Below are 53,428 nucleotides of genomic sequence, written 5' to 3'. Positions count from 1 at the left end.
TTAGAAAAACAGGGCAGAATACAAGGCTAGGCTGTAAGACTGTACGAATATTGATATTGGATCAGACCTAACACTGATCTAGCTCAGTATTTGACACACGCATCAGCCATGAGCAAAAACACTAAAGCAACAAAGCCAAGTACTGAATGATGTTTGCATTTATTAGCATTCAGCTATAAGAAATTTTGGTGAAAACTGTAACCTCCTGATGGAGATGTTCTATACTGATTTGCTTGATCTCATTTAATTTATCCATACTCTGGCATTCTTACTATCCCATTGCACTTGGTCATCACTGGAAAAAAATATTCTCCCTCTCTTAAGCCTACTGCTTGATAATTTTTTAGCGTGGTTCAGGTCCTTGTGTTGTAAGAAATAGAAGGCAAGAAAAGATTTTACTAAGTGTAAAACCACTTTATTGTGTCATTCTGTATTAGGCATTAATGTTTATATAGAAATCTGTATAGCTGTGCAAGTCTCTACTGAATTTTCAAGTTGTTTTTAGTGCACATGGACCTGGCAGTTTACACCATTTCAGTTACAGTATGTTGATCAACGCTTTTCTGATTCTTATGGGGACATCTGTTCATTAGCACGCAGGGAGGCCAATATCGCTTTAGGTAAAGATCAGCTAGTTCCTCTGTTCTACACACTTGGGAAGAATAGCATTGCTTATAAAATGTAACAAATGTTTCCTGGACTCCAGCCAATATATTTTTGATCTTTTCTTGATCTTCATTTTCACTAATCCTTTTCTTTTTGTATTTGTGCCTTTTGTTGACATGCCAAAATTCTGTCAGTCTTGTTTCCTCTTTCAAAAAATGTATTTTTGTTAAGTTGAATTAAGCATTCTACCCTGTTGCCAAGAGCAAATTAAGTTCCCCCCTTACTGAAATAAAATTTTGTAAAGTGTCCGGGCAATTAGCTCTAATATGTGGTTGCTGTAACTCTTAATTTTCCCCTTTCAAGGGTTTTCTTTTCCTCTGTCTTTGTTTCTGCACAGAAGATGTGAAATTCCTTCTCTTCCCTCTGGTTGTGGCCTTTTAGTTCCCCAGTATCCAGCAACCATCCACTGATACTTAGCCAAACCTCACTTTTAATCTATAATCCAAAGGTATTTGAAGTAACAAATTGTTCATTCTTCAAGCAGAAAGCTGAGCTGGTGGACCAGCCTGCTGGAACTGGAACAGAACTTGAAGAACAGACTTCTGAAGAGCTCTCCCAAGCACAGCATTTAAGCACATCATATTTGCAGCAAAAGATTTCCCATGAGAGCTGAAAACTGGCACAGCTCACCTGCATAACTCAACAACAGAAGTCTTTCACATCTTTGCATTTGTTGTCAGGGGCTCAATTCCAAAAGGGGGGTTCAAGGAGGAAAAATTACAAGCATATAATTATTTCAAGTAGCTGGAAAAGGAAAGGCCTCATTTGAGAATGATCACAACAAAGTCCTTCCTGGTGTGGTATGGTGGAATGGCTCAGCTCTGCCTTATCCTTCTAGCCATGCTTCAGCATCCTCACATCAATAGCAGCCTATTGAAGGTTTCTTCTCCAGGTTGTCTTCAAAAAAGAGGTTTTCCTTATCCCCTTCCCCAACCCTTTGCATTGATATACATGCAGGAAGGATAAGACAAGGATTAAGCTAGCCATACCAAGCACTCTAATGAGGAAGGATGTAATGAGAGCCAATGAAGCAGTTGTCTCAGTTCCAATAAAAAGTCATATTAAAAAAAATCCTGGACAGTTTCCCAATGTCAACTAGATTAGGATCAGCTAATTTGTTTATAAGGAGTCTGACAGCTTGAACATTACTCTGTCAGTCACTGTCCCTCTCTTTCCTTTACATCCCTATTTATTTTGGCAGACTTAAGTAGTGCACATGATAAAACTGTGTTATAGTAACAGCCATAGTTCTATTTAAAACAGAGCACCAAAAGTCAGAGAAAAGCTTCTTGGATTCCAGAGCATATCTATATATATATACAAATTGACCAGCCATACTGCAAATGCTCTAACGAAGCAACAATGATTAACACATAAACCTGCGATGACATGAAATTATCTTTTGTTAAAATATACATATATATATATATATATATATATATAGACAGATATATACTTCTCTCCACAGATTAAGCAGGTGTATTTTCCTGCCTCACATACTTCCCATTGCTGATTGCCAATCCATCAATGCACTACTCCCTTAAGACCGAGATGTGGCTAAATTTTGTTGTTTCCCTTATTTCCTCCCTCATTTCCAGTTGTTTCTACAACACTTCATAAGCTGTCTCTTTCCTACTTTTATTTCCTCTCAACCCTAATTGGTAATTTAGAAGGGAGATACAGCCGAGAATAAGGTGCCCAGCCCTCACTGACTTCATTAAAAACAATGCACCAAGTACCCCTCATTGTTTGGAAATTCTCTTGTGAATAGTAACACATTAATAACTCAGTCTCTTTATTTTAAAGTAACATGGCTGCAGCTGTGTTCAGTATTTCATGACCCATCTGCTCCCTGCCTTTTCTAATACTCATCCATAGCATCCAATTTTTCTGCTCCTTCAGGTGACTTAAAATAATCTGCGTGTGGACAAGAGTAAGAAGCCTCAGTACATATTCCCAGAGAATAGTTGGGAGGATCCTGAAGGAGGTTATGATGACAGGTGTGAGCTGAAGCAACTTCTCCTACAGATATCCCACCATTGCTTTGTGGAATGGGTGGGAATGGGCATGGAACTCAGTCATGGGCAGTCTGCATCTGAACCTCCTCTGCCTTTTCTTTTTAATCCAATCAATTCAAATCCCCACGCAGACTCATTTTGCAGGATCTCACCATAGCAGCCATGTGTGACCTGCTCCCAACTTAATGCAGTTCACTAGCAAAGTTAGCTACCCTCCTCTGTTGTAATTAGTATTGGAATTCATCAGAACTCTGGTGCCTATTGTCATAGTGCTCCTAAGAAAACTCTCAGATATTTGAAGGCAAGTCCAATAGCCCACAAGGCCTGAACTTTCACAGTAACATTCTGCTCCAAATTTTACCTCCTCCTCTAGTTCATGAGTTTCTCCATACTCCTCATCTTTTCATTTCCCATCTGGAAACCTGATTCACACCCTATTCTGTTCCACTTGCTTTAACTTCTTAATCCTCCTTGATTCTTACCCCTGATAAGAATGAATTCTTTTTTATTAGTGTTATCAAAAGAATGAATTAAAATCAATGCAAGACTTATAATTCAGCTGCATTGTTGAAGTGAAAAGTCAAGCCAGTCAAAACAGCAAATAAAACATGCTCAAAGGTATATCACAGCAGCTTTTTAAAGAAAACACAGCCTCTTCAGAAAAAAAAACAGGCTTCTAAAGATGGGAGAGAGGTGCATGATCATTTAAGGGACAAGTATTCACAGAAGCTATTGGTAAAGTACATACAGTATTTTTCAAACTTTTCAGGTCAGCTATATGATTAGAAAAACCCATCTCAATATTGCCATGGTTTTCCCATCCTGAATCTACAATAAGATGTTCTATAGCTAAATAATAGTATTAAAAATATATCTACATACCATAACTTAACACAATTTTCCTAGTAAGGTCACTATTTTTTTTTTCTAGAATTTTCTTATATTAGATGAGAAAGGCAAAAAATAGTATTCCTGCAGTATCTTTGAGTTAGTTCATAATGCCACAAAATATATAGTTACTGTTTCTCAACTGTGATTCAGATGAAGAGGTCACCTTCTTTCCGAAGAGTGATTGTAATCTGTTTCTTATTCACTTTAATTCTCATTGATTTTGAAACTTTATTCTGCAAGATAAGTAGTACTTAAACTTTTATTTCCTGGCCCTCTGATTAGGATTTCCACAGTTGTAGCAAGTAGTCTTGAGAGGTATGTTATTTAACAAATATTATTTCCAAGCATGTTAATCAGAAAACCTTGGATGAAAAGCGGATTTAAATTATCATAAAGCATAAAATGCAAAAAAAAAAAAAAAAAAAAAAAGCTATTATTAGTGTATTAGAAAGAGAGGAAAGTGATTATTCTCTATGTAAGACAAAAGCAAACATGCTTTCACACACATGAGATAAATAGATAAATTGCAGTCAAGCTATTTAAAGGGAAACATATTAACAAAGATAGAAAAGTACTGGGCAGAGCACAGAAGAAGTGAGTTTCTACTTTCTGAAGAAGATTTACATAAGTGATTTATGTTCTAGCTGGCAGAGCTAGATGAAAATTTTTTTAGAAAGAAATGAGAAAAATTTGGAAGTAGCCAGGCTAGCTGATTTTGAAACTTACAAAGATACTTTCCTAGATATGAATCTTTGAGAACCTGGAGAGGACAAAGGAAGATCCAGAAAATGAAGAAAGGTGTATACTTTTTAAAGAGGGAGAGAAGATGTGAAGATGCCAAGCATTATAAACTAATCAGTCACTAAAAATCCTGAACAAATTACTAAAAAATCCATGTCAAGTGCCTTGAAGGTGTGATTAAAAAAAAAGGCAGCAAGGGAGTATGAAACCAAAGTAACTTATTTCTTTGATAGCTTCCAGGTTTAACACATAAAGGTGAAAGAGAAGATATGCTGTATGTCCACCACAGTAGTTTCATCATTGTCTAAGTGGTGTTTTTGTACAGAAGCAGAATCTAGATATAGTCACAATCAGGTAGGCTGAAAAAAATCATTTTCAAACCTAGTTGTCAGTGATTCCCCAAGAAACAAACAAACAAACAAACAAAACAAACAAACAAAAAACCTCAAGTATATTCTGCCAGGATTCTCACAAATCTAGTTGTATTTAATATTTCCATAATCATTTAGACACAATAGAAATCCTACTTGAAAAAAAATCTTGTGGGCAGCCACGAGCACTTTGGTGAAAAGGATTACAGTTCACATTAATCTTTTTAAATGGGAAGAATGGTGAAAAATTAGCAAACGGAAATTAGAGATGAAACCCATCCAAAGCTACACAGAAGCAGGATGCCACAACACGAAAGGAGGAACTATCTGGGCAATGTGGAAGATCAGAAACTGAATGAGACAGAAAGCAAAATTTAGTTTACTCTTTGCTGGGAAGATTTCAGACGGGGCCCCCAGAAGTATCCTAGTCACATCCGTAGCAATGGTAGATGTACTCTGCATTTCAATCCTCTTGCAAATCCTGAGAATTGAAGGGTACTGCCTGTGCTGGAGAGCTTTGATGAGGCATATTGTATTATGAAAAAAGCAAATGCTATGTATCTGACTCAAAGGCCACTTCACTACATACAAGTGACAATATGCTGGTATGAAGGTGAGTGATGAAGTCTTCTGGACATATTCTGGAAGACTTTAGTCATTTCACTGGCAGGGTGATTCAAGGATATATTTCAAGTACAGGTTGGACAATAACCTGATAATTACATTTGTTTTTACAGCAGTGGCGATAGTGTTTTGGGGAGGTTGCTGCACTTCCATCACTCATATGCACTCTAGTAGTTTAGAAGCAGGATGCTCAGAGAGGGAAACCTGTCTATAGCCCTGCTTGGGAAAAATAAGTTAGCCAGATTTATAAGAGGTCATGGTCTGGTCCCAACTGTTCAAGTATTAATGTGTCAGCCCGTACATTATGTCAATGAATTTTTGGTGCTGTTTTATTTGGGGTGTTTTTTGGTTTTACTGTGATCTTTTAAAAAAAGAAAAATATATATTTCTGGATTATATGTGATCTTTTACTGAAAAAAAAAAATATCTTCTAGTCAATAGTATTTTTTTGTTTTTTGTTTTACAAAACATTAGCACATAGCCCATTCTTAGGCCTTTATATCATAGACAACATCCAATGAAGTCAAGATCAGGAGCAGGATCTCCATTATGCACTGAATCATACACATACTTTTTTGTTAACAGCACAATCAAATTATCTTAGTTCTTTATTTCACTATTACAGACTGCACAGAGAAAGGCTAGGCTTATTCACAGGCACCAAGGTACCATAAAGATTGATCAAACACAATAAGTTAAATGGCAAGCATAAAGTTTCTGCATCAAAGTCTCAAAAGCCTGCTCAGGCAAAACACTCCTACATCTTAGCTGTGTACAAAACATTCCCAAACAGTGAGATACTGGCTTTAAATTTATAGACAGATGAACTGAATCATAAAAATTGGTCTCATATTATCCCACCCAAAGCATGGATGACTGAACAAAATAAGGGAAGCTAGATTAACATCCACGTTAGCTGGTGAGTTTCATGGTGACTCTGCCTCTGTACCTATCATTTCAGCTAGTGTAATATATTTTTCATAGCAACCACAGCTTGTAGGTGCAAGGACAGGGTAAAAGGGAGGAAAAAGAAAGCAGTATTTAGAGTTGAACTTTTTTTTTCTTCTTTTTTTTCTTTTTTTTTTCTTCACTTAGCTCAAACACAGAAGTGATTCATTTTTACCAGTAGGGAAAGTAAGGGCATCCCTTTCATGAGTCAGATTCTTTATCTTGTGGATTTCTGTTTTCAATGTTTTGTTTCTTGATTTTGCTTTTAATTCCATGTGACAGTGACAAGCTTAGCACTGAAAAGATAACCACCAAATATGCTTTCTCCTCATCATATCAATCCTAGTAATTTTGATCTAAGTCTCAGTTCAGGACTCCTTGTTGCTAATACTAGTTGGAAGTGACCGACTCAGTTCAGTCTTAAGTGCCTCAAGTTATGAAAGCTAACAAATACGCGTCTTGTTCACTTCAAGTCAACACAGAACCTTGTCCCAGCAGGCCACATCTCATAGGCAGATAGATAAGTACATTTGAAAGCTTACCTTTAGCCCTTACAGTCTGAAATCCTTGATCAGCTTTTCTGGAAAAAAATTAAACAGTTCTGAATATTAACATGTATTTCACAATTTAGCCCTGATGTAACTCATCTGGGCCTCCCAAATCATACCAGAAATTAATCAGCCATACAGAGTTAAGGCTGAAAGGTCTCAAAAGTATTCACTGACTTTGCATGCCTCTGTTTACGGTTGTCTGGCTTTAAACACTTACCAGCAGGTGTCTAAATTAGGCTGTCTAAAAAAAAAGAAGAACCCAAAATGTGGGGGACTTTTCAGAAAAGATTTCCCCAGGTGATGAGGTCAAGGATTTTGACTGAGCCAGTCCTCAGTTCAGAAAAGGAAACCAAAGCCTGATCCAAAATTTACTGAAGGGCATGATAGGCTTGTATGACTCCAAAGTCTGTGGAAGTGACAATCACGATATATTCCAGATTGTTGTGTACTTCCAGATGAAGCTTGTATTATAGGGTGCTGTTGAAGAGAGATAATCACTTTCATATTGAAACTATATATTGCTTTGCTATGCACCTGCCTAGTTACTTAGTATACAGACCTCATCTTCTCTAAAAAGGAATAGACAAAAAAAAAAAAAAAAAGGCTGTTTTGAATCTAATTTATTCATGATCTATGCTACAGTCCTGAAACCAAGGGAAGTATAATCTTCAATCTGTCTTAGTCAACAAATGTCCAAGGAACCAACTATAATCATTCTTACTGGTATCTGGGAAGCGTAACTAGCTTCCTTTGAGTTTTCATGCACCGAAACAGTATCTGACAAATCACTGTCACTTGGATACCAGCCATTTAGGTACTCTGATGCCAGACTTCCACCTCAGTTTTCAGCTCTGACAGAGACTCATTTCAAACAATTTAAATACTCAAAACACCTTGAACTATTTTTGAATTTACAGCTCTATCAAAATCCCTAGCTCCCCCTGACTGGCTACAAGGGCTTAAAAACTCCAATTCTCTTGCCTTCTCGAAATTTTATCAAAGATTAATTAACACGGGTTGAAATATATCCCTTTTCTCAACAAAAGAAAAGCTGTATTTTTTTAAAGTGATCACAAAGAGATTCAGGGTATGAAAATAAAAGATTTTAATGGTGTAGACAGAAATACAGTTTTGGAGAAGTTGGACTAACCACCTGATAGTAGCAAAGAGAGTGAGAAAGGAGGTCAAATGTGCATCAGTTAAATACACCTGTGAAAAGGGAGGTGTAGAGAATAAATCACTTAAAAAGCAGCAGAAGTCCATAAAACACCAAAACCAAAATATGGAGATCCCATCTTTCTTCAGACATCTTGTTGCATAAGAAAAGGACAGTATTTATCTTCCTTTAACTGAAGGAAATCTGGGACAAATCAACGGGTTTTCTGTCTCCTTTTGCAAAGCAGAGAAAGAGAACTCTAAGATCTTGGTAACTTTATGCATTTAACTAAGCACAGAATTTGCCCTAAAGTTTATCTTTGTAGGAGACAAAAGATCTTATTTTCATCAAATCTTTACTCCAGTGAGATAACACCATAAGATGAAATCCAGTAACTAAATGCTAGAAAACAGAAAAGTTCTGTCATCCTCACTTCTTAGTGGAGAGCTGAGTTAAAGAGCACTTGAAAGCTAGGTACACAAAGGATTATAGCTGAGCATCCAATTCCCATACCACCGTATCTACATTGCCAAGTAGAGCAGCTCAGAGGGAATAGATTCACTGCACGGACTGATTGATATGGGGGACACATCCTCTTATGGGATGGTTGGGTGACAAGTGCTGAAGTCAAGAAATATACCTCCTGTTCAGTCCCCAGAAACCAGAGACCTATGTGCTGAGCTATGTGGACTTCAGGAAGGTACTCCTCACCCTCCATCATTTACAGCTTTCATTTCAAATTGCACTGCCAGAGAAAGCAGTGCATGAGAGTCATATAGCGGCCGTCACTGGCCAGCTCAGGGCTGGATCAGTTTCACAGCCATGGGAGTACCACATCCAGCCCTGTGGAACAGCAGCAAGCAGGCCTTGCATGGGACTCAGCCTGGTGGTCCTGTAGCAGGCAAGCTGGCCAAGTAGGAATGTGTCCCTGGCCAGGGAATGATGGGTGGAGAGGGATGAGTGAATTTCAAGCCATCACCATCTGAAGCAGGGGCTTTGAGGTGTTTCTGCTGCCTATGTTCCATTTTAGGGGCTTGTACAGCATTTTAAGTAATGGCCCCAGGTTATTACAGCCATTTGTGGCAGAAGAAGGAAATACACCTTCATCCCCAGAGGCTCTGGCTAACACCACAACCACACAAGCATCCTTCCTCTTTTGTCCTTCCTCCCGCTAGTCAGAATCAGCTTACGTTAACACAACAGGGACATTTTTCATCACAGAGAGATGACACCCCAAAAGGCAATGCAATGAGATAGAACTTGCTGGGAGCCAGACACTATGGTCACCGTGTGGCACAAGGTCTATCAAATATGAAATGGCCATAACCCTATGAAAGACAAGATTTCTGTGGAGATGCAAATGGAGAGGAGACAGAAAGGTAAAAAGAACAGCTAAGGAAGGTGTGTATCTATTTGAAAGTAAAAGAAGGTAAGATTCATAGCTATCATCCTATTTCACACAATGGTGGAATTTCCAATGGATTCAATAAGACAACTTATTAACTAGCAAGATGTAGGACTAAAGAGAGTAGTATGCCAATGTGCAAGTTAGTGAGATGCCAACATTTTGTTTCCTCCCAATGGGAGGAGGAAATGTTCAATACTAGATTTTTTTTCAGATTAGAACATGATGTAAGTGCTTATTTTGGTAAGTCAATATAATCACTTTAGACCTTAAGATTTTGGCTTATGTTATGATAGAAAAAGCTAAAATAGTACTACTGAAAGCTCTGTGTATTTCATACAATCAATATATAGAATATGACTACTGAAATGAGAAACTATTTTGATAACTTCTTGCAAAATTTTTTCAAAACTTAATATATTCACATGAAAACAATTTTATTTAATTGAACAAGTACTTCAAGATTTCCACCCAACTTTCCGTTCATTATTTTTAACAAGCTGTACTTGCATGAACTGGAATTTCAATCTTAAAATATAAGGCTCAAAATCTTGCTGTTCCTGATGGAGAAGCCTTGCCAATTAGTTTTATTAGAAATGTGATATCACCTATTATCTTTCACAAGCCTTGGATCAGGCCCATACTGAAAGATCTATAGCTATATCTTTAATCACAGTAAAAATCTAAAGAGATGTAAATTAATAAAAAGTAATTAATAGATTTTTTTTCTTTCTCAAGGCATTTTCTAGCTTGTTGTTTTGATCATTATCATCAAACGCTTCATCTGAAGTGATTTATTTGGTGAAAAATGGTGAAAAACAATAACAATGAAAAATAAATTAAAATGCGTGGATTTTTTTTACTCAGTATTTGGAAAAAAGCTCTTTGAGAATTCACATTTTCTAACTACGGAGCTGGAGGAATATGTTTTATGTTTTCATTGCACATGCAGGAGTAGCAATGTGTATGTCAGATACTACCAAATATTGTGAAGTATAGATTTTCTTGTGGTACGTTGGCATAATTACCACCAGATTTTATCGAATTATTCATCTTTCATTCTTTCTGCTAAACAAACCAAAAAAATAAATAAATAAATGGAGAAGCGGGGAAAAGGTACAATCTCACAAAAGTTGTATGGAGTATGCTGTGGCCCTGTATTTTTCCAGTTATCTAAGGTTCTTTTTATGTCAAGAGTCCTGGCATCTGAATTTCTACAGAAGGAGAAAAAATACTTTGAGACTACAGAGCAAGTACACAGGACTGAGCTGATCTTGGTTTTGCAGCTGTAGAATTACAATGGGAACAAATAGGTAAGAAAAAACAAGACATGAAGCACACCTAGTAAGAATAAATTACATTTCCAAGTTTGGAGCAAGTAATCAAAATATTGAGATTTACTGTATAAAAGGTTTACATGGAAACATCAAAACAACTGTATTGACACACTAAATATTGGAATGTTTCTGCTACATGATGTCAGCCTGACAGTACTAGATGTTATTATTCTTCTAATGTCAAACACAATACAGACATCAAACTAGTGCTAATTTAAGAGCTTTAAAAAGTGAAGATATGAATGAAGTAAAACTGAAGCAGCCTCCGTCCCTCTGCCACTGGTTCTTCGTGAGGCTGGGTGACTGCATCCACCTGCCGTAACCTGCAGGCTCTTAACTCCTGCTTCCTCACTGCGGCTTGAAAAGCAGAAGGATACCAGGTAGGAGGTTGCTTACAATCACTCTGCTGCTTTTTGTGAGATTAAATGTGGGGATTTCCCACCAAAGTGAGGAAGAAAGCACACCTGTAAAGACTGAACATCACTAATGATTTGGCATGCCCTCCTTCCTGTTCCAAAACTTGCTGGGACATTTTTCACTTTTTTCAGCCTCTCTTTTGTGTTACAGCTGTATGACAATATGAAATTTTAAAGCTGTGAAGCTGTACTTTCCCATCTGCTCAAGTCTTAACATGACTGGGCTATTTTTCTTTTAGAAAAACTTAAGAGCTGTTTTCTACCTCTTCACTTTCCAGTCATTCTCTGTGATTTATTTTCCCTCACTCTCTCTTTCTGCTCTCCCTTTCTCTTTCATGTATCATGTTGATGCTCCCTGAAGGCTGTCCCACCTCATGCACTTCACCAGGGGAGCAGTGTGGGTTTCTGTGCTTGGATCCCCTGCTTGGATGGCATTCTGCTGATAGAAGCCTGGAGTGCACAAAGGAGATAAAACTCATTTCTCCTCTATGAAATAACGGTTGGACAAGAGTTGACCAGAATGTGTTCTGAAAGGGCCTGATCTAGTATCCACTGCAATCAATGGAAGTCTTCAACTGACTTCAGTAGGTCTCAGATAAAGTCTCATATTAACATTACAACTGCTGTCATTCACAACAGAGGCTCTGAGTGTTGCTGTACAACATGTTTTGTGAGAATAAAAAACAAATATGGCATGGTATGTTTATCTCTGCTGTTTTAAAAGAACATAAACTTCATTCAAATTTCTGCTCACTTTGTTTTCTTTCTGCTTTTATATATCAAATGTTCCCCCTGTTAGCAACCCTCCCTGTATTTTGAGATCTCTCAAGCCTCAACAGAAAGACAAGAATATTAAAAATCAACAAGAAAGTTTTCCTCACAAGTAATCTAGGCATTTGTGGTGATTAAGTGTGACAGAAGAAAAGACTTTAGAATAATTCAGATGAAAAAAAAGGTCCACCTTTTTTAATCGAATCTCACTTGCATGGGTGACACTGATACCATTATCCTCCATGTTTCATTGTGTTCCAGGAAGAAACAGACCTAAATATCTGATACAAAAACCCAAGCTGAACTTTCTCAGGCTGAAGATGTAGAGGGCTATAAAAAAGGCTCCCCTTTTAGAAAGTTGCCTCACTGCTACTTAATAAAAATCTGTAGAGATGAGAAAAGTCAATACAGCTGTGTCTGAGCCTGCCGACCCCCACTGTGTGGAGAGAAGGAAGTGGAGTAGGAGAAACTGTTCTAAAAGAAAGATCTCTCTGAGAGCTTTTTGCTTCAGTAACTTTCCATTTGATTTGTATCACAATCGTCTTAGTGACTCTCATGAACATTAATGGACTAATTTTTGTAACATCCTCTAAGGAGTGGAAATATTACCGCTTGTAACAATCCGAAAGCTGGACACAGTTAAGCTAAATGATGTGCTTTGGGTCACACAGCAGGCCCGTGGTAGCATGCAGTCCTTAGCACTGAAACTCAGCCTCACGATGACATCAGCAATTCCAAGAAAACCTTGAGCACCTGACGAAGTTGTACCAGTGTGCTTTGCTTCTGGCTGTTGCTCTTGAAATCATCCTGTCCAGGGCTGATCTTCATGCTTCATGTCCTGGGCTTTGTCCTGTCCTCATTTAGATTATTAGAGAAGTCCTTTTGATGCTGCTATGAACAGAAGCAGGCATATGACATTACGAAAGGGGCCTGTTAAAGAACTGAGAACTAAATTCAGGATTGCATCTGTGTCTCAATTCTGTTTGTCTTAACTAATGTATATACTTATAGATACACACACGTGCACATTTTTTCTACCAACGTGGCTATTATACCACTTGTACCTTTTGCCTGCTCTCCATGTTTTTTTATGTATCCTCACCTACCACCTCTGAAACTACCATACTGAAGTTAAAGAGAGCCTTTTAAATTGTAGTTTTTTATGCTGAAACCCCAGTACAGGAAAGAACAAACTGATCAATGAACACTGAAGTCAGCTACTTTTTATCTCTTTATATTATACTTTCCCCAGCTAGTTTGGCTTTTAGCTTTTACTAACTCAGTAATAACTCAGCATTTAAATATAAATATAAATGTATTTAAATTATTACTACCAATGAGGCTCATCTGTATGAAAAATTATATAGTTTCATATATATAGTTTTTATATATAGTTTTTATATGTAGTTTTTTAACACAATTTTCAGTTAAACTGATGCAGTAAAATCTACTCAAATCATGTGCAATTCATATAGATTTTATCCCAAATAAGATAAATTAATTTGAGCTGCATTAAATAAAATTAATTAAATTTATATTATGTTTTATACTATTTTCACTAATATGTTTTCCAGTGTGATTTCAAGTTAAACAATTTCTACAAATTTAACTTTGTAAAGACAAAAAAAACTAAGTCTAGTCTTAGCACTTCAAAGGACTAAAATGCTGACATAGTTAACAGATAGCCAGACTAAAAGGAATTTTCACAAGTAGCTACCAAGTTTTAGCTTAAGGACAGTTAAAGGTAAAGGAGAGATCCCCTACACTGCAACTGAATAGGAAATGCAGAGCATTTTTTAGCTGATCATAGTTCTCCTAATCAAGAAGGAAAAAAACAAGATGAAACCCTTAAAAACCTCAGGAAATTTAACTATGACTTTATGCCCAGAAAAAACTCCAAGAATTGGCAATGTAGCCAAAGAGAAACTCTGTAAAGTATTTGCCAAGATGTAAAAGAATCTGGTAATTATTATTCCTTAGTAGGATTGATGAATGGTTTTCTAGTCCTACACCTCTGGCACTCTGAAGAACCTCACAGAGATGTCCCTAATAAGTCAGGCATAGACATTGCAGAAGTATTCCCAGCTAACGGCAGGCCACAGAAAAGCATTGCAACCATATGTAATCAAAGCAGTAGGCAGTACTTAAAGACTGATTTTGGTCATAGATGTGCAAGGAACGCAAGATGTAGGAAATGCCAGAGGAAAGGTCATTTTTCAGTTGTATGTTGATCAAAAGGCAATAAGAAGGAGCATGCAGGCCATTCTTCTTAGGCTCTAGTGCTTGTGTTGGTAGCTCTGATGAACCTCAGAAAGTGGATTTCCTAATTTATGGTAAGCATATGAGCTTTAATCAGGGTTTAAAACTAAAGTCTATTGTCAGGGCTAGTATACAAGAATCTTCATTACCAATCCAAACTAAAATTCACAAGCATCATCTTTGATACGTCAGTGGCAAGAACTGGCCTTGAAAATGCATTTGACAGAGGATATAACGCGCATCTCATTTGCTGGGATGTAGCATATCGTCACAGGCTAATATTTAGCCAACATGTAGGCCAATACAACTGATGCAGAAGTTCAAAAGGTGCACTGGAAGAATGTGAGTCTCTTGACATGTCAAGCAAGAAAGACAAAATGCTGGAGAGGTAGCAATGCCCTGATAGCAGTGATGCAGAGCATGAAAGCTCATTTCCTGATGAGGTCAGAAAAAAACAGTCAAGAGATCTGAGCATCACAGTAGCAGCTCCTGCAGGATGAAGCAACATAACATGTGTATAGACTAAGGTCAAACTGGCTAAATCCTCAGAGGAATGCAATGCATTCAGGTAACCACTCTCCCAAAGCAATCAGGCAGATAAATGTGTTTCCCCAAGATACAGTATCTCAAGTAGACTTGGGTAGAACTTGCAATTTGCAAATTTTCAAAATTATTTTCAAATTTCTCCATTAGGCAAATACTTTTAATTATGTAATTATTCTTCTGGTACTGGCAAGAAGATAATTCAGGAAGGCTCAAGTCTTAAGTATTCCTATACTATGCGTTATTAATTATAAAAGGAGGTCATGGAGGTTTGAGTGTTTCCTTAAGGTTAGTAAGTGCAAAAGTGTTTCTTTGAACATCATCATTACTAATTCAGAGAGAGCAGGAGACACTTACTAAGGGAGAATTTCTTCTACCTGCAAAAAGCCTGGTGGGTTTCATGCTGCTCTCCTGTGAAATGAGAACAGATGAAGACGTATATTCTACAAATGAATCTTTTGTGAGTTTCACTGTTGTCTGTAGCAACTCTGAGGTCATTCTCTGCAATCATCTCATTTGTATAAAAAAATAGAGGAATACAGAGTGTTTGGTCTTTTCCAACTCTCTACAAGAAGAGTAGTGTTTCATCAACCAAATAGCCTAAAGATGCTTCTTATAAAGGAATAAGAATTCCTGGTGTTGCTCCTTTCCTTGTAAGAGTAGAACAGTTCTCTTTCTTTCCTATCTAATATGAAATCACATGAAGTTTCATGAGTAGTTTCTAACACAAGATTTCCACTAAAAGGCTATTTGGGCCTGCAAAATCAGGCGTGACATTGTCCTACAGAAAGTTTTCATAACAATGGGTATCATTGCAAAAACAAAAATCTAAATATATTTATCCCATGGCTGAAAGCAAGGCCACCACGGGGTCAGGGAAATCTACAGTCCATTGTTCTTTGGGAAAGTCAAAACAAATAAAACACAATTATCTGACCAAAACCCAATAGAGTGCAAAGTCACAAAACATCATGCCTTTTTAGTAGTGAGTTATTTACTAAATACAAACAAAATTCATATTCCTCTAAGGGTTTGGGTAATCCGTATAACCTGGAAAGTAAACTGAAAACAGAAGACAGGAAGGCCCTGAGGCTTTTAGAAACTGCTGGAAAAAAAAAACAAAACAAAAAAACATATTTCCATAGAAGGTTGGAACACATGAAAAAGCCAGACAACCTCTGAATACTGACACATGAGTACAGCAGTACAAAAAGGGTGATTTTCTGATAATGCCAGCTTTGTCTGAGGAAGACTAGAAGAGTGGTTGTCAATCTTTGTGCACAGGAGGGAGAGAAATAGCCAGTTGGGCTACAGTATTAGCCAAAATACTTAGGAACTGTGTGGTTGCAAAGTACAACTAAAATGTCACTGGAAAGGTTAAGAGTATGCTTTCTTACAGGGGAATTCCAGAGGAACTATTATTAAAAAAAAAAAAAAAAAAATGGACTATGGTTTATAGAGCAAGGTTTCAAAGCTTTTTTGGCAAGATTTAGTTTCCAATGCATTATCACCAGCCCTCAATGTCCTGAAGCAAAGGCAGAGACTGGAAGAAATGTGTAGACAAGATGATCCTTCCTTGGCACAGTTATGTACAAATCAGCTCCTGTTATGTCAGCTAAATAAAACAGACTCCATAGGGAAGCACTTGCATTCTCAATGACTGACTCTTGAGAAACTGTCATCTGTCAGTCCATCCATCCACCTATTTATTTATAAAAGATAGACATTGCATAGTCTATATTATGATATCCAGTGGTCTCTGAACCATTTAGATTTGGATAGAAATTTAGATGAGGAGTAAAAGTCCTCCTGCAAAATCATAAGAAAAGTTGTCTCCACATAACAGTGTTTCTACACAAAATCCTACAGGTTTTGTCAAGAGTGCCTACAATTGCACATTTAAACAGTAACAGCAACATTGCAAAGCCTACAGGTATCTGAGGTCAATGAATTCAGTGGAATGTTTTTATTCCCCACAGCTGTGCAATCAAGAAACTTGTGAAATGTGCTCATGTTTAAAGAGTCCCGAAACATCAGCTCTAAGCAGAGCAGTATGCTCATGACATTCATTCAGCCAAGTCTGAAAGCTAGGGATAGCCCATTTAAACATTGTCGTTGTTGACTGCTTCATCATTTACATTAGGAGCATTCAAAAGGTTTCTTGGTTCTGTCCGGACTCTTTAAGAATCACGCTTATCCTAACCCAGGGTGTGTGTGTGTGCATTAGCCTACTACACTGGGATTTAGGACATCTGAGGTTAATTCCTGAAACATTACAGTATAATCATGCAGTTCATACATGTCTGACAAGAAGTTATTTGTCATAGATCCATAACAGCACCTAGTTGAAGTGTTGCCACAGTGTATTTCTAGGGCCTAACCTAAGAGTTGTCCTCCTATCTAGTTGTATTTGGGCAGAGAGCAGGAGTATAAACAGACATTGGCCTTCTCATCAAATTAAAGCAACATCTGACAAGTTACAGATAGTTAGGAAAGATGTTTTATTTATTCATATGCACCTCTCAGCAATTCAGCTGGTTCCCTAATTGTCTTGGTTAAGACAAGCAAGTTGCCTCTACTTGCCCCATTTCTAACCACAAATTCTAAGGATCCACTTCACTGTAGCATTTTCAGAGCTACAAAAGGTACTTTTCCTTACTTCCTTTCTCATTTTCTTTTGCACGGAAATGGCACCCAGTGCAAGACTGCCTCTCTTTTAATGGCCAATTTAAAAATAATCAGATTTTCAAGAAGGTGGAATTGTTCTATAATTTTTGCTTATGCAAAGTAGGTGTATTAAAAAAAAACAACAAACCACTCTCCAGAAGAGCTACCATCATACTTGTATTTCTCCCTGAGAAAAGGGAATTTCCCTGAAAACTGCAATTTCCTGAAACTGGGATAAAGAATTTTAGAGAAAGTTCCATGTGAAAACACAAAAAGAGGCAAGGCATTAAGAAATAATATATGATAATTACAAACAAAGCAATGAACTCAGCATAATAAAGTTAATACACTCATGCTTTATTCTTAATGAACAAAGTAGTAAATATTTTATTACAGATTTAAGACTAATAGGTGACTAAGTAAAGGAAATTTTTTCCACTAACAATGTTGCACGGCAAGTCCCTCCACCAGTTTTTATAGGAAGGAAAGGAAGAAAAATCTTCCTTCAACCCAAATATATGGATCAGAAAAACTGTGTGTGGCTGTATCTGACTATTATCTAGCAGTCATTTTCCCATCAAACTGAAGTGCAAACCATTTTTCCCAAAGCAAGTTCACCACTGACAAGAAGTTCAGAACTCTTGACAGAGTTTCTGTAGCATCTCCAAAAATAACCGAGAAATCAGAAACCAACTGGTGAACTTATGGTACAAGAGGCACACGATGGTCCAGCTCCCTCTTCACAGCTCTTTGTACTTGATGGTGCTGACAACACTAGAGCTTGTATACGTCAATATACTATCTAGATATGAGTCAGAAGACATATGGAGAATACATATGTGTATTTGCAAGAGTAAACTTTTAAAGTCACTTTTCTGTTCATAACCACACTGAAAATAAAATAAATAAATAAATAAATAAAAAGAAGGAAAAAAAAAGAAGAAAAGAAAAACACAAAACACGACCAAGAAACAATCAGCTAAACAAAAAAGTTGTGCAAAGCTGACAAAAACAGTCACTAACGCTTATCTAAATCATTAGCTTGTCATCTCCTTCCTTGTAACTCCAGTGAAGAATATAACCCAAATATATTAGTTACCACTAAATAAATAAATAAATATTTCAGTTTTCTATAGACACTTTCCCACCACAAAATCTCTGGAAAAAAGTAATTGCATATACATAGGAAAAAATGCTTTCCAATTCCAAAGTACAATTTCGGAGCTGTACGCGTAATGCAGCCATGTGCTGGGCGATCTGTAATCCATACTAGAAAGCAACAGTAGATGGCCTACTTTTCACAAAAAGTGAGAGCTAGAGAAAACCACGTTGTGCCATAGGGAGGAGAAGCACACATACAGCCTTCATTATTAATTGGCATACACAGAAAGAGCAAGCAGAAACAAGACAAGTAAAAGAGAGAAGGGAATTCTCCCCGAAAACATATGGGAAGTACAACACAAGCATAATAAAACATTAAACAATAGAGCTACAAACACCAGTGTGTCCAGAAAATGCAATCATTAGTAATGAGCATAATGAAAGCACTGGAAGTATGACTGCAAAAGTCAATGTCTTCTCTTACATGTGTGAGAGGGTGCACAGCAAGAGACTAGGGCATCTAAATAAGAAAATGTATGAAAGAATCTTCCAAGTATTGTTTTCTATATAACTCACCAGCCTTCGCTGAAGGGAGAAGTAAAGGAAAGCACAGAAAATTCCATTTTGACACCTGTCTTCTAAAACTGTTTTCATTTTCACAATTTCTCTTTGTAGTTATGCGCAAGGGAGTTACAAAAAAACTAACACTTGCAGCAAGGCAGTCCTGCAGCAGGCCTGCTTTTCTATTCACTGATGTCACTGGTCCCCTGGAGTAACTCCTTTTCAAAATCAGCCACCAAGGCTCAGATCCCTAAAGGAAAACAAGTGCCCAGCCTCTGTTCAGGTGCTCTCTGTTCAAAAAGCTGAGTGTGCTGCCTTCTCAATACTTCTGGTTATCCTTTTCCTATTTGGTTGAGTCTCACACCAGAAGTTTCTGAGTGTGGTCAATGAACATTTACTGTACATCTCTTGAAATATTTCTGTAGGTCTCCAAAGCATTTAAAACACTGGAAAACCAGTGGATGAATGCAGATGCAATGTTGCAAGTAATTCGCAGAGTTACTGTAAAAAAGCATTTTGCAAATGTGCTTTTGAACAAAATACACAAAGCCTGTTGGACACAAATACTCAACACAGCAATTGCTTCAAAGTTGTGTAAAACAGCAATCACCTCTTCAAACACTTAGTCTTCTAATTAGGATCCAATAAGCTTATTTCAAAGCTGATGTTGTGACATGAAAGAAGTTTAACTGGACGAGATGGAGGAGCGTAGGGGCACAAGAAAGTCAGGAAGGAGCGCAGCATTATTTGGATACACAAGGTTATTGCCAACTTAATTTGACCAGCTCTTAAACATCAGTGTGTAACAAGGGCTGCAATATATAAAATGGTGGTGATTAATTTTGTCTTGACCTGAAAAGATTGTTTTCCTCAATAATCTTTTGGCACCTCCTACTGACTACTACAAAAAAGAGTAACATTGGGCCTGAAGGTATAAAACAAATACGGTGGGAAGTGAAAAGTTTTACCATGCGGCCTACATTGGACTACACAGAGATATGGAAAGTGTGAAGGAAAAATAAAACAGAAAGAAAGGTCTGATTCCTCTTCATGGAACTCATAAGATTTGAGAACGATATAAGAATGTAAGCACGTAAAAGGTTGGATTACTGTAAGATGATAATGAACTAACAGTGGATAACCTGGTGCAGAGGGTGTCTCTGTTACGCTGCCATGCTCTGCATGGCACAAGTGGCTGAAGTCATCCGCATGTGTTTACCCTGTGTGGCACTACTATGGCCTATAGGTTGAACTCTGCTTTCAGTTACAGCAGGGTAAACCTACAGTACATGAAAACCCATCAGTGGAGTCCCTCTGCATTTACAAGAGCAAAAACCGGAGGAAAGCAGCAGGCTGGATTCCCTGCTAAAGCAGTGCAAAAGTGCAGCTCAGTCAGAGGACACACTTGAAAGCAGCTACAGAACAAAGCCGCTCTCCTTGCCAGCCGGGCACACAATGTAGTAACCACACCCTCCGAGGTAAACCAGGTACATAGAGCAAATCGCTTCTTTTGTGAGTAGGGTTTACTTTATCATTTTGAAAGGCATATTGCTATTTCTTGACATATTAGTACACTTAAATGAGTCACTTAAGAAAATAAACTTATTTGCCTGTGTTTACATTTATTAGTCCTACCCTCTATTATTAATCAAATTTGTCTAATGCTTTTATCACGCTGTGTTCTAAATAAATAAATAAACACTGCAATTGCCTTTGAAATACTTGTTGCTAGCAAGAAGGTAAAGGCAAGAAAGCACATTGTCTGCTGTGTGGCAAGAGTGGGTGGAAGGGATGCACTGCTCCAGGTAAGGGATGATGTCAGCATCCCACCACATTGTTAATTCTTGCTTCGAATATAAGTGACCTGTGACAGGTTAGGAAGATGGAGCTCTACATGCCATAAGTGCTTCCCATTGCTAGCACTGCATTTTACAAAGGATGAACTACTGAAATTGTTCTGTGGCTGGGTTTCAGAGAGGTGCTGCCCTGCACCAAGCCTGCTCTGCTCCATTTGCAGTGCTGCTGCTGCTCAAGGAGCTGGGCCCTAAGCCCCGTTGTGCACCCACTATACTATGCTGTTTCAGAACAAATTGAGTAACAGCTTCTGTACAACATATGTTCCGTTCAAATAGAGCTCTATTTTTGCAGTTGAAAGGCCTGGGGCATTTCTCTCATTCCAAGCCGTACACAAACAAAGAGGGTTTACCACAAAAAAAGAACCTCTGCTGAAGCGTGGAAGGTTTCTCTTTGCTCCCTCACTCCAGATCCCAGTTTCACCAAGTTGTGCCCCTTTCTTTCATTCTAATACTACACTACTTGATCTGACAGGTCTCTCCTGGCAGCAGCCCTCTTGGTTTCCCCTTCTCTTTTAGACTGACAGACTCAACTAAGACTCAGCTGTCAGAAACTGTAGGTATTATACCAGAAAGGAAATAGAGCTCATATGCTGCTGATGATTTTTTTCATACCAAATTTCTGTTGATTTGTTCTAACCATATCACTGGATTCTCATTGCTACCTGACCTAGGCTAAGGCCAAATTTCCCTTTAAAATGAATGAAGAAATTAACAGCTTAATCACTGTTGCCTGGCACTCACATTGTTCCAGAACACCACAGATTCGCAGTGTGGGTGCTCAGGTACACTCCAAAGCTCATGCAGAAATACAGTGGGCCTCTCCAATGGCATGTGCTGCCATCTCCACTGCTGGAGCAGTAGTCAGAAGAGTTCTTCCTCCTGTCTCTGAAGACGTGCACATGCTGCAAAGTGGGACTGGGAGCGTGTCCCTGCACTCCATGTAGACTGGGCAATTGCTTCCACTCGATGGTGCAGAGGGACCACGCCTCCTGCTGGCCCCTCACTTCACCAGCATTTTGGCCCTGAGCAGGCGCTCACAACACTCATCTTCAAATGGAGGTGGTGACACTACCTCTTGACTTTGGGGACAGTGCCCTTCCCACCATGGGGTGCTGAGATTGTGCATGCTCCCAGTGCACCTTACTGGAATGAAACACTGATGCTCATGGTTGGCCATAAATAGAATTAGGCCATTGACAGAAAATCATTTGAGTTGGAAGAGACTCTTAAGTGTCAACTGGTCCAATGCCACTGCAATGTACAGGGACACTTTATAGATAGATGAGGTTGCTCAGAGCCCCATCCAGCCTGACCTTAAGTGTCTCCAGGGACGGGACATCCACCACTTCTCTGGAAATGTTCCAGTTCCTCACTACCCTTACTGTAAAAAACTTCTTCCTTATACCCAATCTCAATCTCCCCTCCTTTAGTTTGAAACCATTTCTCCTTGCCCTTTCACAACAGACCCTGCTGAAGAGTCTGTCCTTTCTTATAGACTCCCTTGGGATACGGAAAGGCCGCTCTCAGATCTCCCTGGAGCCTTCTCTTCTCCATGCTGAACAGCCTCAGCTATCTCAGCCTGTCCTCATAGGAGATGTTTCCATCCCTTGGGTCATTTTTGTGGCCCTTCTCTGGATGCATTCCAACTTGTCCATCTCTGTCCTGCAACTGAGAACTCTGTATTTGGACACAGCACTCCAGGTGACATCCCTTACTCTTACCTGTGGGCTGAACAGACACCTCTGAGGGACCCAGCGCTTGATGCAACCTGTGCTAAACCAGAGGCAGTTACTTGCTTCCTCCCCAGCCTTTTTAATCAATTGTCCTAATTTCTTTTAAGAGAAACTGTTAAGAAGTTTACATCAAAAGGAAACATACTTCTTTAAAAATTTTCTTCCAACACCTCCCCAAAATCTGATTTTCAATTATAAAAGTACTAAAACTACAGTTGAAACGTTACAGTAACTCCAGTCTAAAAGTGAAACTAAAAAAGTGAAAGTTGCTTACTGCTTTTCACTGCACAAGCTGAGAGAAATGCTGAAAGTAAACATAAAACACAGACCGATGTGATTATAAAAATGCTCCTGGCACTTGAAGATGCCTTTGGAGCAGAGGGAAAAAAAGGTGAACATCTGTAACACTTGTGTTAGAAAAACACGTGTGTGATTGAATGCACTGCATGACACTGATCCCACAGTACTTGCAGGTTACGTGGCAAACGTAGAAAAATTAGGAATAACACACTGCTAGAGGCAGCTCCTGGGATTTCCCAAAGCCTGAAATGAATTGCAGCCACCACCTATCCACCTGGGGATCCCCGATGTGAGTGTTCAGTGCTCTCCTCCCATACAGCTCCTGCTCTGCTTGGCTGTCCCCTGCTCAGCCCACTGGCCCATGGAGCAGATTGCTGTGGGGACGCACTGGGGCTGCACACAACACGTCCTGGGGCTGATGTTCAACAGGGATTTACACAATGCTCTGACCGTGCTCTTAGCTCCACGTTGAGGTTTTTGTTTGCAGCAGAGGTGTAGGAAATCAGGTAACTCGATGCGTATTTACTGCTTATATAATTACCTTTATTAAATTACTTATATAATTTGTGTAAGTAAAAGATCCCCAGAACACACAGTCGCACTGCTTACAATTACTCTGTTGGTTGATGCAATTACTATAAATAGGCTGAGAGACATCACTAATTAATGAAGTCAGAGGGGTAACACAAGAGCTCTGCTGCTGCACATACCCTGGACACAGCACATGCAGAAGGGGGATTCTTGTTCTTTGGGGCTTTGGCAGGTGTCTACCAGAAAGAACCCTTACATCCTAATTGCCTCAGGCTACACACACTCAGAAAAGAAAATGAAAAAGGAGGGTCATGGCTCATTTTTAGTTAAACTTTAAAAATGAAGCAGCACCAGTGGAGCCTATGTATGTATCTGCTTGATTTCAGTGGGCTCCATACATGCGGACTTGGGGAAGACCAATCTGCAAACGTGGAGTGATGGTGTAATTTCCCTCTTCATTTTGACCATGATAAAATATGTTTTATTTGCAACTTTAAGTATTTTTATAAACTAAATGTGTTTATAAACTAAATGTGTGTGGGAAGGGGGGAAAAAAAAGCTTTTATTCAGTCAGTGAAGAAAAAATGTGGTCTCGCATAAAACCTTCAGAAGAAAATTGGGCATCCTAACTGTTCTCTTGAGAGCAATAATGGACATTCTTTGCATTTATTCAGCGAATTTGCATCCAAATGGGGAAGATGTTGGATTTGTCTCAGTTCAAGTCGAAATGTTTACAAAAATCAGCACGGAAAGACACTTCCTGCAGCAGCAGGGAGGGATAACCTCGCACCGCTCAGGTTGTACCTGCGTGGGAAGCTACGGGCAATTGCACCATTTCCCCCAAACGTGCAATTTCGGTCACAAAATCAGTAGCGCCTGCTCCGAGCAGCAGACCCAGTTGTCCCGGCCCAGCCTTACAGCTGCAATGTGCTGTACTGCGGGCCTCTGTGTGCCGAGCAGCACTGAGCGGGGCAGCACCGATGACTCTCGTTAACAGTGGAGGATGCGGGACTGGACCCTAACGGGGCTGCTGTTATCACCCCCGTTACTTGTAAGAAAGCGGCATCTTACAATGTACCGCGCCCGGTGCCCAGATGCAGCAGACTCGTTTAGAGCTGGACAAACGGAAGCCGAGAAGCAGCTCCCGTCGGAGGTGTGCAAAGCTGCAACAACGGGACAGCAGAGCAGGATGCTGAGGGACAACGAGCTCCCCACGAAGCGACGTCCATGCGGAGCTCAGGGCGCGGCCCGGCCCGCCGAGTCCCCCCAGCAGTAAGTCAGCGGCCCCGCACGGCTGGGAGCGTCCCGACGGGGCGGCCCCGGGGGCTGCGGCGCTGCGCCCTCGCCCGGCTCCGTCCCGCTCCGCCCGAGGGGACATCGGGCCCGTCCCGCCGGGACCCCGCGCGTTGGCGCCGCCACCCCCGGGAGCGCCCGCGGCCCCGCGGCGGGAGGCACGGCTCCGCCCCGTCCCGCCCCGCCCCGCCGGGGCTCATTGATGATTCGGAGCCTTTGAGGAAAGGGCGAGCGCGGTGCAAGTGCTGCGCGGCCCCGTTTTTACAAAGTAAGGCGCGGAGCCTGGGAACTCGGCGCGTTTCGCCATTTTTTTTTCACGTCCTGACTCATTTCTGTAGCAAAAAAAACGTGTTCTCTGGTGCCGATCGGACACCCACCGCCGCTCCCGGGCACATCCCCGCGGGGAACTATCGCCAAAATCCCCGCGGCACCGCGCCGCCGCCCCACACCCCAACACGCACGCAAAGCGCGCCCCGTGCCGGGGCCGCTCTGCCCGCAGCAGGTGCACCCGGGGAGGGACATCGAGGGGGCGGGAGGCGCCGAGCGCCCGGCGGAGGTCTCCGAGACGCGGCCGTTCCCCACGCCTGGGGGGTCCGACTCCCCGTTCCCGACGGTCGCTTCCTGCCAGCCTTCGTCCTGCCGGGGACTGCAGCCGGGCGAGGGGGGGTGCCGAGTGCCGTGCCCCGCACTGCCCCGTTCCGCCCGCCCTGCGCCCCGCCGCCGCGGCACGGGGCCGCCGCTCGGCGCCTGCGCACTGCAGGGGCGCCAGATTTGGCGGGAGGGGGAGTGTCCAAAAGCCCTTTGTTTGATGGCATCTCTGTTTACAGAGTTTACTCTTTAATCTCAACCTGTTTCCTCCTCCTCCTCCCGCGGCTCCTCGGCACTTCGCTGCGCGGCGGCGGAGCGCCTGGGCGCAGCCCGGCAGCAGGGCGCGGCGGCGGGCGCGGGCTCCCCCGTCCTCCTCCCCCAGCGGCCGCCGCGAGGATGGCCCGGAGACCCCGGCACAGGTAACGGGGCGGGGGGTCTGCGCTGTCACACGGGGCGCGAGGTTGCGGGAGAAGTGCTCTCCCGTAGCGGGGCGGCGGCGCGGCCGCCCCCGTCGCAACTGAACCGCCCCGGCCCCGCAGCGTCCCTCGCCCCGAGGGGACGTACTGGGCGCCCCACGCTGCCCCGCGTTCCACAGGGACGGGGGATCGCTGCCCGCCCGGCTGGGGCTGCCTGCCGGGAGCTGTCGGGGCGGCGGGCAGCGCGTCCCGTCCATTCATTCATTCATTGCCGGCGGGCCGTGACGGCAGGTGTGCGGCGGACGCGGGGCTGGGCTCTCTCTTTTTCTTATTCTTTCCTTTTTTTCTTTTCTTTTTCTTTTTTGTTTCCCCATTTTATTTCGCAGCCTCTGCCTCTTCCCCACAGGAGCGCAGCTCTGCCCCACGGGTGCGGCTGTGCGCCGTGAGGTTGGGCTCTGCCCGCACACACGGCGGAGGGCGGCTGCGGAGTGCGCTCCGCGGAGCTGTCACCGTGCCCGAGCCGGGATCGGACGGGACGGGACGGGACGGGCGGGCGGCAGTAAGAACCGCGTGGTCGCGTTCGCCGCTGCGCTGCCGGGCGGGCGCTTGGCGCGGGGTTGTTGTCTAATTAGCAGCGGACGGCGGGTCGGACACGTGGAGGCTTTTTTCTCTTTCTCTTTGCATTCTCTCCTCTCCCCTCCCCTCCCGCTGCGCTGTGACAGCGGAGCGAGGCGCGCTTCTGCTTCTCCCCGTCCGTCTGCCGGCCCCGTCCGGCGGCGCTCGGCGCTGCGCGGCCGCTCCCGAGGAGAAGGGGCTTTCGGCGTGGCAGCGGGCGCGGGGCGGCAGGCGGAGCGCGGGGTGCCGCTATGAATCACCCCGCCTGCCGCTGCCGGGCCGGGCGCCTCGCGGGCGCCTCCCGCAGGGACTCGGCCGCCGCCAGGAGCGGCCGTGCCGGCGGGAGCGGAGCGCGGGCTACCGCCAACCCCGCGGGGCGCGGCGCGGAACGGAGCGGAGCGGGAGAGGGCTGTCCCCGCGGTGCTGCTGCTGCCCGAATTCCTTCAATCGCGGTAGCGGCAGCAGCGAGTCATTTCCTCTCCACCTCCTCTTTTTTTCTTTTTCTTTTTTTTTTTCCCCTTCTTTACCCCCCCCTCCCCCCCCCCATTAGCCGGTTGCTCTAAGAGAGAGCCCGGCGCTGCTTCGGCTCCAGCCTTCAGCCCCTGCGCCGGGGAAAGTTGTGGGGGCTCCTAGTATCCCGAGGGCGCTGGGCGCCCTCCTGCCGCTGGAGGACGCGGGGAGCGCGCTGGGCTCTCCGTCAGCCAGGTCCGGCCGAGCCGCCCGCGCTGCCGAGCGTGCTCCGGGAGCGGCGCGGCGCGGGCGGGATGCGCTTCTTCCGTCTGCCAAACTCCTGGGAGCCGCAGAGCTCCCTTTGCGCACAGGCAGGCGCACGGCCGTCCGTGCGCGGCGTTTCGGCAGGGGAAGGGCAGCGCTGGTGGCAGATGAGCGCCCGAGCTCTGCCCGCCCCGCCGTGACCCGGGCGCTGAGTGGCCGCCGCGGCAGCTGGACACACACATGGGAGCAGGCGACGAGGAGCGTCCTGTGTGGAGCGGGGCAGAAAGCAAGGCGCGATTAACCCCGCGTGCATTAAAGGGTGTGTGCTCAACAGCCCGCGTTTGAGGTGTCTGCGTCTTTGCTACAGCTTAATTTAAAACGTGGTCTCTCGAAAACAGGAAAACAGGATAAACAATGCTTGGGAATTAGGGTGCAGTGGATTGCCTTATTACAAAATGACTTTATTTGACTGCCTTAGTCATCCTGTAACATCCCATAGCTCCGTGCTATCAGATAGAGCGCAGTTGTTCGTCTCATAACATAATGCTGTTTCTGTTTGAGCGCTGTGGGTTTCATCTCTGCCAGAGTGTCAAAAGTGCTGTTCCTATCACAGAAGTTGGAAATAAAGTGTTTCCCAGCAGAAAGGCAGTCCTGGTTGCAAAGCCATCCTGGTTCACTGGGCGAAAAGTGCAGTTTGTGAGAGCGGTGAGAGCCCTTTTCACCCCTGATAGCCTCTGGGGAAATCCCTTAGTCATGAAGGAGGTGAGCGGCAGTGTGTCAAAAACAATATGAGGTATTTAGAAATGGAGTAGAGGTAATAAAGCCTTGAGTTAGCAAAATGGGCAGAGCAAAGTGGCTCGATCCTTCATTGGTTGGTTGCAGGATACTCTGTATGGTTGTCCACATTTACGCTACCACTCACTGGCTTCACTTCATCGCAGAAACTTCTGCCTTCACACATAGGACCCGTAAACATGGGCTCAAATAAGGTCCTTATGGGTGAGCCTTTTGTATTAATATATCTCGTTTGGGAGCCATGGAGCTATCTGTCCTATCGGCCATACCAAACCATTAAGATTGTTCAGAACGTGTGGCATGAGTTAAAGATCGTGAGTGTGCACTTGTGTAATGGACACAGCCTCCACTTCTCTTTATTGTCCCAAACATTGTGTTCTAATTCAAAACCCCCATTGGCTGAAAGTTTGCCAAATGTGTAATTCACCACCGATCTAACAGTGTGAGCAGGTCCAAACATGCATGGCAGCGAGGAAGCTGCCAGCCCTTTGCTTGTATCTGTGGATACCAAAAACAGCAGAACCAGTTCGAAATACAAGAACAACAGAATGCAGAACAAAATCTTGTTGTGCAAGTTTTAAAACTTTTATCTGTGTAACCTTTGTAAAGATTGTGTGTTTTCTGTGTGCTGTGTAATTAAGTAGCTCCAATCCTCACGTTCCACTCTGTGTCTTGCTGTGTTTCCTGCTGCAGCATATACAGCAGCGATGACGATGAAGAAGATGTTGAGATGTACGACCACGATTACGACGGCCTGCTTCCTAAGGCTGGGAAACGTCACCTAGGGAAAACCAGGTGGACCCGTGAAGAGGTAATTGCCAGTTTGGTCATCTCCTGCATGGGGGAATTCAGAGGGAAAGTGTAGCAGTGACAGCGCTGAGAATAAAGATGGTTTTGACCCATTAATTACATGCAGTGTTTCACTTCGCTTTGAGGATTGTTGGTTTCTTTTAAATCAAATCTATAAACACCACTTTCTTAGTGTCCACCACGATCTGCCTTCCAGGTGTTTGAGCTTCTGTAATCCCTGTTGGAGAAGTAGACTGAGAGTCACCTGTGGCAGTGCCGGGTGCTTCCCGCTGCCTCTTTGTGTTTGAGAGTGGTTGCTATGCGCGAGCTGACGTGTGCTCCGTGTCCCACAGCAGCAAACAACTGTGGCAGAAACTGCTGCAGTCCTTTTGTGCCATTTGAAATTTGCACTTTAACTGCAGCATTGTGATCCCGAGTGGAAATAAATTAAAAGCTGGAAGAAAGAAAGCCAGTCGTACCAAAATTGAGCATTTGAGATGTGTTTTGCCTCTGAAGGTCAGAATAATGCCTTAGTCACGGTACCCTTGTGCTGACTTTCCAGATGAATTCTGATATCAAACTCCTTTGCCAGGTGGATGTCCCATGGCCATTGAACTAGTTTGTGCTCATTATGAAATGCATTAATACAGTTATTGAGTTATGTTTTGACTTTCTCCTCTCTGACAACGTATATTGATATATAAACAGAAGCAGGTCACCTTTTGCAAGCACTTATTTTTTTAAGCCACATCTTGCTTTTATGGCAGTGGCTGTGGTGGTGATGGCTGTGTGGCCCAGTGGCCTCTTCCATGTCACAAGGACCAGGAGTGCCCAGGGAGGTACCAGTGAGGGTCTTTGCCCCCCTCTTATCTCCTGGGGCAGTACTTGTGAGTTCCCCTATCTTGATCTTTTCCAATGCATGATACTGCTTCTTTTTTGTCTCGAGGGTCTATATTTCTGGTCTTATCATTAAAAATACTGGGCTAAGTTCCTTGCTTTTGCAAGCATGCAAAACTCCCTCACAGCCATCAGGAGCATTCATTTTATTGTGCTTTCATTGTACACGACTGGCAATGAGCAAATTACTGGAACTCCCATTTCTTGCAAGACATTCAAAGCTTAAGGCTGTGATTTCCAGAGGTCCCCAGACAGCTGGGTGCCTCAGTGTCATTGTTTGCTGTGATGCCTGGCATCAAAAACGTCCAAGCGCTCCTGTAAATCCAGTAACAGAGTAACAGTTACACTGCTGGGAGCAGTAAAATGGGAGTCAGAGAGCATGGAAAAAGTCAGCCTTTTTCCTACAGCACTGTAAAGAGTCTACCAAAACCCGTGGGAGAAGAAAAACCTCTGGATCTGGGCAATTAAAAACACAAGGAGACCACAGACCACCTCCTCTTACTCTCAAGACACAAGCCATCAAAAGTAATAGATACATACAGAGTTAGAAGTGGGCAACTTAATTTTGAGTGCCATTCATTTGCATCATAAGAGATCGTGATATTAATTGTTTTATTTATTTATTTGTTTTTAATGATTCAGGATGAGAAACTGAAGAAACTTGTGGAGCAGAATGGCACAGAAGACTGGAAAGTCATTGCCAATTTCCTTCCTGTAGGTGGACATTAGTTTCTGTTTCCAATTCTAGTGACAACTCTTTATCAGAGGTTTCCAAGTAAGGGAAAGGGGAGTGGTTTTTGTAGTTACTTTTTTGCGGGAGATAAAACCTCCACATCTGGAGACCTCAGAAATTTGGTTAGAACTCTGTGAAACCCTTGCCTTAATTTTCCTTTCACTTCTCAGAGAGGGTTAGGGAACATCAAACAGACTAAAATGGGGGGCAGGGAGTGTTGCATGATCAAAGGTCAATGTAAAGCTGAAACAAAATGTCTTAGCGCAGAGAAAAAAAGTAACTTTGGTGAACTCTGGGTATGTGGTTTAAAAGAGAATTGTTTTGTGAACACTACAGCTGTAGCAGAAGCACAACAGCTATTGTGCCAGAGGATGAAGATTGAGGTTGTGTAGTCTGAGCTATACAGTCATAACTGCAGAAACTATAGAAATAGTTCCAGTGACCAAATGATAGTTGGGCACGTTCTTCTCCAACCTATGGTATGATTCCCTTTTCTCTTAGTAGTCGTAGTTGGCAGTGAAATATGCTGGAGGCACATAGATAAGAGAGATATCACTCTACATTCATCTTTTGCAAAGAATAATCTACTTGTGTGTTTTATATTTCATTAGAATCGGACAGATGTTCAGTGCCAGCACCGGTGGCAGAAAGTATTAAACCCAGAACTTATCAAAGGTCCATGGACTAAAGAGGAGGATCAGAGGGTAATCAGTTTTCCCTTCCATTTAATTAATACCTTAATAACAGATTTCATGTACTAGGTCAAAATTTCCAGAGAGCTGAGTGGTTTTAACTGTAACATGGCCTGAGGCAGGACTGATACTGCCTTATCAATGCTTAAGTATTTCTAAGTTTTCTATGCAAACTATTTAATTTTACTTTATAGCACCGTAATGTAGAAATGCAATCTAGAAATGCCATAATGTTATGAGATTTTTTTTCTTTTGGGTAAAAGTGTAAATGGGAAACAGGGAACAGGGATTTTGTGTTAGTTTTTCTATAGCAATTTTGAAAAATGTCATTGAAAATTCTTCTCCGTTGCAGTAAAACTTTCACTGATTCATTATGCATCATTAAATACAGGCAGTTTTTATGTCCTTCTTTGAAGGTAATAGAACTCGTGCAGAAATACGGTCCAAAGCGCTGGTCGGTCATTGCTAAGCATTTGAAGGGAAGAATTGGAAAACAGTGCAGGGAGAGGTGGCACAACCATCTGAATCCAGAAGTGAAGAAAACCTCCTGGACAGAAGAGGAAGATAGAATTATTTACCAGGCACACAAGAGACTGGGAAACAGATGGGCAGAAATTGCAAAGTTGCTGCCTGGACGGTAATAACATATGCCTTCAGCTCTTAAATAGGAAAAAAGGGAAAAGCTGTAGGTTCAAGCAGGCTTTTTCAGCCTTTGCATTATAAATAGAAAATTTTGGAATCAAAACCTGGCAAGCCAATGATATGAATGTGCTTTTGTCTCAGTGGGAAACTGCACTGTTTGGTCAGTACATGGAACAGCATGACATTTTTACATGCTTTTAATGTTTGCCATAGACAAAAAAAGCAGTAAGTAGAGCAAGACTGTACAAGTTTCCTGAATGTATGTTCAATAATTGACAAAATTGAAATTAATTTAACAGTCAGACTTGCAAGTGGAACTTAGTTTACATTCAGTCAAGAGTGCACCTGCAAAGTGAAATCCAGTATGTTGGCTCAGAATGATTTACGAGAAGGCTGCTTCAGCGTTTGTCATTGCACATGAATCATCCAGAAAGTTTTTACCTATAATCCACATATAAATCCTCATATAAAATTGGAGAAGCTGACTTCCTTGGGCTGCAGTCCTGGAAATACTTATCTCATTGAAAGCACATGCACAAGTTACATATACTTTTAGGTATTCAGAGTCTTACTCACTGTACAGTAGAAGTGACTCAACATAAAGTGTGTTGAGCAACTACTTTAAGCAAAGGAGTATTTTCTGTTCCTATTTTTATTCCTGTTTCTTGCTGAAGCATCTTCAATGCCTGAGATTGTGATATCATTTCAAGTGGGCATTCCATAAGTTGCTTCCACCTTCCAGAAGAAGGCAAGAAAGCAGTTACCACTTGGAAACTTTCTCTGTAGCCCCCACACATCACTGATATTAATTTCAACAATATTATGTGATGGCGATTTTTTTCAAGCAGGGGAACTATTGCTGACTGTACACAATCTCACAGACTTGATAAGTTTACTTTTTCTGACCCATGATTCTGAGAGTTTGAACCTCAGTTTTTCTGAGGCAAAAAGCCATCACAACAGTGTTGTTTACCAGGTTTGTGTGCAGAGTACTCTCATTGCCTAGCTGGTCAGCTGGAAAGTTGCTTGGAAGCTGGTCTTTTGACAGCTGTGCTCCATAGCCTTTCTTTCCAGTGGTGAGTCACAATAGAACAGTAAGACTTGCAAAGGTGGTGCTGGTAGTCTTCAGGGGAACCTCAGAGAAGTGTTGGGCTCAGTGTCACCTCACTTTACAGTAACGGGGTGAAGCTGATGGTGTTCATTGCTTGCAGTTTGAGTACTTCAGGTTTATATGCTTTATATGCTTCAGACAGCATATAAACAACAGTAGTTCAGTTGTCTTTTTCCCTCGCTTTTACAGTGAGCATCTTTCCTGAGAGGTCGAGAGTAGCATTTGTAAAGGCCAGGGCCAGGGTGAAGTCAGAGCACTGCTCAGGGTTCAAGCAAACGCTAACAGCATCCTCCTGCCTGTTAGCCTCGCTTATAACACCCCTCATGTGTACACATTTCTGTTGCAGGACTGATAATGCTATCAAGAACCACTGGAATTCCACCATGCGCCGGAAGGTCGAGCAGGAGGGCTACCTGCAGGAGTCCTCCAAAGCCAGCCTGCCCTCGGCAGCCACCGGCTTCCAGAAGAGCAATCACCTGATGGCCTTTGCCCACAACCCACCTGCAGGCCCACTCCCCGGGGCTGGCCAGGCCCCGCTGGGCAGTGACTACCCTTACTACCACATTTCTGAGCCACAAAACGTAAGCTCCTGAAAGCGCTTTTCAGTTTTGTTTCCTTCTGTGTGATAGGTGGGTGCAATTCAGCTGACGTCCAGTAAAATGAAGTTTTTTTTCCCATTCGTGGAGAACTTGTGTTTGGGGTCAGGTGAGGATGGTTTGGACTTAAGCAGTGATGGCTGCTTCAAATCGACTGCTGACATACAGGTGGAGTCAGGTTAAGCATATTTAGCACCTTGTAACCACTGGAAATGTTTTGAGTGCTATTTCTTATAGTGGTAAATGCAGATGTGTTGAAAATGAGTTGAATCTGATTAACTCTGTGTTCTGTCTCAAAATCTTCCGGACTCATTTTGGCCATACACTGTGTACGGATTCCATGTCAGAACCAAGTAAACAGTAGTGTTTTAATCTGATTCCATGTCTATTAACAGTTAATAATGAAATTAATAATTAAACAGGCCTTTGCTTTAAATGCTTACAACGTAGTTTTAGATGATTAAAAAAATTGCATCTTTTGTTTTTTTTGAGATAGAAATATCTCACAAATGCATCTACAAATTATTCATTTTTCTCATCAAGAGGGGTACATGCTCCATTTATAAGTGTTCTTTCTTCCTCTGTAGTACTCACTGTCATGTTCTAAAAGCGTTCGTTTTGCTTGTAAATGTTTGGGGATTTTTCTTGATAATATTAAACATGTAAAAGCAAATGTGTTTTTAAAGCAGATTCACAACATAGGCAGGTGATATGCTAGAAGTAATAACTTTTAGTCTCTTTTGCTTTTTGGCCTAGGTCCCTGGTCAGATCCCATATCCAGTAGCACTGCATGTAAATATTGTCAATGTTCCTCAGCCAGCTGCTGCAGCTATTCAGGTAGATAATTTGAACATCATTTCAAGAGACAATTTGTTAAACCTTTGCTAAGTCAAAATGCAGACGTCTTACCTTAAGGAAACATTTTAATGTAATATATGTGAAGAGAGAAAATGGGGAAGGTGGGGGAGTTCTGACCTGGCTAATAATTGCTTTTTCTGAAGTGAATTTAACACACAGTAGTTGTCTTCTGGCGTGATAGATTTTGCTTTCTCCATTTCGAATGTCTGAACTGAAATTCAGCAGGGACTTTGATAGTGGAAAACACAATTGACATTTGTTTCATCTTTTGAGTCTAATTTGGCTATTATAACCACAGAACGGCAAGCCACAAGCATTTTAGTTGCTACATCCTATCGGACCTTTATCTTTTCTTTTCCCTTAACTCTTAATTTCAGAGACACTATAATGATGAAGACCCTGAGAAAGAAAAACGAATAAAGGAATTAGAGTTGCTACTAATGTCGACTGAGAATGAACTGAAAGGGCAGCAGGCATTACCAGTAAGATTGTCACTGTGTGCTTGGATGGAGGGATAGCAGCATTACCCCAGTGCTTGTCTTTTTAACTTTTTACTCCCCCTTTGCCTTTGATACTAATCAAGGCTCTATATTTCTGTTTTAAAAGGATGAAACATAGCACATGCATACTCTGTATCTGCTTTGTAAATTCTGTGATTAAAAAATTCAATTTGCAGGTATTTTACTTTGCAAAGTGGGAGCAGGGCTGGGCTCTGTAATATTACATAATGTTGGAAACGTTATGATTGTATTCAAATGAAAAATCCCACAGATCTTAAACTAATGGGATCTGCGTTTTTGAAAGTGTGCAATGGTTCATGTAATGAAAATGTAGTGCCTATACGTTAGATTTTTCTTCTCTGTTGTATTCTTTTCTTCAGCTGTGTTTTATACACTTTGTAAGCTTCAGACTTGGTGCATGTTTGACAGTTTGTTTTACTTCTCCAAATAATGGTAGATCCTTCATAACTGCATGTGTGGAACAAATGCTGGCTATTACTGAATTCTTACACTTTGTTGTATGTGCCATTGAATGTTAATATGTGAAAACCCTCACTTAGTTACTTAACACCATCACCAAAGCCAAGAGTCCACAAATCATTTTGGAAGATAGGTGATAGCCAGCAGATTCTTCGTTTTGTTTTGTTTTGTTTTTTGGGTAATATTTAAATTAATAGTAAAAACAATTGCATGCACGATACGTTAGTTTGGCCACTTTTTAACTTTAGTTAATGTTTTGCAATTTCTTCTGTTGCATGATCACACTGGAAAGAAACTTCTGTTAATATGTTCTTCTGCTTTCCTAACCACGTTGATTTGACAGCCTCTTCATTGCATTGGTGTAAGCTGTAGCGTTAGACAGGGATAGAAGAAGAGAAGGAGATAAGCAAACAAAAGCAACTCTAACTCTAAACTCTTTAGCATTCTACAGTGCTGAGTGCTCTCTAGGGAAACCCTGCCATTTCATGCTTCTCATAGAAAATGACTTGCAGACACTTGTTGAACTTTTGGAGTAATGCAGTACAAATTGATAAGCTACTAGTCATGACACACATTCACAATCCTGGAAGTGAATTATGAGGTAACTTTGGGATAACAAACACAATGCTGAAATTACTTAAAACAAGGTCTTGCACTGATGAAAGGAAACATCTTGACAATTGTTTCATAGGCATAAGTTTTTAGATGATGATGCAACTACTTTTATCTTTCCTCCAGTGGCATCTGATGCCTTATGCAATTTCATTGCTAAGTTCCTTCTGCCTTTCCCCCCCCCCCCCCTTTCCTTTTTTTTGCTTCTTCCTTTAGACACAGAACCACACAGCAAACTACCCCGGCTGGCACAGCACCACAGTTGCTGACAATACCAGGACCAGTGGTGACAATGCACCTGTTTCCTGTTTGGGGGAACATCACCACTGTACTCCATCTCCGCCAGTGGATCATGGTTGCTTACCTGAGGAAAGTGCGTCCCCTGCACGGTGCATGATTGTTCACCAGAGCAACATCCTGGATAATGTTAAGAATCTCTTAGAATTTGCAGAAACACTCCAGTTAATAGACTCCGTAAGTAGAACTGTTGCCTCAGGTGCATTTGTGTGTGGTCAAGGAGTAAGGGGAGAGGAACTGGGACCATCCTAAAAGTATTGTTTTTTTTTTTTTCTTCTGAGTAACTTCTAATTGCTACAAGATCCGAAGCTTAGCTTCTGAAATAACAACATCCAGCTGCTTGTAAGTGAAGCCCCTGAGTGTGGAAGCGTTTGCTTTCTGTGCGTGTCTCCCTTTCCTGCTACACCTTGGTATGGGAGTGTGATTAGTGAACGACACATTATGAGTTTAAAACAACCTCTTACTGTGTTGCATCTCCCTAAACTACAAGCAGAGGCACCATGGAAGATTTTAAACAGTGAAACAATACTTTTTTAGATTGGAAGTGGTACATGCTGTAGGTTTACATGTGGCTGATCATGTATCTGCATCATTTTATAAAATTTCCTGTCGTAGCATCAATTGCAGCTTCCTAGAGCAAAAGGGGTTTGCCCTAGCATATGTGAAGAATTGGAGACACTGTTTTTAACTCCAGGGTAGCTGAGTGACACTGACATGGCCTTTTTCCACCACAGTCTCCAGGGTACTGTGTGTAACACGAGTGATGAGGTGAAATATGTTTGCTGGTGGCACTCTGCTTGAGGAGTGGAGGGGTCGGCTTCACGCAGTGCCACATCCCTTTCTGCATGTCCAGAGCAGTTGTGCTGGCACAGAGAAGACCAATCTTGGTTGGGAGTCCAAGGCACATGTTTTTTTTTTTTCCTAACGATTTTTTGTCTTTGTTCTGCACAGAAAATGCTGGCCTAGTCAGTAGCAAAGACATCATTTGACTGTTTCTTTAGGACCTCACTTGCCACCAACACTGATAGGGTGCTAGCTTGATATGCTTGACATATAGACCAAAAACACAAATAAGAGATCTGAGTATCAGTACTCAAATAAACATGGTCAAGCAGAATGGAATTGGAAAAGGCTTTGTATCCTAACACTGCATTTTCATGAGGTGGCACTATATACTGTCTTATGGCTCCGTGCCTCCCACGTTGTTTCAGGATCCTTCATCATGGGGTGATCTCAGCAGTTTTGAATTCTTTGAAGACACAGACATTCTGGCTGGCAAAGCTACTTCAGGCAGAGCCGTGCAGCTGCAGCATGGAGGGGCCAGTGCTTGTAGACCTCCAGGACGCCCCATCTCAAACCTGAGCAAAACCATGTCAAGTCAGGGCCCTCCTGGCTCACCAAAGTCCTTGTCTGCCTCGCAGGGCAGTGCAGCTCCGTGGGTCCTTCGCAAAAGGAGAGGGCATGCCAGCCCCTTAGCCAGTGGCCCCAGTAGCACCTTGGGACTGGCTGACGGCAGCAGCTCAACTTCTAAGCACTCCCCTGTCAAAAGCCTGCCCTTCTCTCCCTCGCAGGTAGATCAAGACTTCTGCACAGCTGTTACTAATTCTCAAAAGTCGCTGCAGTGTTAACAATTTAGAAACTAATCCTTTGGAACAAATGACTAATTACCGTTGCACTTGTTGATTTCACTCAATTTTTGAATCTTCTCACTATTCCTAGTCCTCACTGCTGAGTGTAGATCATCTGCAAGCTAACTGTCAATTTTCTTCTTTCAAATTCATCTGTGGAGCTTGGGTTTTTCTTTCTGATTTGGTTTGTTTTTGTAGGAGATTGTGATTGCTTGCTTTGCTCACGCTGTTAACTCCTTCAGCTACTAGAGTTAAACATTTCTGATAATTGGTAATACTTTCCATCATTGTCCACTTACAGTATGATTCATTGACCTAGAAAACCCCAAACTGCATTTAAATAGCATTCGGGTTGTGAGACAAACTGGCAACAACCAGAAAATTCTAATTGTGGGGCGGAGTGGAATAGGAATGAGGAGAAAATCTGCCTCTTACAATTGCCCAGTGTGCACTTTGAAATTCCTGTGCATTGTTGCTTTGTTTCACAGCTGCAGCACTATTTAAAAGTATTTTGTTTTGGTTTGTCTGTTTCTGTTGGTTTTTCCTTGATTTGGCATTGAAGTCAGATAAATACTTTTTCATGAAGAATATCTCTAGATGGCAGATAATGATCTCCCACCGTATCTCCAGTTACGTCTTAGGTATTTTAATCATATATCACTTGTCCAGTAAAATCCATGTATTCATACATACCATATTTTTCTAATCTGGTACAAGTGAAGTCCAGCAGGTAACCTGGTGAATCAGTGTCCGAATGAAGGATACCACAACACTCACAGATTTATAGATACTAGAAATGGAAGCCATATTTTTGGCTGCCAAGAGGAACTCGTGGAAAAGCAATTTTCTTCAAACTGTTATCTCCGCCTCCTTTTCAGTCAGCTGAAAACACTCCACACACCCATTGTAGGCAGCAAATTTCATTTTATGTTGTGAAAATGGAGCACTTTGTTTTGAGAGAGATGATAAGAAATTTATTTTCCTGTCATATCTGCCTTATTTACTGCTTCAGAAATATCTAGATTCCCCTAATAAAAATTTGTGGAATTGTAGAAACCCCATTTCCAATGGGTTTCTTCATGAAACATCCCCTACTCATTTTCTCTTGTTTCTTACCTCAAGCTCTTGATATTAATTACAATCTATTTGCAGAAAATCCACATCAGTTTAAGTGGTAGAGATGGTTTCTGTTTGGAATGGAGTGTCATCTTGTTTATGATTTCCCACAATAGAAACATCAGTCCTTACTTTCTGAATGCTCCAACCAGACAGTTTGCAGAATATTGTTTTTACACCTAGTCAGGTACTCCACACACACCTACCCATATAGTAGGGACAAGAGAGTCACTTATGGCAATGAGAAGGAAATAATTTATTTTTCTTCTGTTCAGTAAAGTCAACTGAAAAAGTCAGCATCGCAATCTAGGTGGTCCTGCTGATTTTTTCTTTTCCTGCCTACAGTTCTTAAACACATCGTCCAATCACGAAAATCTGAACCTGGACAACCCTGCACTAACCTCCACGCCGGTGTGTGGCCATAAGATGGCTGTTACCACCCCATTCCACAGGGACCAGACTTTCAAAACTCAGAAGGAAAATCATATGTAAGTTTTTTTGTCACGCTGCCTTGTCAGGTTCATGAGAGTTCATTTTCTTCAGGTTTGCACGCACCCAAAGTTCTGGGTAACTGTGTGCTTCCAGCAGAGTTATGTGCTAATGGATTCAGATTTTTCTTAGTTTGGAATAAAACTTCCACTGCATAACTGCAGAGGCTATTACCATGCACATAGACTCATCAGTTGTTTTTTTTTAAATAAAGCCATTCCACCTTATTCAAGTTAAATAGATGTTCTTCCAGAAGAACACAGAAGAGCAAAATGGATTATATGGTTGAAGGAAAATATTTGTCAAAATCTCACCACAATGATTGCTTTTATGCATGTGTTTTTGTAAGGAGTTAATATTTCCATCCAGTTCCTTTAAAGTTTTTTTCCTCTTTCTAAAGTTTCAGAACTCCTGCAATCAAGAGGTCGATATTAGAGAGCTCTCCAAGAACACCCACTCCATTCAAAAACGCACTTGCAGCTCAGGAAATCAAATATGGTCCTTTGAAGATGCTGGTAAGAAGGAAACAATGATAAAAGTTGCTTTGATATTAGTGTAGAGGGATGTTCTGGGACTCGTGTGTAACGTTTCTTCCTTTCAGCCTCAAACTCCGACTCATCTTGTAGAAGATCTGCAGGACGTTATCAAGCAGGAGTCGGAGGAATCTGCGATAGTGGCAGGGCTACATGAAAGTGGACCCCCTTTGCTGAAGAAAATCAAACAAGAGGTAAATCGCAAACTTACCTGAGGCAATTTAATTCAGCCCTCTTTGCTGAGAAACTTAGACCAATACCTTTTCTATTAAAGAGCTGTGTCTGTTTTTCTTTCATGTGAGCCCCAAGATCTTACTGTCAGTTCTATATAGTGTACTAGGCATGTCTAATTCATCTCCCATTGATTTCCATAGAAGTCTTTCTGCTGTTTTCAGCAGGGGTTTGCTTAGGCTGTTCTAATGCAGTTTTCATTTGAAACTTAAAAAGAAAAAAAATTAGACAGGAATTTGGATTGAATCTTTCTAATACTGGTGAAGACTATAGAAGAACCCCACGGGGACCAAGCTACATGGAGTGACTTAGAAACCTGAACATTTGGGGATGTTGCATTATATTACTTTGTCACTAAAATTCTAAAAATACATATATTCTCAGTCCTTTTTAGAGGATTAAACTCTTGAATACTGACAGAACACTGAGTGCAAGTATTCAAAGTTATATTAGGGGATTTTTTTTGAGAACCTTGAACATCATTTTCAACAAAGAGCAAGGTTGTGGTAAAAGAAAGTACTGTAAATGTGTGTTATGCGCAGCTGTGAAGAATATTTGTTCAATTTGTTAAACAACTGATAGATTGATCTCCCTCTGGTCAGTTAGATGCTGGGTTTTATCATGGTGCCTTTCCTGCTTTCAGGTGGAGTCTCCTACAGATAAAGCTGGAAATTTTTTTTGCTCAAACCACTGGGAAGGGGAAAACCTGAACACTCAGCTCTTTACACATGCATCTTCCATGGAAGATGTGCCAGTAAGTGCATATTTTCACACTGCCAAATGATTATTTTGTTTTACATCTGTAAAGTTCTTAAAGAACTTTTTTTTGTTTGTTTGTTTTGTTTGACCTTCCTCGCAAGTAGGCGTTATTCATTACTTCTGCATTGTCTATGTATTGTATATGCCTATAGAAGGTAGCTGATGTTGCAGTCACAGCCTTTGCAGTCTGCAAAGAGTGTGCTCTTGGAGAACTACTGCACCTGTGTATAGGAATGACTGGACTGCGGAGTTAAAACTGTTAAAAGAAAGAGAGGCTCTGCTTTGTTTTGTGCAAAGGAGGCCTGGCTTATGCATGGGTCTGTGCCTCACCAAGATTGTTCCGTGTTGCAGTTTCTCTTGTACTTGGGAATTAAAGGCTGAGTGCTGCATTTGTGGCAGTGCCCACCATTGCTTGCTTCACAGTCAGGCTGAGTTTGCTTTTAGTACATTCAGATTTGGGTGGTTTTCTTAAATACCTGAAAACATTTTTTTTTTCTTTCCTTGTTCAGAATCTTCTTACCAGCTCAATTTTAAAGATGCCTATGTCAGAAGAGGAGGGCAGTTTCCACAAAACATTTGCTGTACCTAGGAACCGGCCACTAGCTAGCCCACTGCAGGTAACAAAACATACACTTGTATGTATGTATGTTGATAGTACGGTGTTGGCCAGAGCTTGTCAGTTGTCCTGGGTTGGAAGAACAGACTGAGCAGCCCAGCTGTGCCAGCGCAGGTTCAGCCAGCACTCCTGGCAAGTTGCAGCCCAACACTGTGTGCTGCCATGACACGGGATTGGGATCTGTCCACAAGTGCCTGCTCTGTTGATGCACCAGAGGTAGAGATATGAGTGATGGTGTGCAAGCGCTTCCTTAGCACTCCTTGGACATCCTAGAGCCCCTGAGCAGCCCCTGTATTAAAATTGGGACTGTTCTAATGTCAGCCAGGTGTCAGGCTGGATTTTGGATAGCTGTGGTTGTTCCAGGTGTTAACAACAAATATATAAACTTGCTATATTTTCAAATATATAAATTACTATTCTATTGGGCCTGACCTAAAGCCCACCAAAATCCTTAGCAGCCTTTTTGTCAATTTGTGTGGGCTTTAGATCGCGCCCTCACACATCTTTCAGAGAACAAAACACAGTGTAGATAGTGATTAATTATCCTTCCACCACAACCTTTGTTTTTGGGGCAGGTGAATAAGTGATTTTTTTATCCCTTCTCCACATGGGTGGGTTGGGAGAAAGTCATTCTCCAGAGTGAGTCATGTCAGAAAGGAAACCATAACTAACGTCCCAGTTCCTGACTTTCAGACAGTCCACATGGCTAATCCTTTCTTTTCCTGCTTCTATTCAGAATTTACATAAGGGGTTATTTACAGTAACAAAGAATGAACAAAACAGGGTTTGCATCAAGCATCTCTAGCCTGGCATTATAACATAAGCTACTAAAACTTCACACACAGCCCCATTTTTGCATTTCAAACATCTTGCTACTCAGGTTCAGAGGCGGTCATCTGGGCACTGAACTTGAACCATCTCATGGTGGAACAGCCCATGGCTTCCACTTTGGGGACACATTTGAGGGCACACCTGAGAGGCCATTCTCTGTGCTCCTTAGTGAGCTTAGGGCAAAATGTTGAGGTAGCTAACATTTTGGTAGAGATGTGGGTTGTCTTGTTACATGGTGGTTGCCTGTGCTCTGCCTGTAATAAAAATGCAGCATTTAAGATGCATGTAAAGTGGGAACTTTTGACCTTGGGCATAACAATGTTATGTTTCCTGCTATCTAAAAATAATTTCTAAGCAAGCCGCTGTAAATGAAAGAACTTGTTTAACCTTCTCTCCTAACTTATGCTGATTTTGGTCAGGAAGTTTACACAAGTCAGGTTGTAGGCTGTTCTGGATCCCATTCTTTACTCCTTGGTCAGGAAAAGTCCTTAGTTTTGCATGTTAGAAGTCAGATATTCTTATTGTTTGGATAAAGAGGACTTTTCCTTGAGTAGAAACTGAGTTAAGAAGAACCTTCCATCTCATTTCAGTGCTTAAGAAGTGTTGAACCAAAAGGCAAAGCAGTTGTAAAAAGCCCCAAAATGAATACTTAGATTCAGCTTCTTGGTGTATCAATATGTAACCCTCTTTGCTGATGAGGAAACATTGAGCATTTCAGCTGAAATGCAAACAACAGTGAGGCTAGAGGTAGCTGTGCTTGTGGCATAGACAGTTTTTTCAGAATAAAACACAGGCATTTTATAACAGTGCTGTATCATTTGTCCCTCACTGTGCTGTCTGTGCTGGACTTAGTGCCATTGGTCAGGAGGGAGCATCTGCTTCCTCTCCTTAAGACTCACTTGGTCTCACATCATAGGGGTATTTGGTGCTGTACATTGCTGAAAGGAGCCACAGTCTGGGTCTGATGCATAGCAGAAGGGATATACTGCTGCTGTGCCCCTAATGCTTTTCCCCATTCACCTATAAAAAGGACACGGCCTGTCTAAAAGGTGCAAAGCAGTTGAAAATGCTGGCATTTGTGCTTCATTTTTGACTTGTAGCATTTTGCATGTGATCAGATGTTAGCACGTTATCATTCTACACGTTCATAATTTGTTGTGTTGCCCACATACAGATAGGCATTCACACACACGGACACGTACAAATATTGGATTAAATCCATTGATTCCATGCAGGTAGAAATAAAACACTAGAGAACTCTTTGGAGTGAAATATAATTGTGTCTGTGTATGTTTACATTGCTGTTGTTAATACTTTGGGTCTGATCCAACCTTTCTGACTTAAGCAAATTTCATTGACTCCAGTCCAAGTAAGAATTACAGCACTCTTTCCACCTTGGGCTGTGCATGGAGAAGGAAAAGAGAGAGAAAGAGTAGAGAGAATGAGCTACGCTTTTTTTTTTTTCCCCCACTGTTATGCTTTTAATACAATTTGTTCCTAAAATTCTTTTTTTTTTTTTTTTAATTAAACTTTTGTAAGAGGGAAGTAGTATGTTTATAAGTCTGCAGTATTTTTCATTGCTTTAGTAACTTGCACTGCATGTACTTAAAGAAAAAGGCACGTGTCTGGCCACAAACTCACCAAAGAGTCTGGTTAGTTACAAACGTTCCATGCAAACTCTTCAGGATGTAGAGCTGGTCATGCAGAACTTGGTAAATAGTTGCTGATGAATACATCATGATTCATCATCAACATGGGAGGAACAGTATGTCACAGCATTTGGCATGCAAAGACAGGTAGCTGGATAGAACCACTCTGGGAATAGGGTGCTGTAAGTTTTGCACTAGTACAAGAGAGAAAAACAGTAGAGAAACTTGGACTTCAGTCTTGCTTGTTCCCCTCTTCATAAAATGTTGGGTGTAATAGCATCTGTACGTAGGGTTTTTCTGGTAAGGTATGAAGATTTAGCCAGCACTTTGGTCCTGCATGGCAAATCTCATGGTTGTGTATGGGATGTTCTTTTACTGTCAGGAACAGATGTCTCTCCATCCCATTGTGTTGCCTTAGGGTGGAACTGGCCTTAGAGTGCATTGCATGAATCCCAAGTACTTTTGCTTTATATTTATTGGAGTTAGCTACAACCAGTATCCTACATTTTTGTCACTCAAACTATACTCAGTCTCACTGCAGAGAGATCTTGCCTTCATCGGGAACTTCTTCAAGGGTTAAGATTTTGGGATAATGTCTGAAGACTTTATTGAGGCAGACTGAAGATCTGTACTGAGTTTCGCTTGAATTGCACCAAATAAGAGGTTACATAAAAATGATGTTCCTGGCTGTTCCTGTCTAAAAGTTGCATTTTATTTCACATTATGTTCTATAGCCAGTGACACAAGTAGCAGTGCACAATACAAACTATCCTAACATAGACATTTTAACAGTTAGAAAAGTAGGCTAAATCATAGGCCATCCACCTAACCCTGCGGGCTATCAAAAGACACCATGAAATGGAACCTTTTAAGAAAATAGCACTGCTTTGATATCTTCTTCCCCCACTAACAAAGGAAACAACGCAGGGTAAAAGACCTGCAAGCTAAAGAGAATGTTCTTAAACCCATAGCTCCTGTCACTTTCCATTTTTTAACCACAGACTGACACGTTTCAGCTCGAATTTCCTGACTTTCAGCGGTTTATGTAACTCTTTTCTTTAAAGAGTAAGTCTAAAGGATTTTAAAACAGTTACTTGGTTAACCTTTTCGTGATCGTGAGCTGTCATTAACCTTATTTTTCTCAGTTAAAAAAGAAATGTGGAATTTCATTTGCAGCTTGTTGTAAGACAGTGCTTACTTGCAAGGCAGCACACCCTCCTGCATCAGCACATTTCAATGGAGCCTTTCTTTTACTCTTCTCTGTGACTCTTGTGGAGCAAGAGGGTCTCATATTCTTATTCCCTTCTTTGATTAATCAAGGGGAAAGGGGGAAACATGCTGTGCTCAATTTCTGGGAGTTTTAGGATTTTCACTGGAAAGAGAAGTAGCCCTGAGCTTCTCCCCTGTGGGTGTTATCCTTTCTCTCATGTTCTGTGCTTTGCATAAGTGAGAGAAGCGAAAGGTGGTTGAGAAGTACAGGTCAGCCATTGTGTGCTTTTCTCCCAGAGCAGCAGAATTTAGGTTGTGAACAGCTCAGGAGGTGTAGCTGCTTGCTGCAGGTGATGGTCTCTGCTTTGAGAAGCTGCAGAGCTGTTGCAGAAAATGGACCATTTGACTACCAGCCATTTGCAATAATGTGTTCTGATTTGTGAATAAAATAAAATTACTTAAGGTCACGATTAGAAAGGTGCTGAATATCCTAACGTGCGTTGCAGGTTCTCAGACCGTTTCCATATCTCTCCCATTAATCTTAGACAGCTCATATATTTTGAACATGAGTTCTGTCTGATTAAGGGCTTCAGAGTTAAGCTCTTAAAAGTGCCACCAAATAGCTCTGCTAGCACTGATATCAGGCTTATAATAAAAGCTGGAGAGCTGAGCCATCCTATTCTCACAGTGTAGCAAGCTGTAATTCTGAAAATGGGCAGAAACCTCAGAATTTAGGAAAAAGATCGTCCCGTGCCTCAGAGGACCAGGAATAGTGCTTTGTCTTCTCAAATGGAGTAGAGGACTGGAGTAGTTAACTGGTCTAGGAGGGCTTCCTTTGTTTCTCATCTTCATGGAGTAGAAAACCAAATTGCCCTAGATGATATCTTACCACACTGCAAGGAATATGCTTTGTTTCGAGCTTTGGCATTGATCGTTTCACTGCAAAGGAAAGAATTCTACATTTCTGTTCTAAGTCACCTTTTCTGTGGCATGTACTGCAGATCATCTAGCCAGAAGGCCAGCTTTTTGCGATAGGGAAAAGCTGAGATACCTTCTGGTAGTCTGAGCTTTCTAAATGTTGAAAACATTTTGGCTATTTTAGTTAAAGTCCAAAGAGCAAATTTCCATGGGGTTTTCTTTCCTTACGGTTCTGTTTTCTCTAGACGATCCAAGTTTTTAAAGTGCTTTAACTGGATATCCCAGTTAAACAGTCTGTGTACTGCTGCTCACATCTGCCCAAGGGCAGCTGAAGGTACCTTGCAAGATAAGTAAGGTAGTCTCCTGCAAGGAGAAGGATGTGCTGAGGATTACTGAGGTTAAAAAAAAATGAAGCAGTTAGAATGACACAGCCAGAATTGACTGGAGGTCTGTGATTTTATGCTATGGGAACTCATAGTAGCAGAGCTGCTTCTTCATGAGTCTCAGCTGTAACTTAAGAAGTTGCTGTGCATGGAAGAGCAAAATGCAGCTGTGGAAATACTGGTGGAGAAGGCTTAAATTCTTTTAATTAACAGCAAAATTAAGAGTAGTGTCCTGCTCTTTGAGCCAGTGAAAGACATATATGGAATGAATCATACCGCAGAAGTCTCGTTCTTTCCCCACTGGCTAAGCGTTTTGGTGCCAAAAGGAACACCCCACTCTTAGGTGGATGAATTGAAATGGAATGAATCCACTGAATCAATGAAAGCACGCCTATCAGTGTCAATGGGTTTTGGGTCAAGCCGTTTGGCTTCTAATTACAAAACTTTTGCGTTTCATCCATTGATTTGCAGAGCAATAGGGGAGACACAGTGAGCGTTTTCCACAAGGAACATTTTGATTTTGTTTCTGTGCTGTTTTCCTACGTACCCCAAGCTGTTTGTCCGAGTCTCGTCTCTTTTCATAAGTCCTGGAAATGCTGCTGTCTGCAGGGCAGTGATGCTTTCCAGTAGCAGAGCCTTGTCAATACTCACCGAGATTCTGGCATGGAAGGAAGAGCCGTGCTTCTCAGCCTCCAGTTTTGCTTTCCCTTTTTGCTAAGCGATCCATTAGCTGCGGGTGTTCAGCCCAGGCAACATGCTGTGCATCGGTCATGGGACCCAGCGCTCACTGCCAAGAGCGGCAGTCGAATCTCTCGCCTTCAGATGACTTTCACACGTGCCTCCAGTGCCGCGCGGCAGGGCTGGCAAGGCAAGGCATTGTGCTTTGTTATGTGCTCACTGCTCGGAGCCAAGGCTTCAGACGGGAAAAGTTTATTAAAAATACCTACTGTAAATGTTACCCAAATTCCCCAGGGTAAAATTGAAATACGCCGCTGTGGTGAATACGCTACTTTGGGTCAAATTCTTCTGCATTCACCAAGCTCCCACTGTCTTCAATGAGAGCTCGATGTAAGCTGTAAATTTACACTGTAAATTGTCCCAAAAGAGAAGAAAAAAAAAAAAAAAGTGTAATGGATTTCTGGGAAAATGCTACCAGGGTCTAAAGTCAGTAGTGTGGACTGTCGTGTGCTGTCTTTCCAGGAGAGCTTGAGTAAGCAGTTTGGGGCAGAGGTGTGCTGGGGACCCTGCTCCCCAGGGTGTGGGGACAGCTGGCTCTGAGGGGAAGGCAGGGGGCTGCAGCCCGTGTGGCGTCTGCTATGCCTCTGGCATAGCAGAGTGAGGAGCAGGCTTCAGGTGGAAGGAGTGACGTGCAGCAGCCTGCTGAGATGTGGGAGATATGGGATGCGGATTTTGTTTTTTTCTTTCCTAAGCACACGGTTGTTAATACAAAGAGCTCAGTGTAGGCGCTAACAATGAAATGTAATTAATGAAATCGGGACACTACTTGCCTGAAGTCACTTCCATTTTTTAAAAACTGGCATATAGTGATGGATGGGCTTTCCCTTACATATTTACAGTTACCTAGGGTTCTGCTGCTCTAACTTCTCTTAACCAGTTACTTTGAAGCTTTGAAAGGTCACAGGGAAATACTGAATGGACACATATTTCTCTGCCTCAAAATGATGGATATTTTGTAGTTACCAATTGCTTTTGAGATGGACAGACCGTACCTGACTTCTAAGCAAAACCGATGGCATTGCACCAACAATTACTTTGGCCCCTCATGCAAATGCCTCTAAAATAGCAGGGGAAAGCATTTGCAGGTGCCCAAGTCCCACTGAGGATCAGTAGGAGGCTGCAGGTTGCCAGCTGATGTAGGCACCTTTGAAAAAGTTACCCTGGGAGTTGTTTAACCAAAGCATAAAAGAATCTGTGGCGTGTCATATGCAAAAAGTGTGTCACACCTGCTTTTGGCTGCAGTGTGCGCCCAAGGCTCACAGCACAAGCTGCCCAGACTGAACCACTCTTGTAAGAGGTAATTGTGTGTTTGTTCATTTCACAGATGCGGGTTTCCCACAAAAACCTGTAGAAACTAATGATTCGAGGCTAGACCTTGTTCTCCTTTACACAGGGAACTCCTACTGAAACTGAGCAGGAGTTCAGCCTGCAGAAAGGCATCAGTAGCAGAGACAACATTTGGAATTTGTCTACAGATGAGAGCTATGTCTGGGGAACCCCAGAGGACTAACCTGCCTTTGCCCATCATGGTCACACAGCTTATTCACTGCTTTTATCCATTTTAGTCTGCAAGCCTTCCAGAGCAGAGAACCTCTGTCCTTGTGTAGCAGCACCCTGATTAGGGCCTGTAATGAAATTAATCTGCATTTCCTATGCTGCCTTCTGAGTGTACATGTGCCTTGGATAATACTGTTTACAATCCAAAGAGCATTCTTCAAGAGGATAGTTTAAGGATCCTCTTGCACAGTTAGCAACTAAAAGGAGCAGCATAAAGAACCATGGGCATCCAGGGGTGCTTCTGCTCTTAGCAGCCAGTTTGCAGTTCAGTATGTACACTTTGCTTGGTGCTCTAAGTGCTGAGAAGGTTTTGGCCATCTCTTTGAGTGATGTAGATCTTGAGCTGCAAAGATTAACCTTGTTGAAAGGAGAGGAAAGCAGGGAAAGATTTCTCCTAATTTGTGTTTCTTAGTGGATCTTGGGCTTAGACCTTCTTAATCTTGAGGGGTCCCATGAGCCCCTTGTTGGCAGGCAGCTTCCATGAGAGCAGTTGTGCACATTTTTGGAATTCTGGGTTTATGCTTAGCTGTCTGTATCTAATAATCTGGTTTTTATTTAGGGTTTAGTGAATATCTCAATGTGAAGGAAACAAATAAACTGAGTAATTGAAAGAGTTGAAGCACAAAAACAATACACGTATATGAGTGTGTGTGTATTGCTGGTAAGTTCCAGGAGCTTTGAAATTTCATTACTGTTTATAGCTCAAGGCAATGAGAAACATCTTGTATGTGTAGGGAGTAAATAAACACACTGTGCACAGCCTTCTGTGCAGATATGTTTATCTCAGTTTAACATTATACTAAATGGTGTCTCTAACCTCCATAAATACCACAAGAAGCAAAATGGCTTTCTTGATAATTAAAATGCTGCTTCTGCCAAGGGTCCCCCCACGTCTCCTCTCTTGCTAGAGGAGCTCTGCTCACAGACATATGCTAATTGCTGCACGCAGGTGAAAGCAGCTTCAGGCACAGAGCTGTTTGCTTGCTGTCCTCGGGTCATCAGAGTCCTTAATGTGGACTTAGAGAGAATAAACTGTGAGTGGGAACTTGAGAGCCATTGAATCCTGGCTCTGCTGGTGTGCTGTTGTGTGGCTGGTCTGGCTGCCCACCCCTGCAGTCGCAAGCTGAGAAGCAGGGATGGAGTTTTTTTCCTGTTGTTCTGAGGTGTCCCTTTCTTTGGAGTTGGCACAGCAGCCCACTGAAGGCTTGCTCGATACCTACTGCCAGGTTTGCAGCTGGAGACCCACAAAAAAACACCTTGACGTCCACCCCAAATCTTTCTGCTTCTTTCCAACATAGCATTTGAACAACGCTTGGGAGTCGGCGTCTTGCGGGAAAACCGAGGACCAGATGGCCCTGACCGACCAGGCACGCAAATACATGGCCGCATTCCCAACCCGGACTCTGGTGATGTGAAAGGGCCGACGGACTTCTCCGGAGAAGCATTATGGTTGGCAAACACTCCTCGTTCGCTGGGAAGTCCCTGCTCCTCTGCACGAGGACTTTTCGTGAATGGGAGAAGAGCCTATCTTTGTTGTGGTACAACAGTTGGGAGAGCACGAAGTGCATTTAGTCACTGAGCATATATTTTCTTGTTGGATTTCACCCAACTTAAGAGAATTTTTTTTTTTTTTTTTTTTTTTGAGTGAATGAACGATACTTGCCTAAATTATTAGGTACAAAGTTTTAATCAGTAATTAATGATCTTAAGTGCAGACTTACAATACAGGCAATTTTTTTTGTACTTTCTGAGATCAAGCAGATGTGATACACCAGTATTGTTATTTCAGTGATGTGCTATCCAGGGGTGGGGGTTTGTTTGTTTCTTTTTTAATTTTTTATAATAACAGAGCAGGTACTCAAACAGATGTATTTTAAATCACTGAACAAAATGCATTGGTGTAAAATACTGAAGTAAAAAAGCATTACTACACACGCTAGTCTGTGCAAAGGGGGAAAACTGATCCAGTTCGTGAATGCTCAGACATCCATTCCTCTTGAAATACTCTTTCAATCTGTTTATGGTTCTAGACCATTATACGTTGTGTGTTTCTGTTGGGGGGGTTAATTAGCTTGCTTTAAAAAAATATTACTGTATGAAACATAGATTTATAAGAAAAAATATATTTTTATTCAGTAATTTAATTTTGTAAATGCCAAATGAATACTGTGTTTTGCTGCTAAAGACCTTAGCGTGTAGACATGCTGCTAGTGTAAAAGGAGCAGTAGAGCTTTATATGGGAAGAAAACAAATGTTGATGTTAGCTAATTGACTATGCACTAGCATTTCAGACTTCTTTATTTTAATTTTTTTTTACATCATTTATATTCCCCCCCCCGCCCTTTTTTTTTTTTTTTTAAATAAGCAATATTTTTGAACACTGTTCCTGGGAGATTATTATTATTTTTTTTTAATTGTCTGAATGTGTGGTTTTGTTTCACATTGGTTCGTAACAGCATGTATTGCACCTTCATATGTTTGGGAGAACACTGTCTTCTTCGTGTTATCTGTTTTGTTCCATGTCTAGCTAATTGTTCCCTACCTTGGGTCTTATTTACTAAATCAGGTTCTTAGAAATACATGGTTCTTTGTACTGCCATACCAAATCTTTATCGGTATGGCAAAACACTGATTTTATTTTATTTTTTTAATTGTCCTCTTTTTTTTTTTTTTTATTTTTAATAACAGCCTTTGAATTTGCTGCCTTAATAGCATTTGGTGCAGCTTCACCTGCACTTAATTTTTTATATGACAATGTACTGCCTTGTAGATAAATAAAGTGTGTTCTTTTTTACTTAAACCCATATGGTCTCCTAATCTTATTTGTCTTTAATGTTTAGGTAGTGTTGTTCTAGGCAACAATCTAGCTAAGAAGGTTTTTTTTCCAGCAAACTTAGATAAGTAAGGAATAGAGTGTTGCATACACCATAAGTAGCCTCAACATCCTCAGCTGCTGAAAAGCTGAAGAAGCACAGCACAAGACATGGGACACTGTGGGCTCCAAGTGCATCTGTGGTGACATGCAGTGCAGGTCAGCCTCAGCCAGTGGGAGACTTTATGCATTTTTTGTGCAAAACTGCTCTTCTCCCATAATACTAGCTAACTTATTTCTTCATTGAAGATCATCAGCTCAGGGACCAACAGAGTTAAGAGTAAAATATTCTTGAGTCCTATACTGTAGAACAGACTTTTTCACACTTTCTTAAGAAAGCAGAGGTTGGTATATACTTCGAATCTCAAGCACATAACTTGGTATAACGTGTAGTTGGGCAGATCCGAGAATGTCCAGCCCCAGGAAAACTAGAGAGTATTGCCTTACAAAAAAGAAAAAAAAAAAAAAAAAAGAAAAAGTGAACAACTTTCCAGGAAAACTTTATTAAGGATACCGAAGTGCATCCTTTGCTGATGGTTGTGTAAGCTCTTCAAAGTCATCCTTGAGAGCAGAGTTCAACTCTGTGCAGGAAGCAATTGAGGAGAGTCCCCAGAGCTCTCTGCAGGCTGCTGGTAAGTGCTGGGGCAGCTTCAAAGTCTCATGGCTATTCAGAGCAAAGCTGTTCCAGCCTAAGGATGTGTACCACTATAGGAGTATCCTTTGCAGCTCTGCTCTGCTGGGCTCATACTGGGCACTGCACTAATTTTAGAAAGGGGAACCTGAGCTTTCCAGGATCCTACAGGTTGGCACAAGGAGTGGGAGAGGATTGATGAAGAGAAGGACCAGTTTCCAGGCTTATGTAGCATGGGGCCCAGGGAGAGCCAACCCTGAGGTAGTTCTGGAGCAGTTACTGCAGGCAGGACCCCAGATCTGAGTAGAGATTACAGAGAAGAGGAAGTCTGCGGGAGTGCTTATGTGTATGAAGGTTGTGGGCTTGAGCCATAGAAACACTTGTGCAAGATGTTTGAGGGGACTGCAGGACTGCATGGCGTGCAACTTGGGAAGGGGGAAAGGTCTGCCTTTGAGGTACGCCACAGTTTAAGCAACATGTTACAGCTTAAAAGCAAAAAACAATAAAGGAAAAAGAAAGAAATACCAGGCTTACAGTCCAGTCTCAGAGGGAAAGCTCTTGCCACGTGGGGCTCCAGCTGCAACTGTACCGGGCATGGCTGCATTTAAACAGATTATCTAGGGCCTATCTATCTGCACAGTGCAAAGCAGTGCTGGGAAACACAGAGGCTCACCTTGCAGGTGCCCAGCATGAGGATTTTTTTTCCCAAAACCTACAGTTGCCTAAAATACACTTTTACATGCAAAATCATTGCCATAATTCTCTTGTTGATGGGCATGCTTACCTCTAATATAGAGGAAAATGTTTCTTTTTCCTCCTCTCTCATTTCATTGAAAATGCAAAACACTTGCTAGATTAAGGGAGATTTACATATGATTCTGCATGCATGTGGCACTCAGCATGAGTGAAGGAAAAGGCTTTGTTTGTATGCTGTAGCCCAGGAACCTAATTAGTTTTCCTCCACCAATACTCAATAAATTTCCTTCGCCACCTCCTACATGTCTTTCTCACACAAATATCCCCACCACGTGACTATGTTCTGCCTATAGTCAAAATACACGCCTTTATTCCAGCAGTTCAAGAGGTATCCTCTGTGACTGTCAAATTCTGTCTTGTGTATTGGGCAAGCAAACTCTGTGTAAATGGTGTCAGGGCAGATGTTTGGCCTTGCAGTGACCCTTTGTGCAGGTGTAT

At 41.9% G+C, this 53,428-nt stretch overlaps 1 protein-coding gene across 6 annotated transcripts; it reads left to right on the top strand.

Moving 5' to 3' along the window:
- The first annotated feature begins 25,549 nt into the window (after positions 1–25,549).
- MYB (MYB proto-oncogene, transcription factor) lies at positions 25,550–51,535 on the top strand. 6 transcript variants are annotated; one of them, XM_085217247.1, is made up of 16 exons: positions 25,550–25,746; positions 28,561–28,678; positions 30,196–30,267; positions 30,898–30,990; positions 31,395–31,615; positions 33,078–33,312; positions 34,084–34,164; positions 34,563–34,667; positions 35,994–36,251; positions 37,286–37,645; positions 39,164–39,306; positions 39,708–39,822; positions 39,909–40,034; positions 40,715–40,825; positions 41,340–41,447; positions 50,030–51,535. In XM_085217247.1, exons 1-16 carry the CDS (start codon positions 25,724–25,726, stop codon positions 50,144–50,146), a joined length of 2,286 nt encoding a protein of 761 aa, XP_085073373.1. In that variant the 5' UTR covers positions 25,550–25,723; the 3' UTR covers positions 50,147–51,535. The 6 variants fall into 6 exon arrangements, with proteins under 6 accessions (XP_085073373.1, XP_085073375.1, XP_085073376.1 ...); XM_085217250.1 differs by having other exon boundaries at positions 25,551–25,746; positions 37,496–37,645; XM_019612959.3 differs by lacking the exon at positions 25,550–25,746 and adding an exon at positions 25,782–27,391.
- Positions 51,536–53,428: the final 1,893 nt, after the last annotated feature.

Source organism: Meleagris gallopavo, chromosome 2, assembly GCF_905368555.1.
Source record: "Meleagris gallopavo chromosome 2, MGAL_WU_HG_1.1, whole genome shotgun sequence".
Classification (NCBI taxonomy): Eukaryota; Metazoa; Chordata; class Aves; order Galliformes; family Phasianidae; genus Meleagris; species Meleagris gallopavo.
This window is presented reverse-complemented; position numbering and strand designations above follow the sequence as displayed.

What these genes read in the sequence shown, in the direction of transcription:
- MYB (XM_085217247.1), top strand. Translation starts at nt 25,724, where the DNA reads ATGGCCCGGAGACCCCGGCACAG. An exon ending in AAGGGCAGCAGGCATTACCA is followed by an intron (nt 34,668 to 35,993) that starts GTAAGATTGTCA and finishes TTCTTCCTTTAG; the next exon opens with ACACAGAACCACACAGCAAA. An exon ending in ATGGTCCTTTGAAGATGCTG is followed by an intron (nt 39,823 to 39,908) that starts GTAAGAAGGAAA and finishes TCTTCCTTTCAG; the next exon opens with CCTCAAACTCCGACTCATCT.